General features: G+C 38.7%; 1 protein-coding gene and 1 long non-coding RNA gene across 2 annotated transcripts; both read left to right on the forward strand.

Moving 5' to 3' along the window:
* Window positions 1-4,685: 4,685 nt before the first annotated feature.
* Window positions 4,686-7,634, forward strand: LOC120798298. The gene is made up of 3 exons (XR_005708668.1): window positions 4,686-4,719; window positions 4,874-4,930; window positions 7,568-7,634. It is a non-coding gene; the product is annotated as an uncharacterized LOC120798298 (long non-coding RNA).
* Window positions 7,635-11,606: 3,972 nt separating this feature from the next.
* Window positions 11,607-48,514, forward strand: anos1a (anosmin 1a). Its single transcript, XM_040142641.1, has 15 exons — window positions 11,607-11,634; window positions 18,117-18,340; window positions 22,988-23,035; window positions 34,230-34,295; window positions 35,000-35,222; window positions 37,352-37,536; window positions 38,967-39,096; window positions 40,593-40,798; window positions 41,616-41,742; window positions 43,373-43,480; window positions 44,671-44,759; window positions 45,071-45,263; window positions 46,969-47,192; window positions 47,788-47,929; window positions 48,462-48,514. Exons 1-15 carry the CDS (start codon window positions 11,607-11,609, stop codon window positions 48,512-48,514), a joined length of 2,046 nt encoding a protein of 681 aa, XP_039998575.1.
* Window positions 48,515-72,089: the final 23,575 nt, after the last annotated feature.

Genomic DNA, 72,089 nt, shown 5'->3' on the forward strand with positions numbered 1-72,089 from the left:
TGAGGAGAGCACCGTGTGCAAATATCCTTAGATGAATATTAAACTCACTGTGGAAGAGAGTGGCCTTCACATATAACACAACAACAACTTATTGTACAAAGAGTATTTTGACTTATGTCAGTTCATTATAATTTAACATAGCATTAGTTCAAGCAGTCCATGAAGTCAAGCTCAGCCCACAATCAGCTGATAGCATATATATAGGGTGTGCTGTTTAAGGTGCTTTAGCCTGGCTACCCTTTTTGCTTCCCTTGCAAACCACTTTGCAACCCTCCTCCACCTCGACTCCTCCTTTTCATGCTATATCTGACTTAATGAATGTCATGTCTGTTGTCATTGATGCCTGCTCTGTTCTGTATCTAAGGGAGGTCTTTGCTGCTGCTCTCTCTGCTTTCAGCATTCCACGATGAACGTGGAAGACATTCGTTTGACTAAAATGTTTGACTAAAATGGTCATTTTAGTTAAACTAAAATTTTAACTGCTGTTTCTGCTGTGACAACACCTGTTGTAATGCTATAATCCCACACAATAAAATATAAATTTCCTTTACTATATCTTTTACATTTAAAGCACCTTGATTTAAATTACTGTACACTTCTGAAGCCATCTTACATCTCCACTGCTACAACAAGATTGCGCAACAGGAAAACTCCACCAAAAGGAAATACGGTTGCAAGTGTCTGTGGAGAAAAAGGAAGCAGCACCCAATAAAACAGGAACATGATTAACTGTGATATTGTGGTTTAGGCACTAAACACACTCGACCAAATGTAACACATGCATTCACGCATGTACGCATGCACAAGTGCACGGGCACACAGTCAATAAAAGTCACTGTTACTGTAGTCTTCTTAATCCAACTCTTACATGTATAACATCAAATTAAAACACAGGGAAAAGGAGAAAGTTTTAGTTTCACGCTACACAACTTAAATTCATCATTGCAGTTAGCGTTACCTACAGTACATTAGCTGTAGCCTCAAATTCATTGACTCAAATTCATTTTCCATGTTATAGTTAGCAGGAGTTATATTAGCTCTAGCTAACAAATAGTTACTAAGGCTTGAATATTTCTTAATGTCAGATAAATTAATGACACCTTAGATTAAACTGAATAAAGCTGGTATTTTATTTTATTCCTAATATCACTGAAATTAAAAAAAACCACACTTACATCAGAAGAGATAAATATACAGTATTTATATAGAACATAAGCCTTTGGGGATAATGAACAGATGATACTATACGACACAGCAAAGGCCCCTCAGTGTGGGAACCACTGGCCCATGCTCGTCTAGACTGTCTCTCACTGCAGAGTGCTAACTGTTATCTCAGTATTCGTCTCTGTGCAGCATATTGACATCCATTGGAGTGTATTGATCTCTTTAACCAGGTTCTGCTCCCAGTGCTGTGACTCAGTCTGAGGAGAGCACCGTGTGCAAATATCCTTAGATGAATATTAAACTCACTGTGGAAGAGAGTGGCCTTCACATATAACACAACAACAACTTATTGTACAAAAGAGTATTTTGACTTATGTCAGTTCATTATAATTTAACATAGCATTAGTTCAAGCAGTCCATGAAGTCAAGCTCAGCCCACAATCAGCTGATAGCATATATATAGGGTGTGCTGTTTAAGGTGCTTTAGCCTGGCTACCCTTTTTGCTTCCCTTGCCAACCACTTTGCAACCCTCCTCCACCTCGACTCCTCCTTTTCATGCTATATCTGACTTAATGAATGTCATGTCTGTTGTCATTGATGCCTGCTCTGTTCTGTATCTAAGGGAGGTCTTTGCTGCTGCTCTCTCTGCTTTGAGCATTCCACGAATGAACGTGGAAGACATTCGTTTTGACTAAAATGTTTGACTAAAATGGTCATTTTAGTTAAACTAAAATTTTAACTGCTGTTTCTGCTGTGACAACACCTGTTGTAATGCTATAATCCCACACAATAAAATATAAATTTCCTTTACTATATCTTTTACATTTAAAGCACCTTGATTTAAATTACTGTACACTTCTGAAGCCATCTTACATCTCCACTGCTACAACAAGATTTTGCAACAGGAAAACTCCACCAAAAGGAAATACGGTTGCAAGTGTCTGTGGAGAAAAAGGAAGCAGCACCCAATAAAACAGGAACATGATTAACTGTGATATTGTGGTTTAGACACTAAACACACTCGACCAAATGTAACACATGCATTCACGCATGTACGCATGCACAAGTGCACGGGCACACAGTCAATAAAAGTCACTGTTACTGTAGTCTTCTTAATCCAACTCTTACATGTATAACATCAAATTAAAACACAGGGAAAAGGAGAAAGTTTTAGTTTCACGCTACACAACTTAAATTCATCATTGCAGTTAGCGTTACCTACAGTACATTAGCTGTAGCCTCAAATTCATTGACTCAAATTCATTTTCCATGTTATAGTTAGCAGGAGTTATATTAGCTCTAGCTAACAAATAGTTACTAAGGCTTGAATATTTCTTAATGTCAGATAAATTAATGACACCTTAGATTAAACTGAATAAAGCTGGTATTTTATTTTATTCCTAATATCACTGAAATTAAAAAAAACCACACTTACATCAGAAGAGATAAATATACAGTATTTATATAGAACATAAGCCTTTGGGGATAATGAACAGATGATACTATACGACACAGCAAAGGCCCCTCAGTGTGGGAACCACTGGCCCATGCTCGTCTAGACTGTCTCTCACTGCAGAGTGCTAACTGTTATCTCAGTATTCGTCTCTGTGCAGCATATTGACATCCATTGGAGTGTATTGATCTGTTTAACCAGGTTCTGCTCCCAGTGCTGTGACTCAGTCTGAGGAGAGCACCGTGTGCAAATATCCTTAGATGAATATTAAACTCACTGTGGAAGAGAGTGGCCTTCACATATAACACAACAACAACTTATTGTACAAAAGAGTATTTTGACTTATGTCAGTTCATTATAATTTAACATAGCATTAGTTCAAGCAGTCCATGAAGTCAAGCTCAGCCCACAATCAGCTGATAGCATATATATAGGGTGTGCTGTTTAAGGTGCTTTAGCCTGGCTACCCTTTTTGCTTCCCTTGCAAACCACTTTGCAACCCTCCTCCACCTCGACTCCTCCTTTTCATGCTATATCTGACTTAATGAATGTCATGTCTGTTGTCATTGATGCCTGCTCTGTTCTGTATCTTAGGGAGGTCTTTGCTGCTGCTCTCTCTGCTTTCAGCATTCCACGTATGAACGTGGAAGACATTCGTTTTGACTAAAATGTTTGACTAAAATGGTCATTTTAGTTAAACTAAAATTTTAACTGCTGTTTCTGCTGTGACAACACCTGTTGTAATGCTATAATCCCACACAATAAAATATAAATTTCCTTTACTATATCTTTTACATTTAAAGCACCTTGATTTAAATTACTGTACACTTCTGAAGCCATCTTACATCTCCTCTGCTACAACAAGATTGCGCAACAGGAAAACTCCACCAAAAGGAAATACGGTTGCAAGTGTCTGTGGAGAAAAAGGAAGCAGCACCCAATAAAACAGGAACATGATTAACTGTGATATTGTGGTTTAGGCACTAAACACACTCGACCAAATGTAACACATGCATTCACGCATGTACGCATGCACAAGTGCACGGGCACACACATACATGGACAATATGAATCAGTTGACCCATGTCCCATAGTGTCTAGACGCTTGCATGGTTCTTCCACTTTTTCCAGTGCTTTGGTTATATATGGGAGTCTGAGACACTGTGTTGTTATCATTGCCATTTAGCCTTATTTCCTTAAATTGGGTCAACAAGGTTAGCAGGGTTAGCAGAAGTCAGGTTGATAAGGATAGCTGTAACTTGGATGTGGGAATGAGGATCAGGTGTGCAGGTGGGTGTGAAAACCAGCCACTGGGAAAGCAGCTAATCCAAGGGCATCTAGTGGGCAGGTAGAGAACTGCAAGGATCCCTAGGCCCTTTAATAATAATTAAATTAATAATTAAAGGTCTGTGGCTGTTGGGAAGAACAGAGAGACAGAGACTGTGGGCACAAAGAAGCTTTTATTCCTTGTTCTGTACATTCCACATAAGACAATTTTACAGCAGCATTGGATTGATGAACTGCATGGTTATGTTCTAATATTACACTCACTACGAGTAGATTTGACAACATTTTGAAGTTTGATCATTACTCATCCCTCATGTTTATAAGATTTCATGGCATTTGGTTTAGTGGGTTAGGGGGTTACAGAAGCCACAGTGGTAAACCCAATTAATGTCATCTAAAAAAGTGTCTGCAGTAATGCTTGTTTTAACTTAATGAAGATTTGGACCATTGAATTAGATCATCTCATTTGATTGAATCAGACATATATGACAGTTTAGTAGTCTGTAAGCTTGTATTTACACACAGTGACACACTGTATAAAAGCTGGACTTTGCCTTTTTTATTACTTTGTAATAAGCATAATTCAATACAGCAATAAATCAACTGAAATCAAGAATTTAAATGAACAGGTATGCACTGTTCAGATTGAAAAAGCTGTGTCAGGTGATCAGTCTTGACCAATCACAGCACGGACAGAGAGCAGCTTCTTGTGTTTGAGTGCTAAGCTGTGTTAAAAGAAAAAGCAGAGTGTAAAGCCAGAACTTTTCTGGTTAACACAGACACACACCTTTTAGACTGAGCATCTGAGCACAAGGTAAAAACCCATCCCTGTATTTTACAGGTAGATTAGTACTTCTGGTGTATACTTTGTGATGTTAATGCTGTTTTATTATAGCAGCTGTCCTGGTGAATGCTATTTTGGTATATTGTTTCCTTAGAAGTACTTTCATGTATTTTTTAAATTCTAGACTAAAAAATGAGAGCTGCCGTGTGTGCCTTCCTTCTCTTGCTGACTCTATATCAAGGTATGAATGTTTTTATTCTTGGCATATATAAATAGCTCCAAGTAATAATCTATTCAAGTCTACTATGTATTCTATGTTGTTGTTACAACCCAGAAAGGGTCTAGGGAAGCATCTACGGAAGCAACAGAACTCTGGTGTAATCAGGCAAGCATTGCCATATATTGTTTAGAAGCAAATTAATTTTTTACACAAGCTTAAATACCAAGTTAATAAACCAAATAAGCAACAAAACACAAATCACAGTTATTCATTGACTATTGTTATTAATAGTAATATCAATGATAATAGACAAAGAAAATCCCAGTTGTGGATATAATTAGAAAATGCAAGCAGATAGTAAACTTTATGAGATGACATATATTGGATGATATATATTCACATAAATTAGATCTGGTAATTTACAGTATTTTTGATGTGACTATTCATTCAACAACTGTCATGTTTAGAAAATACCAAATAGTAATATCAATGATAATAGACAAAGAAAATCCCAGTTGTGGATATAATTAGAAAATGCAAGCAGATAGTAAACTTTATGAGATGACATATATTGGATGATATATATTGACATAAATTAGATCTGGTAATTTACAGTATTTTTGATGTGACTATTCATTCAACAACTGTCATGTTTAGAAAATACCAAATGTAAATAAAATACAACTAATCTCTGTTTTCCTCTCAGCCTCGTTGTTGTGTAGCAAAAGTAGAAAAGCCACTGAAACACCTCCTTGCACCTCCATAACACTGGCAGATTCAAGAAGCAGATTTTAAAAAAAAAAGAATGGTCATAATCGAAATCAAAACAGCAGATACCATGATACGTCGACTTTTAGTGCCTAGTATTAGTCAAAGCAGCATTTTTTGTTTTGCTCCTCACTGCCTCAACTCCAAACTTTCTGTCTGTAATGCAGGCTTTCTGTTATAAATTTGTGAGGTATGTCATTTGCCGAGAACACGGTACCCGAGCACATGGTGAGAATAGAGCTTGTTCATTGGTGCACTGTTTGTGCCAGCGTATCGCTATGTTTACAATTGTGTATTGCTATGTTTCTTCAATTTCACATGGGATCTGTAAAGATAGTGGACAATACTAATTTTCTGGGTAAGGGGTTAGGGTTGAGCCCCAGTGCACAATTCAATTATACCATTGGTATAGATTTTTCTGTATCAGAATTATGAGAAAATCAAGCGACAACTCATTATCAGTTATCAAAATGAACAGTATATTGTTTTAAAACTAGCAGTGAACTAGGTTACCTATTGTTAGAGGACACGATAATGTGAATCTACAGTGTGTATAACAAATCACATTGCAATCTTTTGCATACTAATTAGGTACAGTTAACACATTCTCGCCCTGGAACACGGGCACAACCATAGCAATACCAATCGGTATTAAGGTGCCCAAAGTGTGCCAAGAAAATATCCCCCACACCATTACACCACCACCAGCACCTTGGACTGTTGACACAAGGCAGGTTGGGTCTATGGATTCATACTATTGATACCAAATCCTGACCCTACCATCTGAGATGCTTTTCCGCTCACCACAGTTGTAAAGAGTGGTTATCTGAGTTACCATAGCCTTTCGGTCAGTCCAACCAGTCTGGCCATTCTCCTCTCATTAACAACTTGGATAATTGCATGAATAAGCAGGTGTACAGGTGTTCCTACTAAAGTGCTCGGTTGGTGTATGACTAAAATGGAATAAAATTTATATCTAACCTGACAATTGATCCCAAAGCTGTTTTATAATGATGTGAACTGAAAAGATATTAAATTACAATTTTTAAATAACACAATATACCTCAAATTAATAAATCTTGTGCCAATAATTATAGACCAAATGAGCAAATAATATTGGTTACTGGTCACTGTAAAATGCATATACTACTAATTCACAAACATTTATTTCTCCATGTGTGGAGATATAAATAACTCATGCCTGCAAAGATTGCCAGTTCAGTTACATATATAACTCATCCGCTAAATACTACTGATACTACAGTGACTTTCTGTTTATATAGATGATTGGACAGTGCTAAAGATGTTTCCTAGCAACTCACTGACACATTATTATGGCTTTTACCAGCTGAGAAATTCCTTAAGTTCTAAGCTGTACAGCCTGATTTAGTAAATTACTAGTTTGAAACTAGGTAGTAGCAAAAAAATTTGTTGATGGATTAATGAATAGTTAATTGTCTATATATACATAATTTACATATTGTCATTGTTCTGTACTTATCTCTTTTTTTTTTTTAATTGTCTATACTGTATTTAGATGTGTTGTACTACATTACTTATAGTTAGGATATGGTCATATTGTTAACATTTATTTTGAAAAACAAAAAAGGTGGCTGGTCACACTTTGTAGGTTGAAATGCTGCATCAATAAAGTTTTGGGGGCCTTGTAAATTTCAGTGTGTGGACAACCTCTCCTTTTCTGCATTTATTTTTCATTTCTTTCTTTTTTTACTGTTCCCCAGCTGTATTTTTTATAATTTCGTTTCTTTTTGTTATTGCAAATGCTTGTAAAGTTGTTTTTTTGTGAATCACTGAAGAGTTGTGTGTGTGTGTGTTTGTGTGTTGTTCCCAGTTGAGGCACTGAAGTGTAACTTCTGTTTCTCAAAGCAGAGTAGCCTCTGCTACCCTACCCGCACCCAAACCTGTTCAGGTTCAGCTAACGCCTGTGCTGCCGTCATGTTGCCAGCCCCTTTGAGTAAGTCCTTCTGAGGAAACTACCGTGTGCCATCAGAAAGATTATCACCTTTTTCCGAAGTTAGTTAGTTTTTCATTGCTCTATTAATTTATTTACAGTTTATTAAGTGATTCATAAAATGGAAAAAGTAATTCATAAAAAAAGAAGTACTGACAAAAAAATTAAATGTCTTTTAATTAAATTGGTGCCCTATTGCAAACCTATTGGGGTGTGTGTGTCAATAAGGTCCTGCAGTTTATTTTTGCATCAGGACCCACAAGTAGATTAAAGAATAGTTTCTGAAAGTTTATCTGAAGTTCATATGAGGCTGCAGTGATCTGTGTTATTGATTAGGTGGGTCCAAAGTTAAAGGTTTTTTAGTACGAAATTTCCTCTTTGTGTTTCCAACGTGTTTCCTTGTTGAGCTATAGTTGAGGGGTAGCACAGAGAGAAATTTGCACACTCAAAAGACTGGAAGATATTCAGTTTATTTATTTAACTCAGATAACTGAACTTAAGATAAACTTACATACATGCACAGCAAAAGGTCTCCGGGATTTTGTCCGAATCACTTACTGTACACTGGAAGTAAATGATAAAGGGATCTCTGAATGGCCAGTATGACAAGTTTGAATGTTATTATTATTTAAATGTATCGTTTTAAGACATGTAATTAAACCAGTGGAAATAACAAAACATTAAAGTAACATCTAAGCCATTGTGGATTGAATGTATATTTGTATAATGGTGACAATGTCAACCTGTTCATTAAACAGTTTAAGAGTTTAATTCTATCCCTTTTGTTTTATTATTCTAGGCTCTTCATTCCGTCAGTGCATGAACATTGCAGTGTGTCAAGGCTACATCAGAACACCTGGCGTGATTGCCATATGCTGCAGCACCGACCTCTGCAACTGAGCCTCTTCGCTTCAGCTTGGGACCATATTAATGTTGGATCAGTGATTTCTGCTGTTCACACTGTAGTCTTTTCGCTTCAAATTGCTGTTACACTGATCATTCAAACCAATGTATGTTGGATTTCTCTAAATGAAACTAAAAGATGAATGATATTTGTACAAAGCTGTAATCATATTGCATCATTTGTGGCTTACTTTTGAACCATTGATGATCAGTACTGCTTAAGACCCTAGATGGCAGCAGAGCACTGTGCAGAAGGTTGAGCATCCACTTTGGTCATTGCTGCATGCTTTGTGTCTTATAAAGAGCATTATTAAAATACAAATAATGAAACTGAGTGACATTTTGATATCTCAGTTTTGATGCCTTCCTTCTTCATGATGAATTTGAATGACAACTGGTGAGGCTCCTCAATTATTAAAGCCAAGTCATTTCACCTGCAGTTTAATAATGGATTATCTATTGAGCAGAACATATGTAAATGCCTTACATTTTTCATTGTCAAGCAAAGATCAGCGGAAATAGAGATAAATGTGTTCTCCTTTGTGTTGGCTGCAGCTCCCTGATTGCAGGCCTTATGAGCTGATGGCTTGGCTTGTCACCTGTAAGAGTTTTTTAGGATCTAAAGGCTATTGTACATTGGTCAGTACACCAAATACAGTGCCAGCCATAGTTAATGTTGGAAGAAGGGTTTCTGCTCCAAGATGTTCTACGAAAAAAAAAAAGATAGATCATACTGTGTATCTAAACAATATTAAACTTGTCGTCAACACGTGGATGTACATGGAAACACAAATGTTTAATTTAATGCATATGTTCTTAGATGACCAAAGAACAGTCTACGTAGATAAAATAATAACAAACTACACAATCTCAAAAAAATGATAATATCACTTCATAATAAGACATAATTTTAACAATTTATTTTTTTTCAATAATAATATGTAAAGGCTTGACATGATCTCCTCCTAAATGCACTCTTCACATTGCTTTGTCTGGCCACAGTTCTAATTCTGTTAATAAGGTAGATGTACAGTACTGGGAAAAAATGTTAGGCAATAAAGTAAAGTGAGGATACTTTCAAAAATAATGCCAAGAATAATTTATCAGTTAACTTCATAAAAAGTGCCTAGATCAAATCAGAATTTGCTGTGACCATCCTTTGCCTTTAAAAACAGTATCAGTTCTCCTTGGTGCATACAGTTTTTCAAGGTAGGTAGATTGTTCCAAGCATCTTGGAAAACTTGCCATAGTTCTTCTGTGGATTTAGGCTGTTTTACCGTTTTCTGTCTCTTCATGTAATCTCAGACTGACTTTATGAATTTGAAATCAGGGCTCTGTGGGGGCCAAACTGTCTGTTGCAGGACTCCTGGTTCTTCTTGTCATGCAATGCTGCAGAATGAATTTGGGACCAATCAGACATCTCTGTAATTGTACTGATTAGTAGTTTATAAAAGTCATTTTTAAAAGATAGGGTTGGTCATAGTAAATAGGTAAGTGAAAGTGAAAGTGGTTCTCTTTTGTTTAACCTGTCCATCTACATTCACCTACGGCATGGCTACCTACTTTGAGTAGTGACTGAAACAAATACAAGTATCAAAAATGAAGTTCTTTGGCGGGGTCTTGGGCCTCATCTTTAGGGACAGAGTAAAGAGCTTTGACATCCAGAAGAGGCTTGGAATAGACCAGTTTCTCCTTTGGATTGGAAAGAGCCTGTTGAGGTGGTTCAGGAAGCCTCTCTGAGCAGGTATTCAGAGCACATCCAGTGGGGAGAATACCCTGGGGCAGAGCTGGAGGGAGTACGTATCCCATCTGGCCTGTGAATGTCTCAGAATTTATCAAGAGCAGATAAAGGAAGTAGTTGGAGGAGATGTAAATGTGGACTGTGCTGTTTTGTTTGCTCCCACTGTGAACAGGTACAAAAAAATGGACGTGAATACCACAGAAATTTAAGGGAAAAATAACCAGCTGTTTGTTGTTTACCAAAACAACATCTTTAAACCAAACAACCTTGGACAACTTACCTGTCATGCCATATTAAATAAGTACCTGAAGCTACTTCGTCATGTGCAACCATCTTAACAGATAATCCTGTAATTGACAGTATACAAACTTCAATTAGGACTGTGGCTGGAGAGAAATCCCAGAATGTGGACTCCCTCCTCCCCACCACACACTCAGTAAAACCACAGGAAAATGACCAACCATGTTCTTTATGAGGTGTACCCCATTAAGTGGGGCTTCCCTTCAGTAACAAGTGCCTGAGAGCAGTGTGGAAATACCATTCCGCTGTCTGTGTGGAGCCTGAAGGACCCCACACTGAAAACTGGGATTCCACCAGCACTCATGCAGAGAGGAAGACATGCACTCAAGCAAGCATGGGCAGAAACAATGGAAAACGTGATGGGAAATCCGCAACATAGTTGTATTCCCATGGGGTTTTTTTTTAGACAGCTATAAATACAGATATTTAATTGGACTTAAACAACTCCTGTGTGATATTCATCTGTCATTAAAGGATAATATAATATGAGTCTTATTTTAATAACTTTTTGTCCTTCATTTCTATCAGTTATGATAACATTGTACTCACATGCTCAGATTAATTGCTGAGATCTAGAAGACAACATGAGCACACAGTTCATCTGTGCAGCGGTTTAATACAACCCAGAGTTCCGTTTTAGCATTGGGAAAACTCTAGCGGTTGTAGTAATTTTGACCGGAGCAAAGGAGGAAAGAAGAGAGTCAGGTGACACAGTATAAAGAGTGACAAATTCTGTGTTAGGAGGAGGTTGGGGTGGGTTAGTTCGCAAAAACACAGGACTGTTCTTTTTCCCATTTGAAACCAAGAGTCATCCTTGGTTTTATCCATTAACTTTCCAAGACCTTAACTTTGCACTCGTTATTGTAACCATGACGAAAAAGGTCCTTTAACCTTAAGCAATTACTTATTTTAACCTAAACCATCATCTTTCCCTAAACCTAACCAAGTAGTTTTTGTGCCTAAACCTAACCAAACCATTCCATCAGCGTAACTGTGCTTTTATTATAAGAATGATGACACAGGTCCAGTACACCGTCTGCCGTGAGGATGCTATTTCAGGACTCCCTTTTCTTACAAACACACCTATGGTTTGTATGAAAGGGTAGGGACAAACAACCTATATGGGTGGTCAGGTTGGAGAGGCTGTTGGATCTGGGAACACAGTGCAATTTCAACAATGAAGTCTGATGTTCAGACAAGTTGTAAACATTACTTAGATCTAATACTGAAAGTGAATACACTTGAAATGTTGTTCTGACATGTCATCGACCTTTGTTTTCTGATTTTCCTTTTTTTCTCATTTTTGATCTGATTGTTTAAGTGCTCATTTTTCTTGACCGGTTCTGACTTTTTAAAAAGATGTTGCCAGGTTCCTGGTTTTCAGCTATCAACTTGATTAGTGTTAGCAATAGGAATGATGGTTACGGCTATGAATAAGTAATTTGATGTCAGCCAAATTGTAATAAGCCAGAATTATCCTTTACAATTTAATCAAAAGATTGTTCACTTTCTCCTTAATTTTATTCTTGTCTTGATTGAGGATCCAAACCCATATTCAGACCATCAGTGAGAACAATAATGAGCAATATCCTCCCACACCCCGATGGAAGGATGTCTGCCATATGCCTAACAGTTGATATAGAAGCAAAAATGGCAAAATAACCGTGACTATCCCATTGCAATTCATTATAACAATCGCAAACATGATATTTGGACTTTGAAATCATAAGGCATTGAAAGGATCTCCATTCCTTGTAGGAGAGGGGATCTAGAGTAAGCATTCTGAATCTATAAGTTACAAAACTTCATAGATACATCTTAGATACCTGCAGTGATTGTGGCCTGCAAAGGATTTGTTCGATGTGTGTTAGTGATAGGAAGCAGATTTCTAAGTCTTTCTTCAAAACTACGTCATGTAGTTTTCATTATCAACAATCTCTTACCAGCTTGCAGGAGACAGCCCAAACTGACCAGTCACATTTTTTGTTGTCTTCATTCAGTTTAAGTGTCTTAGTGCAATTTTATTCTACCACAAACCTCCAGAACAGGAGAGAAGAACACCATTTTTTCAGAAAGATACTTCTTACTTGTGTTTTAGAAATGGTCGTGGGGAGTGCTGTCATCACTCCAAAACCTCCCATAGGTGTTCAGTTGGTTTGAGATCTGGTGACTCTAGAGACATGTGATTCACCTAATTTTCCTACTCATCAAACCATTCAGTGAGCAATCATTACCTGCATGGATAAGTCTAGAATTGTTATGTTTCTACACTCATTTATTCAGGCTTTTCCCCTACTGTTTATCCATTACTTTGAAGAGGATGGAGCCCCGATCATAATGAATTAGCACAAGATAAGGCAAGAAGACAACTGTCAGTCTATTTCATCATCACACTGAGGTCCCACATCTCAACCGCTATGGCTTTACTATCATCTGATGATCAACTTAGCTGAAGAAATATTTAAACCATCCTACCATTTTTTTTCTGTGTCTGCTGTCATTGCAGTTAAGCCCATTTGAAACTCTACCTCTCCACCACCCCACCACCACCAAGGTCAAGGCCCTGTGTATGGCTCCCTAGAAGGGATCTTCAATTGGACTGTATTTACAGGGCTCTATTCCTATACATCCCTCTACTCACTGTGGTCCATGCCAAGGTATTTATCAAATAAAGTTTCTACATTCACTTGTGCTGTCTTTCCTAATTGAACTTTATTTGACATTTTGAAAGAAGGCCAGTATTAGACCCAGCAAACTGGCATACACAACTGTACACACAATGATCCAATTATGCCGTCATAGTCTGTTGTTTTTATTTGTGAAGCAGTAAGTCAAGCTCTCAGCAGGGAGCTCAGAGGGATTTTCTCCTTCCTGTTGTGGGTGGACCACCAGAGCATCAGCTCCCAACAGATCTTAAGACACTTGCTTCATTAACACCCTATTTTAGGAATACCCCCAGCAGATGCAAAACAAAACAGAAAACACTTTAGAGATTTGGTTGTTGGCTCCATGTCAATTTCTCCAGTGGGTGTACTGAGAAGGATTCAGTGAACTGGGTCAAACGCATGAAATTTGGTTCACATCTGAGAACACCTCATTACCTTTTAGTCTGAGATTGTATGTATAAAGGTGTAATGAACTTGACTCGCTCTCTGAATCAGAGAGGTAAAAACTCTCAGCTGCAAAGGCTCATTAAGCTAAAGACACAGTACTATAAAAACCTGAGAGAGAGCACCACAGTATAAGTGTGTTTGCAAAAGCATTGCGGCTGGGAAATATAGGCATCTTGTTAACACTGCAGGATTCTCCGGACGCGCAAACGGGGCCCCTTGTGCCAGGCATGAGAGAACCGACAACCTAAAGAGGATCTCTTCAGAGTTTCCAAAACGTCATGTTTTCTTCTTTCCTTGGGCGAGGAAACCAGCAGTGCCCTGCCTGTTTATGAGAGATATGTTTGTGGTTACTTTAATAGAGGAGTCCATAAAAATGCTGTTGTTTTGTAGCTACCAGTGAAAATTACAGCTGGGATTCCCTGGAAAATACATCGCCTGCGTTCCCCTGAAACTGGTTGCAATGAGGAGAAAACACTCTCACTCTCCTGGAAAAGTTCCACCGGTGTGTAAAATCACAGATTCTCCAACATAAATGTTTCCTCTGCATTAATAGAACAGCAAGAGGTGTGATGAAGTTTAGCCCTTGGCAACATCTGGCCTTACCACAAAATAAAACCACTGGAAATATGCCATAAGGCTTATGAACTAATATAACAGAACAAGTATCGCTCATGTTGTGGCAGCACTATTATAAATAGATTCATATGATACTCATAGCATACTGTACTTGTTATCACTCCGCAGGGTTCTTGTGATGATGGGTTTTACTTCCATTATAGGATTTCTATGGATTCCTAATGGAAACTTTTACTAGGGTTTGGATAGACAAAGAAAAAAATGAGAAGAGGCTCATGATATTTACACATTGTGTTCAACAAAATCATCAAACAACAAATCCATGGTGATATCCAATTTAAAGCACACTTTCTCTTACTAAAAATATTGGCTTTACCACCACCAAAATGTTCATTTACCATAATGAAAATGTGAGCATGGGGAACAGTGGGGAACAGTGGGGAACAGTATCCATCCATCCGTTAGCTATACTGATTATCCTTTGAAGGTCGCATTCGGGCTGTAGCCAATCCCAGTTGACGTAAGGCGAGAGGTGGGGTACACCCTGGACAGGTCACCAGTCTATCACAGAGCTGACATATAGAGAAAACAACCATTCACACTCATATTCACACCTATGGGCAATTTAGAGTTGTCAATTAACTTAACCTGCATGTCTTTGGGAGGAAGCCGGAGTATCCGGAGAAAACCCACGCAGGCACCGGGAGAACATGCAAACTCCACACAGAGTGTGCCAGCAGGTTCCAACCCAGAACCTTCTTGATCTGAGGCAACAGTACTAACGATGCTGCCCCAAATGTAATGACCTGGTTTTCTACATTAAGTGATCATAAAATGTGATTTGATCTTCATCTAAGTCACAAATATAGATAAACACAATGTGCTTAAGGGATTAACACACAAACATTTATATCCTTTTATGTCTTTATTGAACACATCCATTAAGCATTCACAGTGCTGGTGGAGAAAGAAAAGGGAACCCCTGGATTTAATAACTGGTCCAACTTCCTTTGGCAGCAATAACCCTAAACAAGCCTTCCTAGTAGCTGTGGATCAGACCTGCGCAATGTTCAGGGGTAATTTTGGACTATTCGTCCTCACAGAACTGCTTCAGCTTAGCCATATTCTTCGGATGTCTGGTGTGAACGGCTCTCTCAAGGTTATCCGACAGCATCTCTATTTGGTTAAGGTCTCGGCTCTGACTGGACCAATCCAAAGGGTGGATTTTCTATTTTTGATGTCCTTCTGTAGCAGATTTACTCCGATGTTAAGGCTGATTGTCCTGCTGCATCACTCAACTTGTGTCGAGCAACTGGCAGACAGCCACCTTGACATTATTCTGAAAGATACCTTGATAAACTTGGGAATTAATTTCCCCCTCGTTGATGGCGAGCTGTCCAAGCACAGAGACAGCATAGCAGCCCCAAATCATGATGCTCCCTCCACTTTACTTCACTGTTGGGATGCTGTTTACATGTTGGTTTGCATTGCTCTTTTTCAGACATGTGTTTTCTTCCCAAACCAAGTGTCTAGGTGCTCTCAGGTAAACTTCAGGTTCAAAGTGATATTTTTTTGGAGAGCAGCTGCTTCCTCTGTGGTGTCCTGTCATGGACATCTTGCCTGTTTAATGATATGGTAGACTCATGAACAGAGATGTTATCAAGCTCCAGTGACTCTTTTAAGTCTTTAGCTGTTACTCTGGGCTTCTTTTTCACCTTACTGAGCATTCTACATTGTACTTTTGAAGTCATCTTAGCTGGGCACCAACTTCTAAGGAGAGGAGCCACAGTACCAGTTTGTCTCCATTTATAGACAGTTTGTCTAACTTTGGACAGATGAATGTCTAAACTCTTCAGATTGACTCTACAACCCTTTCCAGCATTATATTAAATCAACAATTCCTAAGTTTTCTGGGATCTCTTTTTTCATGGTCCACATCAGCAGATGCTCCTTGTGAATAGCAAACTCAAAATGTCTAAGTCTTTTTTATAACTCAAAACACTTCTAACCCACACCTCCAATCTGGTTTCATTGACTGGACTCTAGGTTTGCTAACTCCTGACTCCATTTAGCTTCTGTTGATGTCATTAGCTGAGAGGTTCACATGCCTTTTCCAACCTACTGTGAATGTTTGAATGATGTGTGCAATATGGAAAAGAACAATACAATGATTTATGTGTTATTAGTTAAAATAGATGGTGGTAGTTCATTATTGTAACTTAGATGAAGATCCGACCATATTTTAAGACAAATTTATACATAAATGCAGATAATTCCATAGGGTTAACTTATTTTTCTTGCCACTGTATCTCCAAATCTTCACCAGCAACTACAACTGAATCAGCATCATTACATGACCTAAGTGTGGAACTTAGGTGTTATCATGTGATAAGAGATGGTTGTATTTGGCGGAAAATTGGAACTTCTGACATGTTACAAGGCACTCCAAGTCAATGGGTACAAGAAGATAATGATGACAGTCCCATCTCGATTTTCAAACCAGGACAGATACAACTAAATTAACAGGGTGCACCAAAAGCATCCAAGTGGGACTCCCTTGACTGTATAGTCTTAAAGTCACAAAATGTCAGCACATACCACAACCATTCAACACCTTAAGATCTTTGCTAGTACACCCTAAAGACAGAGATGTGGTTGAAAGCTAGCAATTATTGGATTATTTTGTTACACAAGTAAACTATGTTGCCAGCCATAACAATGTTGACATGCGATGTTGACAATGAAGACATGATTTTTTATGCCGCAATATTAAGACGATCTCTCCACACAGTTTCATGCTCCTTATGTACAGAGACGGATCCAGAGGGTTCAGGTAACTGGTGCGTTGGACATTCAACAAGGTATCTGGGACATACAGCACCCCTACCGTGATTTTTTTTTTTTTTTTTTGAAACAAGATGGACTTGCAGATGGTGTATAAGTCATAAATGTGTTTTCTTTTCCATTAAAAATTATTAAGGAAATGTTTGCACAGTTTGTTTTCACTAAATCCCATAAAACTATAATTAACCATTTAAAATAAGACTGGTTTGAGTTATTTGACTGACCTATAACCAAAGATGTAAAAAACGCTGTAATCTTCCTAATGGCAGCAATCCTACTCTCATACAGGAAGATAATGATTGTGTTCAAACTCTGAAATGTTAGATACAATAATTATTCTGCATGTGTCATTATGCAAAGTGGCGCTATAAAAATCTTCAGTATGTCACTGCTGTTCAACACTGAAAAAAAACTTTTTCTCTTTCATCAATCACCTGCAAGGTGAATTAGGACAGGGCAGGACAAATAAAATATAGAAAAAATTTGCATAATAATTTGAGATAGATTAAAAAATTAAAGAGAAACCACTTGAACCGCTGAATTGATGGATTCAGCTTTATTTAAGAGCTGAATAATTAAAGTGACCTTAATGAAATTCTGCCTATAGGGCTCCAAAACGGTTTGGTCAAGGTCTGGTCCTGTATGTTACCTTTTATATGACATTTTTATTATACCAACAGCTGATGACACTGAGCAAATATTCTTCAGTCAGTCATTGATCTGCCTTTTCAAAATTTCCTTCTTCAGTACATTGGGAAGTTTTGGGTATACAGTACCAAAACTTCACATCTGAGAACATCTGTGAGCCCACAGCCAGTTCCTTGGCTGTGGGCTCACTGAACTGAGAGCTCTGTCGACTGACATTCAGCCTCTCAGCATCCTGACCCTAACTGTGCACGCCTAGATCTTATAGCTCCTCCCTTGGCTATATAATTTCTACTTTAGCTGGACTTCCATCAGATTACTCCCCAACGCATCCTCTTTTCACAGCCCCACTGCCGGACACGAGGAGGAAGATGCTGGCCACAAGCAGCGGTTTCATGACGAGCCTGTCTCTGTGGATTATTTTCCTCCTCATTTCCCGTGTCTGCGCCAGGAGGCAGCACGCTGATGCTGCTGATGATGAGTCCTGGCCGGAGAGTGTTTCCAGGGCGAGGTGTGCGTCGCGGTGCCTCAGCTTGCACAGCGTAGCAGCGCTCTCATCATCGCTTCAGGTAAGGACGCCGATGGCACCGGAGCGCACAGGGTATGAACTGCGGTGCTTCTAAGAAAGTAACTTGGCAATAAAGCTCAGCTCAGTCATAGTGATTTAGTGAATTTAGCCTAAAGTGCATGGTACTTTGAAATCAGTCACTCATTAAGGTCATTAAATTACATAAGTCAGCATGTTTAAGGGCCAAATAATACGTTTATGACCGCAAAGTATTTTTAGATAAATGTCTTCAGTTCTGGCAATGCTTTAAAGGGCCATACCGGTACCTTTCCTTGTTATCAAATTACAAATCACGTTCACTTTCTTGTAGACACTTTTCTGTAATATACCCTACTGTTTTAGATGTTTGAATTCGATATTACCTTTTTGGCTGCAAATATCGGTATGAAAAGTATGACCTCAGAAACAGGAAGCTTGCTTGAGTTTGGAAATCGCAACTTAGTGACCAGCATGTAGTTACTGTTTTGTATAGTTACATTACATTTACATGGTAATTCCGTTGTAAATAAATTAAAAGCCGACACGATGTTTACTGTGATGATTTATCAAACTTACGGCCAGGTCCCTGCAAGCGGATTTTTATACCGTAGTGAAATTTATGGAAACCAGTGGCTTCCTTGATGGAAGAAATGCACAACACAGTGATATGTGTTAAAGGGTTAGTAGGAAAGTGGTTAGTAGTCATCGAAAGTACATTGTAAATACACACACACACACACACACACACACACACACACACACACAGACATACACACGCACACGCACAAAAAAAAATAAAAAATAAAAAAACCGGTGTAGTTTCATTAGCGTGTGCTGTCATTGCGGTTTTAGGATTTTTAAAATACTAAGCTCGCCAACTCCAAATCCAGTAATTTAAGTCTAACTACTGGAATCAGCCTCGAAAATATCTGCCATGTGTAATTTTTTGATTGCAGAATGTTATCTACTATCTCATGAATAAATAACATATTTATGAATGAAGTGGTGAAGAATTTCTCTGGTGAGTCACTGCTTCAAAGAGTCAATGACTCAAATTAGATTTAAATTAATAAGGGTTTTGGCAGATATTTGAATACTAAATATCAAATGATACCAACAATGTGAGTCTAATAATATTTAATAAAGGTTGAATATGTGCTATTATAATATGTAATATTTAGGTCTGTGTATGTCCATAATGGATATAACTGAACTGCTTAAAGCTGCTGTAAAGGTAATCCAGTTTTGCTCAGATTAAGTAAAACTGGATTAGCTTTACTCAAATCTACTTGAATTTTAAATAATCACTCACTTAGTCGCTCACTCACACACGTTTCATACATAGTAGACATCTTCCCTTACTAAAACTTTTTGACCGACAAGGGCCAGACCATAAGGCTTGTCATCGTGATTATATTATTCACAGATCCCTTCTCTGTCAGTAACTGTCTCTTCACGCACACACACACACACACACACACACACACACACGCACACACAGAGTGTAGCAAGTTCCCTCTTTGCTCCAGGCTGCAGATTGATGGGGACAACATTCCTGACACTCACTTAGACCAATGTTAACTACACAGAATGGTGGTCCAGTCCACAAAAAGGGAGAAATCAGACTAAATCACGAATGCCTCTGTGATGTAGTCTTGATATTCTTTTACATTGCAACCCCTTGCTTTTATCTCCACCAAACCAGGAGGTGGACTTCTGTAAGTACCTCTTGGCTTTAGCTCCAAATACCCAAAACTCCAAAGCTGTCGATTCCTGGTCTAACAGTACCCTTCATTCAAGTTCATTCAAGTTAGTTATTGATCATTCTGTGTAGCCCTGACTTCAAATCATTGGCTGCTTAAGTGTTTAATCACACTCACATTGACCTCATGGATGTGGATGGGAGGGGTTGGGGGGTGTCTAGGTCAGGACATTGCTGGCATCATCCCTCCAGTCCTCTGACTGATAGGCTATGGTCACTGTAGTTGCCCAGTTGTCCCTCTCCCTCATGTTCTGTCATAGATAATCGGTCCACAGAAACAATATCCCTCTGTTGCTGCTGTATTTTATTGCTTTGGCCCACTCAGAAAAAAAGTTGTGACCATCTTTATGCCAGCCAATGAGTGTTTAGCTGTATAGTAGGAATGGTTATGAGGGCCCAGAGCTGGACAGGGCCCTGAAACATGCCAAGGTTTATGGGTATTTAATTGTGTTACAGAGCTGTTGAGCCTTGTCAAGAAACCCCACATTTCTAAAGGTGCCAAAGTCACCATTTTATCTATACGTCTGTTGCACTGTTAGTTTTACTGTTAGCAATTCATGCTGTTTTTAGATCCACACTATTTCACATTTTATGTTATGTTATATTCATACCATATCCCATCAAGCTTTTCAGGGTGGAATGTAATCCCAAATTGTCATATGGGTTTATTATTGTGCTACTGATCATCCATTGGTTCCTTTTTTTAAACATTTCTCCAGAAGGCTCCATTATAAAAGAACCTGTTAAAGAAATGAGTTGTGGGAAACTATTGACCCTCATGTGCATTGTGTACAAATTTAATTTAGAATATATTCTATGCAAGTGTAATATCAGTTGAATACAGAATACAGATAATAAAACTAAATCTTTATACAGGGCCCTATGAGATAGGACATAATAGGTAAAAACATCCTTATTGATTTATATATTCATCATTTTCACTATCATTACCAAATACATTTGCAGTTAATCATATTGCCACAAACTATTTGCCACACAGTGCACTGAGGGAAATGAAGTCTTTGGGGCCCCAGAGGATGTGGGTAGTTGCCCATTTTGCCTGGTTGTTACCCAGCCTTGCCTCAGGTACTTGTGTGGCAGAGATTGGGCTGAATAATAGATTAGACAGTGAAAAGCTTTTTTGAGTGATATTCACTTGTTTACCTCACCTATTTTGGTTCATTTGGTGTGTTTGTGGATCTTTACAACCACCAGTCAGGTCATTTATAAGGAATACTAGCCCATACAAACAGTCAAGGCATCCGTACATGTTATTACAACTGCCGGGCACTGTCTAGTCAACCACTATATTGTCTGAGTAGTTCAACTGAAGCATAGTGTAATGATTTGCTGAAGTGCAGCTCAGTTAGTCTTGAGGAAATTCAGAGAGAGGAAGAGACCTTCACTTCACTAATTCCCACCCCCAGAGGAGACAATTTAACTCAGCTCTCCATCAATCACGCTCTATTTATTTATTGACAGAGCAAATGTTAGTGTTTGAAAGGCCACACGCTCTTATCTAAGTCAGAAAAGCACCAGCACCCACAACAGTCTGTAATCCCATGATGTTTCAACATCTGTGTTTATTTCTGAATATGGTTCTTCCAATATTTTCTAGCTGTACAAAAATTGTAAATAATAAAAATTAAATGATGGAAGATGGTGTCGTGTTCCACATTCAAATTTGAGTTCAAATGACAAAGTCAAAAAAAAATTAAATGAGAAAACTGTAGATTTAATCAGTACAGTGCAACTGCAGCTGCATCCTTTTTTCTCTTCAATGATAGGGCTCACAATATTCAATATTTTTCTTATTGTCAACAAATCCAGGGAAAAGAAAGATGTCATTTTAAAAATCTTATCACTGAGCATAATCTAGTTTTTGCAGAATCATTCAATATCAAAGCAGTTTTTGTGTTCCTTCATTACCATAAACACACACACTGTAGTTTATTTTGATTCACGTTTACCATCCTTCTGCCCCAAATACTCAATAGAGAACCAAATGTGGATTCATCTGCTGCTGAAAATAGTCCCCGACTATTTCCTCCTGTTTGAGTAATATTTGTTTCAAAATTAAAAATTAATTTGTGAGGCGAAGATTAACATCAAACAGAAAGAATCAACAGGCTTTGAAATGAGAGCCACAGACAGGCAGAAAGTATTAAGAGACAGACTAACACATTGTTGGTTTTGGTTGTGTCATGGAATTTGTTGACAATAAAAAAAATATAGAATAATGCCAGCCTTATTCTTTAACATGGGCAAACAGATATGTCGATCAAGAAAAACAATCCTGTCCAAAATAAAAATGTTTAAGATAGAAATGAGGGTGTGCATATAGATCATATAGAGTCTGCTGTAACTATCCCTTGAGGTATTTAACACAAACGGATGTGACAGATGGCATTGTTCTTAATATTTTCATGCTGTTTAGGTTAGTAATACGCTGGTCTGTGTTTATTTAACACTTTAAAAATCCAAGAGATCAAAACATAGGAGTACTGATTAGACACCAGTTTAGTCATGCTGTAAAAATAAATCTATTGTACCACTGTCTCACGTGACTTGACTAGTGATCCTAGCACTCATTATATTTCAGCAATTGACCTGAGGCTCACAGCGGGGAGCCATGAAGGACAGCAAGTCCTACAGACTGGAGAGGAAAAACAGTAATTTGTCTTTAAACAGAAAAATAAGAGTTGGGCTATACGAAGTGTGAACTCTGTAGCTCTGTCATGTTCTCTTAGCAAAACTGTAATTATACTGCCTGCCTCTGAACTGTGAAAACACAGTAACCTATAATTAGGGAATTCAAATGTATTCCTCTGCACTTAATTCAGTTAGATCAATGTATTTTTTTGTGCTTCTCTCTTTGTCTCCCTCTCTTTTTATTCTCCTCTTTAGAATAATGGATCCTTGGGCTGGTGTCAGAATCATAAACAGTGTACAAAGGTAGGTTCCCAGCCATTTTTTTTTTAAACTGCTGCGCCCCTTCTCTCAGACATTTCTGTCATCACACATCTCACACACAGAACATTATGCATTGATTCTGTCGTTCAGTTACTTCTCTTAGTTGCTCGAAATATTCAGAGACTTGAAGCAACAAGAAAAATTACAGTATCATTCATTTCAGCAAGTGCCCAAAACAATTGAGTAGGTTCAAGTGACAGTGGGCTGTAGCGGCCGTAGTAATTATGACTCTTGTCCATTGGGAGCAAAGGAGGAAGTAGCATGATGGTGTGAAAGAGCCAGAAAGTCCACAGAGGCAGGAGGTCAGAGTGGATGATGGGTCAACAAAACATCCGACTTTGGTTTGCTCAGGTTCAGTCGTCTCAGACTGTTTTTTGAGCCGATATGCGAATGCATTTCTTTAGTTAAAAATCTTTCCATTGCTTGCTCTGACAGTCACAATTTCTTACTGCTGTGCACCTGGAAAAGTCATGTTGGAAAGGATGCTGCATTACTATGACAACCAGCAACCATGAGCTGTCATCATCAGTTTTAGCTTCTTCATAACTACACCTTTAATAGGGTTTTTAATCTGGTGATTTTGATGTTCATTGCTTATTTTTTCTTTTTCACCATGTTTGACCTTACAATAAAAATTTAGTTCATGTAAATATCATTTTGTTGTTATATTGTGGAACAATAATGTTCAATAAAAATGGAAAATAAATGTTGCTGCATCCTAAGGCACCCCAGGGTGCCCTTGCACTCACTTTGTACTGCCATACACTGCACTGTATAAACACTTTTACATGCCTGTAGCGCAGTCTGTAGGTTTTATAAGTGTTTCATTAAGCTGATCAGATAGTTGTGTGTAACAGCTGGTGTTTTCCAGCATTATAAATCACTCTACCTTGATGTGTGTGCACATTGTGTGTGTGCGTGCACATACCTGCCTGGATGCATGTTTGAAGGCAGGTGTACCTTTGTAAGATATGTGTGTGTACTTGTGCCTTTTGCTGCACAAAAAAATCATCCCACATGCTCACCAGTGAGAGTGGGCTTTGTATGTGTGTGAATGTGTAAACCTGTATCTATTGATGCATGCTGGTGTACTGTAGTGGTTATTACCCCCTTGGCCATTTACTCTCGGACAACCTTTACTCAGACTTCCTACCAACCCTACAGTAGCCCAGCTAATACACCAACATTCAGCAAGATGCAGACAATAATAGATGGGATACTTGCTTGGCAAGCTCCTCTCATGTTTATATCGTAAAACTTCCCTTGATAACTTTCATGACATTATGCTCAGATAATTTTATTTCACATCCACTGTCCAACTACTTAGTCCTGGTGTTTTTAGATATTTACCAGCCCCCACAAGGAATATTGTCTTCTTGTTGAGCAGTGGAGATATTAATATGCCTTAGCAGCCTCTCACTTTGGAAACCGTGCGAACTTAGTGATGGGTAATTGTGATGACACGTTAGCGCATTAGATGTCTCTCCAGCTGCATTATTAAGATCTCGTAAATTGAGATATCTGGGCCCTTTAATGAACGATCACAGGGAGGAAACGTTTTCATGGCTGCGTGAATTAGTTCATGATACCAGGAGCTGCTTCATCCTATGATGCAGTGTTTTTATCAGTACATGTTCTTTTGATTGGTGTTTCAGTGGAGGATCACACATATACAGTGAATATATAAATATAATTTTGTATTATATGATGATATTGTGTTGCAGCCTTACATCTTAAGCATCCTTCTCTGAGATTTTAACATCTGCATCCCCTCCTTTGTGACCAAGACAGATCTAATAAGAAAACTTAATATGGGTTAAAGGCTTTTACCTGTATTGATCTTCTTAATGTTTTTCTTTGTTTTTTTAGCTTTACTAGCTTCTAGTTTTATCGTATAACAAATTCACTGGGGCAGATGAAGGAAAATTCACATCAAACCCCTGGTTACTATGCTTAGATAGTCAAAAAAAAGATCAGAGTTAAGTTTATTGTAAGTTAGCACATTTAATGTGAGGGACTGATGTGAGGATCTGAGTGATAACCATTATTTAACTCAGTGTATACTAATATTTGCCAAAAGCCCTTTACATTAACAAGCATGATTACATGCATATACATATGCAGTTACCCTTTTAAAAAAAAAATCCCACATATGCAGCAAATAATAAATACAAAGATAAAGGCAGGCAGTTTATAATTTCAAGGATACTGTTTTTTAACTAAATTGTGCAGTTTCACCCCTTTATTACTTCAATAGACTAAAATAAATCTATTAGAGAGGAGATCTGATTAATTAAAATACAATATGACATTTAAAGGTCATTGTCATATTTGCATAATTTACTGTAGCAGTGAACATGCTCTTAGTTTAGGGGGAATGTGTATCCAGTTTTTGATAACATCTGGCTCTTCTTTCATCGGAAATTGAATTCATTTACTATAAGTCATTTTGGACAAATTTGTCTGATAAATGAATGTAATGTCACATTATATTTTTTTTCAAAGGGGAAAAGACCCTGATTTACCTGATCTACTTCATATCGTGGGAGTCAGCCTTGAGTTGTAAACCTATTGACACAAAAGGCACTGCTTGGTAGAATAGAAAATGAGGGTGTTGCACAGGCCTGTACTTGCTCCTTTAAAGAGTCACTTAACACCCCCAGAAAATTTTATTTTTTAAATTTTTATCTCCATTAATTTAAGGGATTATCATGATATGACTCTGTTTGTTGTACTGGTTGAATTAGTGATGTGGAAATGTACATTTTATTAAATTGAGTTGCTGGAGTAGGCCAGACAGGCAAATTTTTAAATGTAATCTGGCCTTTATTAGCAGTGTCTATTTGTTTGTAATAATCAATGTTTTGAGACTTGGCCACTAAATACCGGCTTTTATGTTATAATTTTATGTTTATTTTATGTTGGTAGAGTTCTGCTACGTTCTGCTGTTATTTGTCAGGCTCGGATTTTTTTTTCTCTCCTAAATGAAAAAAATACTATTTATTTTATTATTAGAGAACTTATTATTTCAAATTAGAAAGATTTGAAATAAATGTCTTTCTTTTTCTGACTCCGCCAATCATCTGCATCCGCCACGTTTTTTAAGCAGATACACAAAGCACAGGACACAGAGTGAAAATCGTTGCTCTAGCCTGTTGAGCTAACAGTAAGTAAAGGACGAAATAATGAAAAAGTATAGCTATGAGTCTCAGGCTTTGCAGCAGTTGGGTTTAATTGGGTTGGGTCTTTAGTCACTTTCTCGACTGTGGCTCGGTTCACTTGGTCCTGACCAAGGAAAAAAAACATAGACTTATTGTTGAAATTAAATTCTGATGACTGACAGCATTGCGCTTTACTGCAACTTGTTGCAAGAGGCCACAAAAAAATGACTGACTACTAGGATTAAAAACTGCAACTGTTTCTGCCTGTAAAAAGTGACAAATAGGGAGAAACAGAACAACCATCTAATACTGCAATATTAAAGGGAGATATCTACTGCAGGATCATATGTGTTTTTTTATAGGGAACTGATAAATACATGGAGTAGGACAAAAGCTCTCCTTTAAACTTTTCGATCAGGGAAAATCCCCACACTCATCTGCGGAGGCACATGCCGTGGTTATCAGATAATATATAAATCACTTTCTTGGTAGTCCATGGTGGCAGATGGATTTAACAATAGCATGACAGGTTTAGTCTAGTTTCTTGTCCACTTGAGCCACTGTAGCAGCACTACAGCAGAAGAACTGCTGAGATAAAAGTCCTGATCCATTCCTTGTCTCTCATTTCACTGCTACTTGCCAAACACAACAGGTATAGGTACAATAGCATATTCAAACTGACATTTTTGCCTTCCTTAGCTACAAACCTACGGTCCTCTCTTCTGTCACTGTAGTTTTGTAAAAAACATCTAGACAACTGACTCTCACTATTTTTTACTCTGTTGTGTTTTGGATGCCGTGTTTGTGTGCATGTCGTTTGATGATGCTTTAAGGTTTGTTAAGCTTCAGCTAAGAGAAAGAGTATCCACTTCCATGACGTATATGACGCTCTGGATTCCGCCATTGTATCGATGCCTTGGCAATGTGCCTCCATGAATTTGGGGGGCGGAGCTTCTGAAGGAAGACTGAAGGACTGGGTTTATTTGTTTCAGTCTTTCTCCAGAACAGCTTATCTTGCTTTAAGTGGCTTTGAGTTTAAAGGGACCTCCAAATGACAGTTCTGTTTAATCATGATTAATTGTGAAATGAGAGGCTCTTACGGTTTAATGTGAAATCAGTTCACTCCTCTAAAGGATATCACTGTGGGCAATTTACTCCAGAGCAATGTGGTCCTTCTTGCACTCAAGTTTACATCAATGTGCAGCAGAGCTTAAATGTAGATGTGATAAAAGCTGTCAGAGCTGCTCTGTGATGACAAGTGCTCTCTGAGGTATTGCCACTGAACTCAAAGCTTTTTCATCTTGTTTGCAGCTTCTTGATCAAAGGCCAATTTTTATTTGTGGAAGTTGTAGCCTGACTACGTCAGGGGTTAACTTTATGGTTAGCTTTGTTCAGATGCGTTGTTTGTTTTGTGTTTTGAGTGGTTCATTAGTCGACATTACAGCTGATCATTCTGGTTTGGATTGTCATGATTGGCTGGATACTATGTAAGCACAAACTAATTTTATAATGTTTGATGTGTTTTCACTGCCAAGCTTGGCTTGTATAAAAGGTCCATTCACCTAAATCACTACTATCTGCATGCTTAAATGGGAAAACCTACCCCTTTAAGGCTAACAAAGATTTTGTTTTAGGTGCAGTGTCAACTTTAAGTTTTTGTGTATGGTATCTGTTGTGACAGATAAAGAAGGGTTAGGGTTAAAGCAGCAATAGCGTCAGTGATGCTAAATTGGAAACATTTACATGACAGCAAAGATTATCTTAAACTACAGTAATTACTAAGAATACCAAATATTTGGGAAATGCGCATAAAATTATTCACATTTATCTTTATAGTTCCATTTTATTAACTGGTGCATACATAAATACAGGGCATACTGGGTTTGCATGTTTCACTTATTATGATAACCTTGAAGTGTTGGAACACGCAGCTACAAAATATGTCTAATACTCTGATAATGTGTGTTGAGGGTTTGAACCTCAACAGTTCACAGTAAAGTTGTAACTGGGAGGAAAATTTTGATTGGATTTGATACAATTTTTAGTTTTTGGAAGTGCTATAACAAAATTGGGGAATTTACTGTATCAAAGACACATTGAAATATAAAAAATATATAATTTCCAATTGTTAATCCTATGTCCCTCCATCAAATAAGATGAATAGCAGTTTTGAGAATTCATATGTCATTATTCCTTTTTTTCCTGTAATATTTTTGATGACTCATGCTGCACTTGATATGGGGCATATACTGTATATAAATTTGTTCAACCACATGTGATTTGGAGAGACCAGCCAATCTTTCCCATCATATAAAACTGCACTGCACTTTTCTACCAGTTTCTCCCAGTAACCAACCGTGGTGCTGCAACAAAAGAATTCCTTGAAGCCCAGAAAGCATTTATCTCCCTAAACCACAATTATAAAAGATACGTTTTTAAAACTGTACTGTGGATTTATTATCCATTCAAGTTTTATATTTGTAAAACTATCCCAGAGCTTAGAAAATATATTTTTATGTCTGTGATATTATCCCAATGTAATGTGTATTAGCCAAAGCTGACACACAGTAGATCCCACAACATGGAAGCAAACCAGGATATAGGAAAACGTTTTGAGTATATGTGCTGGGTGAGCAATTTTCATTCGGATGAATGGGCGCCCCGAGTACCCAGTTCTCATAATACACCCATAGTCGTAGTAACTAGATGATCAGTTGGCAAAAACGTCGTTTACGTTTGCTGCTTGAAAATATGTCATATTTTAGAAGTTAAAGATTTTCTTGCCGTTAATGCATCTTTAAAGCTATGTGTAGAATTCTAAAAAATATGACTTTGGTGTCCCCACTAGTAGAATCTATAAAGAGATTCTGGGGGACAGCAATGGCCTGTTCCTAAGGTTAAGATTTAGGGTTTTAGTCATAGTTGTGCTGACATTAATTTAAAACATAAACTCCCTGGTTGGGTGTAGGTGGTACACAATTTTTAGACAAATAGTATATATGGAATAAGGTATAAGGTAAAGTCAATTTTGTAAAAATAAATGTCAATTTCTCATTAGATAAAGATCAGTCATATAAATGAATATAGATTAGATACAGATAGGGATACAGAAAGGGATCACATATCTTCCAGATGATAAAATGGAAAAAAAAGTAAAATCTTTAATTTTGGGCACTTTGGATTTAGTTTTGAAAATATTCCTGATGCCTTATTTCAGACTTGAAACTTACTAATGTGGCAACCCCAGTATTGATACATCCCTGTCCAGCTCTTCAGATCAGAGAGGCCTGATGAGAAGCTTGTTGAAGCTTGTTGCTGTGAGACAGCCCATCACTTTGGCTCGTGACCATTTGGCACCTTGTCGTCCTCACGGACCATGGTGGTAATGAGTGCCTGTTAATTCTTCTGTCACTATCTCCTTCAGGCAGACAGCCATTTGTAAGTGCCAGTGTTGATTAACAACACACTCCCACGGTCCATTTCAATTCAGCTCTTAAACAAGAGCTTAAGATGGTACTACTGTAGCAGAGCCACGGAGGGACATCATGTGTATGCATTGACACTGGTGTCTTAACTTGCAACCCAGACAATTGGCATGGAGTGTGGTGTAACGACCTTTTTTCAGTAGCACTTGGCAGTCATTAGTGGACTTCAATACTCCCTACAGCCTTGTTGTGATGTTTGACTGAGAGCCAGGCATCCTTTTCTTTCTTTCCTCATCGCCTCAAACTCACATTTTCAAATGTGTACGAGTACTTGTGAAATAATTTGCTCGCAGTTCGTTCCTTGGAAAAAGCCAAGGTCTTGTCTGTGGATGTTTAAAGGTCTGGAACACTTTCAAAGACAATGCAAGTTGTTGAAAAAGGAAGCCAGAGACAAACATGGGGCCTGTTTCCTCTCCGAGGGGTTTGTCTGGGCAGCGAATCAAACAGCGTCGAGCACCAAAAGAACAACATTTTGCATGGTCAGCAGAGAAGTTGTTCGCTCCATTATCTCTGGTTGGTCATGGAGGAGTGGTGTACAACCACTGCCAAAACACACACACACACACACACACACACACACACACACACACACACACACACTCACACAGCTTCACACTGCAGCCAAATAAACACAAGTCATGTCCAGTGACCTAAAAGATCCCAAACCAATTCCAATTTGTTACTAAATTCTTCGGTCAAGACAAAAATATCTCCGTTGTCTCTGTTTTCTTGCTACAAATGGGTGCTTTCTCAAATCTCTTTCAATCATATCACAAAGGTCGCTTCAGTCAGCGTTATTTGTGGAATGGAATGCTTGATTTAAGCTTGAAATGGGGCGGAAAACTAACTGACGCTGAAGTACAATAGGAATGGCACGAGAGTGGGAATGTCAGCTTGGATTATTGGACAAGTTATCCTGTGGAGACCAGGGAGGGGAGATGGGAGATGGCAGGGCTGGCACAGGGCTATCAGACATGCTTCGAGACATTCTTCATTGCATAGCAGGAAGAGCTATACTCTTTGTGCACTGTGTCCATTTGGCAGCAACTTTTTCCCCTTTCCACTCTTACCTTGTAGTGGTACACATCACTGGTCTAAAGAAATGTAGACACTAGAAAAGGCTCTGAAGCAGCATTTTAGCCCATGTGACAGTAAAACACTAATACCCAGGACAATAATGATGATCACATTAGAAATAGAACTTGCATGTAGAACTGAGAGTTAGATAATCCTTCATAGTAAACATTGTTCTTTTTTTATTGTTGTCAAATTTCCATCGCTGCTGTGTGGTGATGTAGTTTGAAGTGCATATTGGTTTGCCACATAACCATAGTATAATTAAAATGTAACTATAACTACAAAAGTAGGGATGATACACATTGTCATAATTCAACCAAGTTCAAATGTTGTTGGTTGATTTTCATGCTTTAGCAGAATGAATGAAAAACAATAGCTGCCTGGGAGGTCTGGAAGAAATGTAATATATAAAAATACATCATTTGCTTTGGGGCATATGCTTATATGCTTTGTTATATTCATTATATCAGAGGTGGTTGAGAGTGACTGGATCATGATTTTAATTAAATGATAATCCCAGTGTGCTTTTAAAGAAAATGTTTCTTTCTATTAGCCCAATTAATTTTTATTGTATAAATTAATGTAAAAATAATGGTGCAGGCTTACAGAGTTAATGGAGTCTTGTGATATAGATCTGTGACTATTTAACATAAATGTGGGATTTTCCATATGAATATTTTAATGCTAGACTGATTTCAGTTAGCACAAATGATGGAATGGGGGTGGGGTTGTTGTTTGTGAAAGGAGGGGTACTGGAGGAGCAGAGCTTTTACACTTGCAAGGTTGGTAGCAGTGAGTCGCCTGAGGCCAACTCAGTAGGATCTTCTGTAGTTTGTGTGTTAAATGCGTAACATCAGCTGTATTTAAAGGACAGCCATTTTCCTACCAATTTATGAATAGTCTCTATCGTCGGCTCTACTCTAACCCTATCTATATGGGTGAGCCCAGCCATCCTTTGTAGGAAACTCATTTCGGCCACTTTTATTCGTGATCTCATTCTTTTGGTCATAACCCAAAGCTCACCATAGGTGAGGATTGGAACGTAGATCAACTGGTAAATCAAAAGCGTTGTCTTCCAGCTCAGCTCCCTTTTCACCCCAACGGTCGACTACAGTACCTGTATTACCACTGACATTGCACCAATCCACCTGTCAAGCTCACGCTCCATTTTACCTTCACTTGAGAACAAGACCCCAAGACACTGAAACTCCTTAACTTGAGACAGGAACTTGCTCCCTACCAGAAGGGAGCAATCCACCATTTTCTGACAGAGAAGCATGGCTTCAGACTTGGAGGTGCTAACTGTCATGCCACCCACTTCACACTCAGCTGCAAACTGTCTCAGTGTGTGCTGAAGGTCTGATGAAGCAGAAACACGTTGTCTGCATAGAGTAGCAGAACTAACTGCTGGCTAATGAGCAGCTGGAGATCACAAAAAGTATTTGAGGACAAAATCAGGATCAACCTGAAAAATTCCACATTAACAACCCTTACGGGGAAGATCTTGCTCACAACAGAACCACATGGAGAAACATTTTACAGGAAGGAGCCACATTCCATGAAGGCGATCCCTGACATAATGCCAGAGTCAAACAGCAGCAAAGAAAGGAGAGAGTCCCCACCAAAATGCTGTCCCACATTTCACTTCCAGCACCTCACATCAGTGCCCACACTGCAAGAGAGATTGTTGTTCCGGAATTGGCCTCTTCAGTCATTTGAAGACCTAAATTAGGACCTCCCAGGAGGACCATTTTACTCGAGTGATTGATGATGATGATGAAGGCAGTTATTTAAGCAGTTGTGGGACAACAGAAAGAGTGCTGATACTGTTATTGATTTTCTTTCACATTTGCTTGACTTGATACAAGTGGATGGACAATCAAGGAGACCGCTGGGGCTGATACAAGCCAGTCATTTGCCCAAAATGGTGCCAAGCTTGTCAAACAACTCTTTCAGCAGTTTTTCAGTTTGTTCCACAGCACATTGTGATTCTTCATTTTCTATAATCTTGTTTCATCTTTGTAATTGTGTTCTGTTTTCTATTCCCATTTTTGAAAATTAATACATCATGTGATATGCCCTCACTGCATCAAACTAAAAAAGTCTGAATAAAGTTATCACAATATGCGCACTGAGGGTACTGAAGCAAAGATCATAGTTGACCCTCATGTTGAGAGAAAGTTCCAATTCTCTTTTCTATAAGACAATAAATATGAGTATCCACACTCCTAAAATATAGTCTCTGCAGACCTCAGGAAACACAAGTTTTTTCAGAATTTACAGTACTTCTCTAACTTTCAGACAACTTACCACGTCCTTGTGATGGTGCTGTACATTGCTCTCCTCCCCACTGTTTCTCACTATAGCATGAAATTACAATCAGTGTACACTTACTCCCCTGGGCTGTCTCTGCTTATAGAGGGTAATGCTGTTAATTGGTGACTTGCAGGACAGCATTCGTTAGCTTTCCCTTACTTTTTAGTGTGTGCTTACATACTGTAACATCTGCTACCTCAGATAACATTTACATTCTCTTATTGACAAGAGAGCAAAATGCCAGACTGTTTGTTGAATTGCTTTATTCAGCCTCATTTCCAACAAAATATGATTAAATACTAGCACTACAACTAATACGTTATCACAACCTGGAATATGTTCACTAGCATTGTTTTGTTCAGGAAGTGTTATTATGTTACATTCTTAGATAGAAGACAACAAAGGCATGTCCTTGGCAATATTTCTAGGAATTTTGAGGATTTCCCGGATTGAACTTACGTACAAGCCACATACACACCAGCTCGATTCATGTGAAGCAATAAAATAAAGAAGGAAGCCACTGAGTAATTCAATTGACCATAAAGCACATTTGATCAGACACTGTAGCACAATTACTATGGCAGGCCTAGTAACCCTTTGTGTTGACTGACTGATGTTGTTGGTGACTGGTCACTGCAAGTTTCTACAGCTTCTATCTTTGTCTGTTAGTGTGATTCACTTATTTTGGTTTTTGCTGTTGTTTGAAGTAGTTCCATAACTCCACATTAAAAGCCAGGTACACATTTGTATGGACTGCTGGCAATACAACTTGTTCTTTTGAAATCCTGATATTTCACAAAAGCAAACTTTCATCTGACAGCAAGACGACAGATCATAATCTGACAGGCAAAGCTTATCTTTTGTCAGACCTGCTTTGATAAAATTCCGGTCCCTGCTTCAGGCTTTAATAATAAAACTAAGTTTGATTCCCATTAGCATGCCTGGGGTGTTATTGTTACCTGGAATAGAGATGTTAAACTGGATGAAATTCTTAGATACTCTTTCGACTCAGTTCAGCATTTCCTGGTAAGACAAGCTCTTAATCAACATAGAGAGATTGATTCGACTCCAAATGTTCTTATTCATATCTTACTCTACTCTATCTAACTCTTACACTTGTTGCTTTCACTTCCACAGTGCCTGGAGCCTTGCAAAGATTCCTGGGAAATGATAAGGAAAAGCAATTGCAGAGAGCTATGTGAGGTACAATGCAACACACAGTCACACTGTATGTTTTCTGTGCCCTAGGGTCAGAGGTTTTTATGGGCTCCAAAACAGTCAGGGGTCATTATGTGGAACTATTGATTTCACATAAAATCTGTTAAGCTTGAGGTTGTTTTTGCAACGTAGAGCTGAAACAGAAGACTGCTGGTGATGGGGGTCCAATGCAAACACCTCAACATTAATGGATCCAGGGTCGAGCAAGCCATTGGGCATACAAGGAAGCCGGGTGCTCTGCATCAACAATAACACTTTCAGTTGTGTACCGTTAATAGTTCAGATTTATGGATAATGAGTGGATGTGACTAGACTTTTGGCAAAGACAAATTGAATTACAGGCATAATCTAAGCAAAGAGAGATTGCCTTATGTCTGCAACTAACATTTGATAACCACATCAGTATCTTGCGCATTTGTATCCAGTTATCATGAAAATGGTCTTTTCAAAAATGCGAAATGATTAATTTGCGATCACAGTAAAAACAAGCAAACAAACAAACAAAAACATCCTCACGTAGCCTTCCAGCCTTCTGTAGAACCTCTCTCATTAAATAAATGAATGAAAGAAGCTGGAAGCAAAAATAGTCCACATTAACATTAGAAACAGTTAAAGGCCCAACAGTTACAATAATGTAAAATAAGTTAACCAGCCTATGATGCTAACCTGTCTCCCTCCAACCCACCTAGCGGGTGTTTCCCAAGAAGCACTGGGAGTGTGTGACCAGCTGTGAGTTCCTTCATTCAGTGTTGGCAGCAAAGCAGGGTAGCTGTCCACCTCCAGAGAGAGCCAATGGTTTTGCGGCTGCCTGCGTAGAGAGCTGTGATCATGACCGGGAATGCTCGGCTTGGAAGAAATGCTGCTCCAATGGTTGTGGCCACACCTGCCAGTCTCCCAAAGACCTCTACAAGGGTAAGTAGAGCCAGAAGAATTGGTCAAACAGAAACATGTATATTTAGCATGTCATTGATCTAGAGGGGGTGAACTTAAGTGAAGAATTCTATTTTAGTTGCACAATAATAGGTAGCCAATGACAAGATCTCAGGACAGAGGTGATGTGACTTGATCCTTCAGTACAGTAGCTGCGGGACCCTGTCTCTTCTGGTGAAGGGTTTGTTAGGTTTAGGCAAAAAAACTACTTGGTTAAGGCTAGGAAAAGAACGGACACGTGCCTGACAAAAAAGCCAGTCTTGGTTCGAAATGTAGCACCTTTTCCCAATTAATAAAATAGAAATTTTAAAGGATGCATTCAACAGCATTGTGAATTTAAGCGCATGGATGTTTGTGTTTTGCACAGTCAGGGCCTTATTGCACAAAGTGAATCACAATCAACATCATTGGGCACAAACACACATGGCCATGGCCAGCATACTTGCTCAAGTACTCCAGTGAGTTTGTAACACTGTTAAAACTGATTGTAATGCTTTAATTTTTATTGGTGTGAGAAGGCGAATATGGCTGTTTCCTGGAGTCAGTACATACGATTCTTATTGAACTCGCAAAAATACCAGCAAATAAGATTAGTTCACTTTGGGCCAGCACTAGACAAGATTGCAATAGGCAAAAAGGAAACTCATGGTAATAATCCTCATTATGTTAAAGAAAAAAATATTTTGAATCTCCAGAAGAACCATTATTTAGACTTTTGCTTATAATGAAAATGTTGAGACAGATTTAGTGGAGATCAGGACTCATCCTGAGGACAGCTGCTTTATTTTTAAATAATTTCACCGTTAAACTCGGAATCTGTGAGTAACTGCTTAACTGACTGTGCCATCTATGCATAAATTACACAAAGCCCTTCTGTTGAATCAGAGACTGTAGCTGAAACACCCCTTCCTGTGTGATAACTACACGTGTTTAACCAACTGCAGAGAAAAGAACCGATTTTCTACAGGACGTTGTGGGCAACATCAGTATTTATGATCTATTGACTGCGGGTCACGGCATTACAGTGACACGTGGGTGATATTACTGGTAACACTCCTCCTTATTCAGTTCAAAAAAAGTCTGCAGTGGTTGAAAAAAAACGTGTAGCAAACCGAAAGAGGCAAAACTCAATATGAATGAAAGGTGCTGTGATTTTGGCAGGTCTGTGTGTGTGCCTCTGCCTAACTAAAGACAAAAAATTTGCCTTGCCTTTGCATTTGCAATATAGATGGTATTAGCAGGTTTAAATTCAAACACTATTTCATGCCAAAATGTGCGCCAAAATTGCACTGCACAGACTAACCTGTCAATTAATTAAATGTAATTTAATTATATAGTTGCATTTATTGTCACAAAAGTGCTGTTTTATTATTATTTTTGTTATCATTAATATTATTAAGTGTAACTTACTGTAACATACTTTAACTGTCATTAACTTCTTGTCAACCTAAATAAGATGTCATCCCAGCGTCTCTTGGGCCTTTACTCAGATAAATTAGGTAATTCCAGGTGGAAAATCTCTTGCTAACAACCAGTGCATGGCGGTGCTGCTTTGAGTCTGAGTCAGGTGGAGCTTGCCCTACTTAGGCCTCCATTGTCAGAAGATGGATCAAAGAGAGCTGAGGAAAAACAGATCCTGTGAGCTTGTAGCAGTATGTTTTGGCCTCACTGATGATGGGAGGGGAAAAGTGTGGGTAAGGTTCTTTTGCCTTTTCACACTGTGGCACTGTGTAAAGCTGTAAATCCCCGCAACCCAAGGGGACACTGATTAAGCTGACTGAGAGCTTGATGTCCTCTCTGTTGGGACATAGCTAATATGTGCAGAATTACAGTAGACGGTGCTATATGCGAGGGATATAGGAAAAGACTAACTCTAATCAGAAAAATTCAACAAATAGATCAGCTTGCTGACTCACCAGGTTGATAAACATATTTTATAAAACATCAAATGTATCCTGGTTTCTGTAGACCTTTCCACCCATGAATTACAGTCATACACATATTTGTGTTTCAAACCCTTTCTTTGTGTTCTTTAGATGATAACTGAATTCCGAACAAGCACCATTATGTATGGTTTGTTGTTTGGTAACAGGATAATGTTTATGTCCCAGGTGCTCCACTGAAGCCGAGGAAAGAGTTGGGCTTTGCAGAACTCTCCTCTGGTCAGTTGGAGGTGCGTTGGTCTTCCCGCTTCAACATCTCAGCTGAGCCTGTGGTCTACATCCTGCAGAGGAGGTGGAACTTTGGCATCCAGCCCAGTGAGGACACCGCCACCTCCTGGCAGGTGGTTGCACAGGTTAGTTCACTGCACCCGATGTATGGCATTATATCAGATGTGAAAAAATCTGGGGACATATTCATGTCCTTAATGTACTCTCTAGACCTGAGACCTGTCCCACCAGCCTCATGCACATCACTGGAATACCTTTTGAGCTTTAGAACATGTGTTTTCCAAACATAAAAAACCCAGGTGGCTTGATGGAAGACACGGTTATGCTGACACTGCTGCCAAATGGCAAGCTGAACCCATTACCCCTTTATTCTGCAGTGTCTGAGGCTGCTGCTTTAGAGTACATTCACGAGCACTTTATTAGGAACACCATACTAATACTGGGTAAGTCCTCTCTTTGTTCTCAAAACAGCCTCCGTTCTTCGTGGCCTGGATTCCACAAGATTTTGGAAACTTGGCCATAAAGGAATGCACATGGTCAGCACCAACACTCAGATAGGCTGTGTCATGTTCAGCCAGCTACATTTGAAACACAACATTTTTTCTCCTCATTTTGACCTCCCATTCATACTAAATCAGCATTTTCCCACCAGAAAGTTGATTTTTGTGAAAAAAAAGTGTTTTCAGAGTGTAAAGGCTTACTTTTTAATATCTAATTATCTACACAGAGATTTTCAATTTTAAAATACTTATCTGACCAAAGTGCAGCAGTAAAAAAGTTACTGTTCACCTGGTTAACAGGTAGTATTTATGACTATTATTCGAATCACTAATTTATACTTCAGTTGTCATGACAACAGAAACTGTAAAATATGTAAATGAGAACAACCAAATCATGAACTTATCTGTATTATGAAACAATATAAGTGATCACAGAGAGCAGGAGGAGACTGAACGGAGGCTTAACCAGCTGAGATTTAGCAAATGAAGCAGACTGTATGTTGAGTTTTGTTTGCAGACTGAAGGAAGAGGAGGGAAGGAAAAAGAAGAGATTTAACCATTTTCCTGTAGTTAAGATGTTACACATGGATCGGAAAAACGGACTGAATATAATTTTGGGTTCTCTGATTTAGACATGGACGTAGTCTTACAGCAACATTCCCCATCTGAATGTCACTATCTGGGGAACACTGTATGTTCTTGCAGTCTGTGGCTCTACACACTTTAGAGCCACACTGTTAGATTATTATGTAAGTCAGAAATGTTTATATGGTTGATTTTTAACTAGGTTAGCTTTTGTCACACAAGCTCCTGATTTTATCGCACCCAAATGTCAAAGTCTGTGCCACTTTTCTGCTGATGTTTTGAAACTCAGCTATGAACTGTGTTGAGTTTGAAAACCAACTTTCTTTTCTGTAGAAGACCAAGAATCAAAGAAATGTCCTTGAAAGCTACAAAACATTTGGATGCACTCTGCTTTTTTCTGAATGTCAGTGGGTTCATGTCTTGTCTTGCTATATGTTTTCTTTAATCCAACTCCACCTGAACCATCGTAGACCACAGAGCAGGGAGTGAGGCTGTCTGACATCCGGCCTGGACGCTGGTACCAGTTCAGAGTGGCAGCTGTCAACACCCATGGGACCAGAGGTTTCACCACGCCCAGCAGGCACATCCACTCCAGCAGAGGTCTGAGTTTGTTTGTCCTTGTGTCACCATAATTATGAAAACAAGTGTCTTTAAAGGACTAGGGCCGTAGTCTCCTAGTCGACTGGTCGATTGGTTGGTTGATATGCTCTCATCCGACCCAATTCTAATTGGTCGGACAATTGTTGGTGTTACTTTCATAAAGAGGTTCTGCAAATACTGGTACGATTTCAGTTGACCAAGATTTTCACAATAAGCAAATCGAAAAAAGATCAACAGCACAGTTTAGGTAAAAAAAGCAGCTGTTGATTTCAAAAAAGCAGCTTGATGGTGATTTTATCATGAACAGGACTACCAGTCCGAGGCTGGATTATATTTTTCTTCCTTTTGTGAGTAAAAAAATGTAAGCAGGTGCAGCTCCACAACAGCGGGTAATGGGAACAAACAGACAGAGCGGGGTGTTAGAGGAAATGGGTAGCAATATGTCATGATGATATATCAATTTTAGCTAACTAATATCTTAAACACTGGTTCAAGTAATCAATTTATAGAGCACATTTAAAAACAACAAAGTCTGACCAAAATGATTTACAGAGAGATTAAATGATGGGATTCTTTGATTGATCATTACAATCAAACAAAAACATAGGAATTATCAAATATGAACACAGACATAAAAAGGAGGGTACAAGTGAATAAATAAAAAACATTGAATATCGTGATAGAAACATAACACAAACAGCACTGCACAAACAACAAATCAAATACAAACAAATAAAAGCCAGAGTGTGGTCAGGCATGTCTTCATGATGACAATTAAGAGGCTAAAGAAAAGAGATGGGTCTCTAGACAGGTTTAACAGATATCAGTGGAGTGGGAAGCTCTAATTGTTAGTGGCAAACTATTCCACAGTTTAGGGCCAACAGCTGAAAATGCTTGATCACCTTTAGATTTTAACTGGATGCTTGGAACGGAGAGCAATGATTTTTTTCAGCAGATCTGAGGGGTCTGGAGGAGGAATAGGAATGATTTAAATTTACAAGCGATCTAAGATGGTATACGCCACTGCTGAGAACTGAGTTCATTCGTTTATCAAATTTTAAACCAGAATCAAAGATAGCAAATCAAAGATTTCAATGAAAGAGGCCCGAGGGCATTGATTGTGGTTGTGGAATTGTCTGCAGGGCCAAAGATTAGGGCCTCAGTTTTATTCTGATTTAGCTGAAGGAAACCTTTTGCCATTCAGGATTTTACATCCTCAATGCAATTTAGTAGGGAGATAACCCTGCATTGATCATCAAGTTTTAAAGTAGAAGGTGGTATATGGGAGGGATATAGCAACATATCCTACCCTTAACAATGCTAGGAGATTATATATTTTCTGGAAACCCCAAATGAAGCAAATATAGGGAAAATAAAATAGGTCCCACTTAAAACACTTTGCAGCAGTACAAATTTGTTGTCTTACACCATTAATCTCAGCAACAGTATGTAATAAAACTCTGTGACAAATATTAACAACATCCCCTCGCCCTCAGACCCCCCCAGTCCTCCAGCTCCCAGAGAACTAAGAGTGGCCAATATGAGCTTTGGCACCGGCAGGGCAGTGTCGGCCAGGCTCCAGTGGACCATGCCTGCTGACCTGGACGTTCCCGTCCACCACTACAAGGTCAGCTGGAGTTGGACTGCAGTCGGACAGTCCTTTGCTTCATCCCTAACCAAGAGGAGGAAGACAGTCAGAGGGGTGAGGATTGACAGATATTACAGTGCTCTAAAAAGGTCCTGAGGTTACTGTTTTCTGACTGTCTTCTAACAGCATGTGTGTGGCAGGTCCTCTAGACTAGGCTACACTAGACTAGGCTAAATCCCCTCCTGCTTAAATTCTATTCTGTAATTACTCAAGGTGTGCAAGTAAAAGTATTTTCTTCAAAATTTTCAGTGTAATTTCTTCTGGCAAGTCAAATGTAATAATAATAACAACCAAATAAAACACTCAGTGTCACACTTGAGATGGGCATTAAAATCTCCTGTCTAAATCCTCACTGCAAATGAGAAGCATGGAGTATTTGCAATATAGCAATGACTGAGGCTCATGGTTGCTATAGTACTTAGTGTACTCTAATATACTAAAAATGATAGAAATAAAAGGGTAACATTTAAAAAATGAAACAACTCTTTTTTGTTATCAATAGATAATATCAATTAGATTATGAAGATACGCAGGGGACTCATATGTAAAATTGAAGCAGGAAATATGATGGTGCTGTTTGTCAAACATTCTAGCAAATTTGACAACTAATACAACAGTAAGTCTGTTTAAGGTCTTATACATTGAAGTAATGCTGAATTTACAGCTACAGTAATGCTTTGTTCAAAACATCTGCATGTGAATAAGGTTAATTAAATAATTTATCCACTCTAGGACAGTTTTTGATAGGCAGCTATTTTCAGGGCTTGTGGAAAAGCTACAAGAAAAATTGAATGCAAGAGGCAAACAAAGAAAATTTCAATGTGCTTTCCTTTGTGTGTTTGCGTGTCACCATTTGTGTGTGTTTGTGCAGAGCCAGGTGGAGCTGGACAGCATGCGGTCTAACAGGAGCTACAGTGTGGAGGTCCAGGCTGTGTCCTACTGGGGACAAACTCAACTCAAAGGACCCCGATCCGTCCTCCACTTCACCACGCAGCGCAGTATGTCTTTCTAAATAGTCAAAAAGGAACCTTATTATTTCGGTTTTCAGCTTGATAACCTTGTCATAATGCGCAAGACAAGAAAATGTCTTCTTGTCAGCTATAAAACTTAGTACAAAGTTTCTTCAAAACAGCATGTTGAAGTTGCAGACCTTCACTAAATGTTTCCTCCTGGTTTTGAGAATCTATTTGTATGATCTTTGAATGTTTTCTTACACTTTTATGGTGATATTTAAAAAAACACCTTTAGGGTTTAAATATCTAAAAGTTTTTCGCTTCCCACTTTAAATGTTTGATCCTATGTATTTCAGAGCTTCACTGCACCCAGACACAACCTTAACATTTCACACTTAACACCTTATCAGCATGATGGAGCAGAAAAATCTTTTAACTTTAATTCTAAATGTCACGGTGTTCCTTTCAAAATGACAGGCTGATAGTATGAAAAAGAAAAAATATGCTTAACAACCACAGAAATTAATGTTTGAGTGAATGCATCGTTATGAAATGGTGGAGGTGATTTGTTAGTACCCACTTCTCTGCTTGCCGAGTAGAAACTGAGAGAAAGAATAATCTGTTGTACAGGAGTGCTCAAGATGTAACAGTTTAACAATGCATAGATGCCTTTTGTCAGTCTGTTAAAAGAAAAGTATGCATGTTTTTCGACGTTTTAATCCGGAGAAAGCTATCTAAACAGCTGCTGGCCAGTTTGCCATGAAGGTTTGTGTAGATCTTCATGACCCCCAGAAGATGATTAATTAATCTAATAGTTTTTGATGAACCCCTGACCTTTCCTCTACAATCTCCATTAGAAAAAAAATTTCGACACAAAAAAAATCAAAATTGAATGTGCAATTGCCTTTTAATTTATTGGCACATTCATGCTCACCAGAGGAGGAACCGTTGATGTTTCATTTATTCATCCTTGAAATGATGGAATTTACAGTGCTCACCTCAATCAACCAACAATGTTTACAAAACTTGAACTTGAAGGAAAATGCCCACAAAATAACATAAGATAACACATAGTAAAGCATAAATATCAATGATTTTTTAGTTCCACTAACTTAAGGTCAAACTTTGCACACAAGACACAGTAGCTCACAATAGACAAGGTTCCAAGGCACACAAGTTCCAAGAACCCTTTATAATTTGAAAGGATAGGTTTGGATTTTTTCTAGTCTTCTTAATCTTAATACCATAATCACCTGCCAATATATACATTGAAAAAGTTATTGGTGGCTGGTATTACTGTTTGTCTGTGTTTTTTCTAGACTGGTAAGTAAACAGCTTTTAATGTTAACGTTGGCTATGTAGTGATAGCAAAAACTTACTTAAGAAGCATTGAGCTACCGCTACAGAGCATGGACAGGAAGTGACATCAGGATTTCAGCTGTCTATGAGCTCCTTTTTCTTTCTGGTATTTTTACTAAATTATCTAATTTTGAATATCTATGTTTATTAAACTTTACTGGGTCCATTTTTGTTTTTTACCTTATCTATTAATTGCAAAAAATCGGCTATTTACTACTCTATATTAGCTGACTACACTGTAGCATATAATTATGTGTTTCTCCAACAGGCCTGTTCCTACTCATTAGGGTTTAATTATATTTTGTCTGTTTTGAAGCCAGCGGGTCTGCTCCAAGACGCCCTAGAGGGGACATTCTGGATGTGGGGACACCATTCTACCAGGACAGAAAGCTCCGGGTTCATGTTTATTGGCAGAGCAGCACTGGTATGTACCGTATATGCAGTATGTATAGTAGAGGTGAACGATAACACAGGATTACAACTTCTATTATTCATTTCACTTTGTCTTGAGGTAAAGTATTGAGTCGAGAATCGGTCCTGAATTGAATCCTGACACCAAGAATTGGAAGTGAAAAGACCCCCATCCCTGATACACAGTATAGACTTTACATGAACTGAAGTGAGTGTCTGCCATCAACGTAAATGAGGCAAACAATGTGTATTCCTCTGACACACATTGTAAAGCACCCACCTGTCAGTTCTACAAACAATACGGAGCTTTGTTTAAGGATGACACAGTGAGATGTACATTATCTGTAAACCTCCTGCATGTATGAGCATGAACTGTGCTGCTTAGACAGAGTCTGTTGTTCTGTTGTTACATTATAAAGTAACATGCTAGAGAGATCCAGCTTGGCTGCACATTTGCTTATTTCACTTCTTAATGTCAATTTTTTTATTCAAGTTTAAAACACCAAAGGAATTATTAAAGCTGTGTTAAATCTTAAATCAAAAATTATCTAATGTATACAAAATCGATTTACATTGATGGATTTATAACTTTTCCTCAATTTAATTAATTTAAAGAAACCTCGGCCATACTGTATGTACAGTAGATTCTGTATCTGCTTGTTACAATATTTCATTGAAGCTGTATCATGTTTATTCATGTTTATGGACTGTAATTAAATTTTGTATAGACATTTGTGGCGCACAGAGGATGAAGTCCATTGACTTTGGTCATCACCTGACTTTTCCTTTAGTGCCAACATGAATTTGACATTTGTTGGCTGCTGTGCCTAAGTACAGCCTCACAGAGCCACTAGCATGGCTGTAGACTCTTAGTCCTGTTTTTTCATCTTTAGATAAAATATTCTAAATATCTTTTGTCATTTTAGGCACATTTGCCGAAAATTCACAATGTAATTCACAATACAATGTTTTTTTTTGTTTTTGTTTTTTTTAATGGATCCTGGATTGGTACTTAAGTTCATGAGGTTGAAAAAGAGAGAAGAAGCACATTCAGCATCAGACATATATATACATTCTTGACCTGTATTAATGTCAATTTTGGGGGAAATATGTTATATTGGGAATATGGGGAAATATGCATCCATTCATTGTTGTAGACCTGCTGTTACAGGATAGTGTTCTAAGCTCTTGTTGTTTGTGTAGATCCTTCAGTTGAATTCTACAGAATCCAGTGGGGACCAGAGTATTGTGGACACAACCAGACCAGACCCATAGAGAAGACCAGCACACAGGTAACCTAAAAAAAACATTGTCACTGTGAACATGAATGTGAAGTAAATGATGAGCATACAGTATGATGCCAGTGGCCATGTAGAATCTAGTTGCAAGACAAATACCAGGCTTTATGGACAGAAAAAAAATCACATTTGTACATGGTTATTGTTATTGATTGGCAAAGGAGAGTGTATACATTGTTGATGAGCAAACATGTTCACTGTTGCCATGTTTACTGTGAAAGTGACTGAGAGTAATCTGGGGTCTGGCATTTTGGGAATATACCGTCCAATCAACCATGATCGTTTTCTGTCTTTGTCTGATCTAGGAGAGCTTTGTCAGCCTGCAGGGCTTGCTCTTTGGCTGTAAGTATAAAGTCCTTCTGCAGCCAGTCAGCAAGAAGAGTCGTCCTCTGGCAGAAAGCGCCATCTTCTTCACTCCTTCCTGTGCCACCATCCAGGCCAAGAGTCCAAAATCCATCCACTGTCCTGGAGAAACAGGTGAGACAACTGGAACCTCCAGTTTTGAAAATTCATAATGTGGTGATTTTACTCTTGGAGCAAAAGTGATGGATTATTTTTTTTATTTTTGGACTTTTTCACACCGGGACACTATCTAGAGTTTTCCAAGGCATTCTGAAGAGCTGCTGTTGTCAGTACGAGGCAAATGGACAAATTTTGTATAACCCTTGCAAATTCAGTTTTGTTCTCTTAATTTTATACACCGATCACCGGTATTTCCTTTTAATATTGTGGCTAATCGCCACAATATTAAACATATTTTAGTGTTCTAACAGCCCAACTTCACCAAGGTGGTTTAAATCTGTATCATATCATACAGTTCAGCCTGCAATTAAGAGTATCCAAGTGGAAAAAAAACTCTACTTACTTAATTACTTACAGGATTACTTTGGTGTAGGTGAAAACACAGAATATGAGTAATAAAGTGTTGTATGGTCTTACAGCAGGCTACATCACCTATATAAAACATAGGAGGGAATAAAAAAATTACTACTTACAATGGCCTTTATTATTAAAATGACAAAATTATGGTGTTAGGAATGTGTGTATTAAAATTAACTTAAACCAGAACAAACAGACCACACTACAAGACACGACTGGTAACAAAGCTGTATAACATGTTTTTCTCATTCAGCAGTTGGTTGCCAGTATTTACAACATGAACTATGCAATATGAAAATTTGCTGGACAACAGTCAACTACATTTACGGAGAAACTTAACACCAGGTTGCAAAGCAGAATTTTACTGCCCTCTCTGATTAAAAGCTTAAGCCCAGCAATGATGTCATGGTGTCCTGGTGTGCACCTGTACATCACTGCAGCAGAGAAATGAGAAATGAAACTACCGGAGGTCAGCATAAAAAATTGCTGAAAGATTTCCAGCGGCTGTTAAAAAAAAGTTTGACAGTTTGGGAAATACACTTATTTTTCTTGCTGAGAGTTAGATGAGAAGATGAATGCAGGCTAACTCAGTTTAACACAAAGATTGGAAATGAGGAAATAGCAAGCCTGGCTCTTTCCAAATGTGACGCCAATGCCCTCCAGCAGCTAAGTCTTGCTGGGTGGCCATTGACTGGTTCTGACCAAAAAATTAATCTGGCATCCAAGCCCCTGTAAAATTGTGATTTGTCCGTGATGTATCCCCCTGTTTTCAGTCTTTGTGGTAAGCTCAGTTATCTGGCTGCTGGCGGTAGCTTCGAATTTAACATACAGATATGGCATTAATCTCTTCATCTAACTCTCAGTGAGACAACAAACATGTATTTTCCAAAATGTTGAACTTTTCTTTTATGAGACTCTTCAAAAATTACTCAAAGAAAGAAAATGTAAAAATGTTTTATAATGTTTATAATATCTGATTGTAGTTTGCTAAAGAAACACAGGTATTTAAATTGTGCCAAAATGAACAGGGTAACTTTACATTTGTAATTAGAGAAAACAACAAAAGTAAAAAAGAATACAAAGTTGAATGATGTTGAAATTGAATAGAATTTTGGAAGGTGCAAAATTTTCAAAACTGGTTGAGAAACTATCAGCATGTTCTAGTTCATCTTTTTCACACTCCTTGTGGGACTTCTTGGCAGTTTGCTCATGCCTCAGACCTTCTGTGAGCTTGTTCGTGTCGATCATGAATATGTTGTAAGAACTTGCTCACCATCCAAGCACCTGTCTTCATTTAGCCCCCTGGCTCTGCTTTTTTCAGAAGTGTCCCCTCAGAAGGTCCTGGTGAAGGCAACTAACCTGACAGCGTCCTTTGAGGTTCGGGGAGGCAATGTGACAGCTATCTTTAGCTGGGATTTGTCCAAGGCACCACCCCACCAGTGGCTGACTGGTTACCAGGTGACCTGGGCGGAGGTCATCCCCACTAACCGACACAACAACAACAAGCTGCCTCACAGCCTCATCTCCCAGTCCCAGATCCTATCCCCGGTCAGTACCAGTATAAACTGTTGAGGCATATAAATCTTGAGTTTATCCTGTGTGTTCAATAAAAATATAATATATATTAATTAAATAGTTTTTTGGAGACTTTACTTTTGGTGTTTTTTCTGAGGAGTGAGGGGGGTGTACTGGGAGGAGCTGGACTCATAATCTCAGTTTTTCTAAAATCCTGCTTGGGGCCCTGAAGTGTCAGGGTGGCATTTGATTTTCACTTTAACATAATCAACTGTTTTTTAATAGCAAGAACTATTATGCAAGAAAAAAATAAAAAAGGTAATTGGAAATACATTACAAATATTTTACTATAAAAATTTAAAATACTCTACTGCTACAGATAACCAGGGAAAAATCTGGTATTAAAAAGAAGAGAATATATTTGATGTCAAAATGACACATTACAATCATATAAAAAATAGCAAATTGCAAATGTCAGGAAAACCAAAAAGAAAAATAATGCAACTGGGTCACTGGCCTGTTTAGTCTACAGCTTCCTTACAATCTCACAAACCTTGAGCATTTTAAACTCTGTCTTCTGCTCCCTCCTCCTCTCCTCACTGCGCTTGTCTTTTCTCCTGTCTTTCAGGATGGTAATGTTCTGGTGGTGTCAGGCCTGCACCCTGACAGTTTGTACAAGCTGGCAGTCCAGGCCATCACAGCAGAGGGTGAAGGTCCTGCAACCAGCCAAACCTTCCAAACTCCCGGATACCAAAGCACCCTGAAGCACAGTAAGAAAGGAGAAAAATGAAAGATAAAACATTGGGGAAAAAAAGACAACATTACCAAAGAACCTGGCACTGAAGTAAACACAGGAATATGGCTGGATTTCTTTGTTGCTCTACTATATCTTTTTTGTTCTTGATTTATTTAAAGTTGATTGACATCTCAATCATTTTCCTGTTAGTTGTTTTGCACTGGTTACTGTTGGAAAGCCAATATCTTTAATTATTATTAGTATACAGAGTTTGGTGACATTTCCAGAATAGAATAGCTCTGCCTAATTTAAATCTGACAGCCAGAATAATGGAAATCATAATGGGGGTGTACAAGGCAAGATGCAAGATGCTTGGTTTATAGTCACAAAACCCAAAATGGAATTTGATTATTTGATTTTCTTCATAGCAAAATTCTTAATCCAGCCTTAGAAATTTAAAAGTAAGCCCTTTGCTTTGGCTGTTTTACCATCAACGTTTATTGGACTGCACTTTGATTTAAGAAGATAAACTGATAACTTACCACGTCTTGTCTCCCCTCATTCAGGATCCAGGCTGAGGAAGCATCACGATAAACAGCCAATCATAGAGAGGCACTGAGCCCAGACGGCCAATCAGCCTGCATAAACTAAGTCTCCCAGCCTGATGATGATCAAAAATCCACAAAGCAGTGATCACTCATGACAAGTGTAGCGTAACCAGCATCATGATTGATATGAATTCTCTGTAACAACTGGCAACCATTTTAATCTCTCTTCGGTATCTTACAGTGGACTGGGCTGTTTTTGTTAAAGCTACTATACACACTGTAGCATTTTGATATCAATGAAACCGTCACTGACAACATTGGCAGCCTTTACTGGTCTATACACACTTTTTGTCATTTTTATTAAAACCAACCCTACCCCCGACTTAAAATAAAGGTAGAATTTGTATATTGATTAGTATTAAAGAAACAATAACAATAATTTGAAAGGCTGCCAATCATGAAGCATGGTCTCATTGATTTACACTAGCAATACAGGGGTATCACAGTTAATATGACAATAGATATAATTCATCCACTGCATCACTCTGAAACAGCAGTGAAGATTTATGCAACTTGTGCCAGTTAGAGAAGATGCATTTCCCTTTGATTGCTGGCTGAGAGATAAATCTTAGCACTTTTTTGTGATATGTAGGTGATTATGTACATCATAATAGCATATAGATACAGTAGCTATACCATTATTATTCGCTGTAGGGCCGGTTATGGTTAGACCATTTTTAAAAATAGTATAAATACATTTCCCAATGTTTGGTTCCAAAACATAGAGAAGGAAACATGTTTTTACACAAACATTTTCTTTTAACAGAAAATGTCTAACTTTTCAAATGTGTTAAATATTGTATCAAAACCTAAATCAGCACCAAGCTTGATTTACCCTTAGCTCAGTTAGTAATCCCGATGTGAATCCATGAAGATGCAGCTACCCTTCAACATCAGTTATGATAGTGTTTATAATACCTTTAGCATTTGGAGCGCAATCGACAGTAATTGGAAGTTTAGCAAATTGAAATGGAGGAGATACTTATACAGCACTGGGATCTGTGGCACAATGAGAAAGCAAATGCAACAATAACAAAACCGGAGGTTAATAAAATCTAGTATACATTAAGAAAATTGCAATTTCAACCTGATCAAGCAACACTTAAGCAGCGAATCTGGTTATCCGTGTAATGACAAATTAGTACTTTTCAGTTTTTTAGAGTAATGAGGTTTGATACCCATCCCTAATTCCCCACAGTCCTTTTGATGGAACTGCATGCCAACATCGAAATGTTCACAGTGTTTTCAGTGTAGCTGACTGGTACCTTTAGTGAATCTTAAAACCTGAAAAATAATTTCCTGCAGCTGATTCACTGACAAAACTTTGTTTGTTTGTTTGTAAATGACACATAGCTCCCCTGTACTCTGTAAATGTTGTATATATTGTTTGTCTGTATTTATTAGTTTTGGTATATTTGTGTCTGGATGAGTGTCAACTGTAAACATAATGCATATGTACTGTATGTGTGCTCAGCCTTTTGTAAACCTCTAGAGACCCTGTACAAAGATGTTTTTTTTCAACTGAAGATAAATTCCATGTCAATATGTGTACAGCCTAATTTGCACACTTGCCGTTTTCTACATTTTTTTATTATTTGATCCTTTTTTTTTGTGCTTCCTCATCAGCATTTTGTTTTTTTTCGGTATCCAGTAGTGACCTTTGTCAATTGAGAGAATTTATAATTATGGTGTAACCGAAGCTGTATTCCTTTGGGGGAGCAAAGCCATGACAAAACAAAGCTCTGCTCCATTATTCTTGATTTGGTGTGCGAACAAAAGGTTTGAAGCAACCCCTGGGGATACTGTATGTGGAAATAAGGATGAGCGCTCTTTTACACACACACACACACACACACACACACACACACACACACACACACACACACACACACACACACACACACACACACACACACACACACACACACACACACACACAAGAGAAACTCCAAGGGCTCATCATGGTGTATTCCTATGCATTTCCACACACTGATGGTCCTTTTGATGGGTTGTGTGTGTCTCAGGCACACATTGGTTTCTGGAAAGAGATGTTTAAGTAATACTTCAATACTGTGAGCAGCACAAACTAAGTTCCATTTATCTCTACACAAAACATTTTCTGTGTTCTTCTCACACACATAAATAATACAGTTCCACATAGTTGCTGTTGTACTCAGTTCCACATATCAGAGTGTCAGGAGCAGCTATGTTTGGTCGCCCTAATGCTCTGCATATGTTAATGAAGCTCAGATGAAGTGTATCTCCATGATGGAGTATCGTCTAAAACAGTTGCCTGCAATACAACAGAGGATGGAGTTTCAGCTGGAGGAGGCTGCACAAAGGCACACTGTGCAGGTAGTCCATTTGGATAAGGAATAACTCAGCCTGGAGCATAAAAAACATGTTTACCAAGGATTTATAACCCCTTCAAGGTTTCTCCCAACCAACCTAAATATGTTTACCACAGTGGCAGGAGGGAATGAGAGAGGAAGATGGAAGAATAGAACAGAATAGAATAGACGTTGTTTATAACAGTAAAGTCACTCTGAGGAGAGAGTATAAATTAAGTCTAAAAGATAACTTTTCTTAAAGAAGCAAGTCAACAATTTTACACATGATGATCAGTTCCAGTTGAGTTGAGTACTACTCAGCCTGTGAAGACAGTTGTGTAATGTCTTCCGTGTGTGGAAGAGTTTTGTCAAGTCTGAGAGGTAACCAATATCAACAGAAAATCTGCGTTAAAAGCTGGAGGTTTGGAGTTTGAAAAACGAAGACATTTATCGGGCAGGAAAGGCCAAATGAGGAGATGCATTTGAGTTGGATAGTATATATAAGTAATACTAGTGTATTACTGGTTTTATATATCAGCCAATGAGGTATTCCCTACAGTACGAAAACAGCAGACTGTGTATTCTTTGTGAATTACCCAGAGTAAAGTTTCTGATTTACTCCAAAATGTACTATACTACTAATACCTCAGGTGTTTTCACATGCGGACAGGTTAATGTGTAGGCAGTCATAAATTTTGGGTTCCAGGTCGTGTGGATGGCCTGTGGCACATGACAAATTGTACATTACACACACCCTCATGACTACAGAAGTAGCAGGTGTAATTCTGGCTTAACACTTTGTGGAGTGAGATGCTGATCTTTTAAAGTAATTTTTCAGCACAAACTAAATTCTAAACTAAATTCCTAAATTCCATTCACCTCTAATCCACTGGGGTAGATGCAAAAATCTCAGACCTGGATGAACAAGACTACAAGGGGCCAAGTGAGGAAATGTGACTTTTGTAATTTTGACAACCTGACCCATAAGCTTTACCCAATGATGTAATTTTGAGCGGTACAGAGGACGAGGTCATTATGTTGTTCTTTAGATCATCCCTTTGACTGCAATACTCTTAAAGAAGGTGTACATAAATTTAATATGTTTAATAATAATTTTCTTAGTTGCCATCATATTGCACATTGGAACTCAAATTGGCAATAAACCGAAATTTTAGCAAACATAACAACATGGTGCATTCATTCATTCAAACATTCAAACTGCTGTCTATTTTTAAACCGAGACCCAAATGAGCTGTTTTTGAATGAGTGAAATGGGCACAGGCAGTGGCTGTAAGGAACTTCATCCTCCTATTCCAATTAACAAAGGTTAAAAATGAAATCCATCAGATGGTGCAGTAGCCTGAAGTAATGAGATGTTTGACTGTCTGTCCCAACTAAACCAATTACATGATGCCTGAACCCTGTCTCCTAAAAATTACATTTTTATATAACTAAACTGCAACAGCAAATACGTTTTGTACGAAGCATAATTGCACCCGGATAACATTTTCTATTTACATAATGAGGAAATGTTTTTAATGTATGTGTTTAGCAAGTCGGAAATACGTTGATAGTGAATGTATCAGTAAACCGATCACAGATAAAGTACTTTATTTGTTTTCCACCAAAATATTCGATCAAAATTTCTGCAGGAAAATATACAATACAATATCACCGAAAAATCAGGAGTGAAGGCTGAATCTGGGGTCAGTAAGAATTATGAGACCTTCCACTTAAACTAACTTCCCTATAGCAAATTAAAAAAAACATACATAACATTCACCCTTTTCTGACCCCTCACCCCTGCTAATACTTTTCGAACAGTTCCTAACATGAACAATCTACAAATAAAGCTAAATGCAACCATTTGGGTGGTTCAGCTTGGCTTGTTGAGGGCTGTACACAGCTGAGCTGGAAGCTATGCAGCTTGGCAATGTTCAGTGCAATTTTTTTTATTTTTATTTAAAAATTGTTTAAAATGACATATTTGACTTTATAGCTGAACATCAGAATAAACTCATACAACATTCACAACTTAAATATAAACAGTATTACTGTTGCCTTTTAGGAACCATACATAAAGAATAATAGCAGTTTACTGACTTCAGTATGTAGCCGCCAGATATGAATTAACAAACAATACGGGTCCTGTGACACTTGTGGGTGTGTCACTTTCATTGCGGTAACTTTGTGGGTCACTTACTTAGAAAATGTGCATTTCATTTTCTGTATCCTTAAATGATTGTGCACCAGAGAGGGTGCATATCCCACTGGATGTTTCAAATATTACACAACCAATGCATGGTGTGAGCTCAGTGTGTTCAGAAGTGTCCCCTCCCCTCTCCAAACACTCAGAAAAGTTGACCTCGGTTGAGAGGACTCGTTCAGGAAGAAAAAATTGGACTCTTGATGTGTTAAACATCAAAGGCAATGCGTTATTTTCTCCTCGAAATGGACGGAGTGAAACGTGTATTTAAAGGAACTGGAATGAGTTGATGACTTGCTGTGCGGGGACGGCATGGGGCCAGAGCAGGAAATGTTTTATATCTATATGTTTGTTAGAAATGCATTCCTTTGATTATGACTCTGCGCTTGAATCTGATTGCACTCCTCTGTTGGAGACACTCGGGCAGCAAGCATCTTTACTTTCATTCAGGCATGCATTTAGTGTTCTGTGATCGCATGGACAGCCATAATCAATGATAACAATATCCAAGATGGTGCTCCAGCCCTTGTAACGCTCGTTAGGAATTTTTTAGCAGTCTGCACATCATGATTTTATTGATTATATGACACCCAGGCGCTGACTTGGTGCTAATGTCCTGTGTGTGTCTTTACTTATTTTCTAGTGGTGTGAACAGTTTACAAGGACAAACCAGGACAAAGAGAATTGATAATGAATTCTTGGCTCCTAAGGAGCGAGAAGACCTTGAAATGGAAATGTAATTTACAATTTAATTTGATGGAATGTGCCCTGCCCTATGACATACTCTCCCATCTTGTTTATCTGTTTCGTTGTCTCTGTGCACACAACATCCTCTGTACACTGAACTAAGACCACTTAAATAATCAGGTAGATTAGGCTTTACATACATACATTGATGATTTCTTTTGTGTGGGCATCTAAGGCCCTGCAATATGCCATAAATAAAGAAATACCTAAGTTGGGTTTGTAGAATACACTCAGAAGCACTTTATTAGGAACACCTGTACACCCGCTTATTCATGCAGTTATCCAATCAGCCAATCAAGTGGCCGCAGTGCAGTGCATGAAATCCTGCAGATACAAGTAAAGAGCTTCAGTTAATGTTCACATCAAACATCAGTTACCATGACAGAAACATCTTGTTGATGAGATAGGTCAGAGGAGAATGGCCAGACTGGTTGGAGCTGACAGAAAGGATACGGTAACTCAGATAACCAGTCTTTACAACTGTGGTGAGAAGAATAGCATCTCAGAATGAACAACAAATCGAACCATGAAAACCCCTTATGGAGGTTCTTTCTTATTGTTACCACGAAGGCTCTACAGCAGTCGTTCCCACAGTGGGTGTCAAGACACCCTGGGATGCCTTAAGGATGGGCCATGGGTACCACAAGATTTTTAATAGTGTTTCACCATTCAAAAAAGGTCTAATTACAATAAGTAAATAAGTAATAAATAACTGATAAACATTAATGCTTGCCTTTCAACAATCCCACAAGCCTCCAAATATACCCATGGAATACAGGACCCACCGCTCACTGAGTCATCAGCTGACATATACAGAACCCAGAGGAGGATCAACTTCCACCAGGCCACAGGCCCAGACAACATCCTAGGACAGGCCCTCAGGTTACTCCCGCAGAACTTTGTGATGTCTTCACCACCATTTTTTGACCTATCTGTCACCCAAGCCTCTACTTGTCAGCTTTAAAACAAGCACCATCATCCCAATCCTCAAAAAAAAACACTGTAACCTCCTTAAATGACTACAGACCATTTACAACTCTCATCAAGAAGTGATTCGAGATGATCATACTTGGAAACATTGAATTCACTATTCCTTCCATGCTGGGTCTCCTTTAGTTTGCGTACAACAGATCTACAGAGGATACCATCTGTACTGCCCTACACACTGCCCTCTCCGATCTGGAAAGTAAGGACACCTACATTAGAATGCTGTTTGTCAACTACAGTCAGTTTAATACATTCATCCCAAACAAACTGACACAAACTATTCAGTCTTGGACTGAACCCTAAACTCTGCTACTGGATCTCAGACTTCCTTATCTGCTGACCTCGGCCTGTCCGGATTGGAAATATCACTGCCAAGACATTAATTATGAACATTGGCATCCACCTCAGTCCCATCCTGCACTCACTCTTCACCCATGACTGTCTGGCCTCACAGGAAAGTATCCCCATTCTCAAATTTACCGATGACACCACGGTCATAGGACTCATCACTAATGGCGATGAGTCAACCTATCCTAGAGAGTTGGAAAACCTAGTGCTTTGGTGTCAAAACAACAACTTGACACTAAACGTCAGCCAAGAAAAGGGGGATTGTGGACCTGAGGAAGGATAGGTGTCGTCAGCCACACCCACCTATACACATTTGTTACTCTGAAGTGGAAAGGGTTGACACTTTCAAGTTCCACAGCGTCCCCATCATTAAGGACTTAGCACACCACATCACTCAGCTGAGGAAGACACAGCAGAGGCTGTACTTCTTGAGGAGGCTGAGGAAATTTAGGTTACCACCAACCCTCGTCGTTCGTATGAGTGCATTATTGGGAGCATTCACAATGCCAGTTAAAGCACCAGTGTGGGCTTGAAGATAGCACACCCTGCGTTCAGGGGTGTGACATATAACATGTCAGCATCAATGTCTGTCCCTCAATGCTGGCTCTGTGACTACCGCATTCAACAATACCCCCCCATTCCATTTTCATACCTTTCATACGGAACGGTGAGGTGGAATAAAGGCACGACATTCCTGTCTTGAACAGGCTGTATAAAAGGGGCTACTAGATGCATCATGGTGTGGTACGGCACAACAGGACCATAAATGCCTGCAGAGGTAAATCAAATCAGCCCAGCTCATCACAGGAAGGGCTCTCCTGTCTCTGCAGGACTTCTACCAGCAGAGAGTCTCCAGGAGGGCCAACAATACCAGACCATCCCCAACCTCTTCACACTCCTGCCATCTGACAGATGACACAGGAGCTTGAAATACAGGACTTCAAGGCTCAGAGACAGTTTCACATTTTTGCCACATTGCACAAACATTTTTATGGTTTTTGGCATATTTCTATCTATAATATATACATATATGTATAATTTGGCTTAATATTTATGCATAATTCTTATTCTATGTATAAGTATGTAGATATACAAATAAATTCATGTGTGGATAACAATTTTTGTTTGTATATATTTGTATATAATGTGTGTTTGTATATGTTTGCCTCAGTCTGTACATATTGTCTTCAGATAACATCTATCTTCTTTTTTATTTTTACTCAATTTTTTTATTCTTTTTTAACTTTTTAGTTACTAGTATATTTTAAGTTAGATACAATGACTTATGGCATCGGGATAGAGAGACGGCAAACTAGGAATTTCATCACACTGATAACTTGTTTATTTCTGTATATGACAATAAAGCCTTTGAATTTGGATAAAACCACTATATCAGGAACCCACCTACATATTGCACTTATGCCACAGCTATGATTGGTGTCAAGGTTTATATCTTACACCCACTGTGCTGGGGTTGGGTGACATGCTCTCTGACTTTCACAGGTGGAAACATGAGCCAGTTTGTAAAAGTCATTCTGGTTTCAAGGCTCTGCGCCAGTACGTAAACCAGCTCCAGATTGTGCCCATGGTTACTGAAATGCTCAAAACCTGCCAAGCCACTTTACTTCTGCTGGTTTGGAGCAATTCATTACATGCTGACTTATCATTTTCAGTACAATTAAATGACTATGACAAACGACAGATAAATTATATAGACATGAAAAGCATTCTGAAAGATAAGAATATCATCTGAATTAGGTTTTTCATTACTTCCACAATGTCAGGTCGGCCACAGGCTGATGCTATTAGGCAAGGGTACACTTTACTGTATAGGTCCACTTTGCACAAAGCACATTGCATTGAGCATTGTTAGCACTGTTATTGTGAACATGTCAGCATGCGCACATTAACGTTTATCCAAGAAAAGTTGAATCGAGGGCAACTGGATTGGATGAGAGGTGAAACGTCTTCAAGGTCTACCACCAGGTCCAGTTGCCCTCAATTCAACTCTTCTTGGATAACCATGACCTGGATGACTTAGAATCTTCACAGACACATTAGCATTTAATTGAAAGCCTCAATCACAAAGCCATTAGATTTGCTGTAGACTGAGTCTTGTGCTAATTTACAATGATAGATGATGATACTACAAAGATAGAGTTTTCTATTTTTTGCTGGGTGCAGTGGCACAAGCTGAAAACATATTAACATCTTATAAAGTTGTTTAAGCAAATGTGTTAGTTCATTAACAAATCCAGCAAATATGGAGCAGCATAAGCACTCATTTGAAATCGTTTGTGATCACCTAGTGAATGTCCAATATTCACTCTCATTTCTCCATCAGCTCCTGTTAAATCCATAGATATACCTTTTAGCTGCTAAATGATTCACTATGTTCACCAGCTGGTCACTAAATTTGTCGCTGCTATTTGGTGCTGATTAGGTAGTGTACAGGGGGTTTATCATAACTGTGCAAAGTGAGCTACACGAACAATGAACTAAAGGTGCCTAAAGAGCTCCATAGAGCTGAGTGGAACCGCAGAGTTGTTGATCATTCACATTACTGAATTTTAATTTCATGTAAAAATATTTCTTACTGCGTTTTCCTTACTATGCAGCCCTGCAGTTTATGATGCTACATTTCTTACTCTGTGGGTGTTCCAATAGGGACAGAAGGAATCAACAAAGTGCAGTCAGATATCAGAAATAAACAATAAAATGACAACTTGCAGTCCCTCCTGTTATTGTGAAATACACTGTCAGAGATGATTAACTCAACTGACAGCAGTGAAAAATAGATTGAGATCAGAAGTTTGATACAGAAAAACGACTCATCCTCCTACAGTGCGGTGCATACACTGGCTTGATAATAAGGCATACACTGATATTTAATAGAAACCAGGGGCATTGGCAGTGGCAGTGGTTGGGCTCAAGGTAACACACTGTGAATGAATGTCAACCTATGTCATACTGCGTTCTCCTCCCATCAATACGTCACTGCTGTGGAGGACCCACAGACAGCTGAGTAGCTGAAGAGAAAAACCTCTCCTAATTATTTTCATGTCCTCCAGGTGACACAGAGCTGGAACAGCTTTTGTTCCGAGCTGGAACAACAAAGCCAACGAGTTGTGCATGGCTCGGTATGTTCAGCCTTCGACCTTTGTGTGATGCCTTGGCCAGCAGAGTGAGCCACAGCGCTGATAACAACCTTGGATTCATTGATCTGTGCATTTCTCGATAAGTAATGCAGGCCAGAGGTTTTGTAGCCTATTATTAGATGATGACTATTGATTCAACCACATTATTAGGTCTTTTTGCCTGGGAGACAGCATATTCCATGCATACAGATTAAAAAATAAACCCTATTTTGTTACCCTTGAAATTACAGAAATGATATTAATGATAAAATCTAAGGGATCTTTTTTTTTTTTTTTTTTTTTTAACTAAATTATACATTTTGTCATTTTATTCAAAGTATTTATCTCACAGAAAATTAAAGTTTTACGCCCCTATTGGCTTTCTAGTTCGCTATCATTGCACATAGAAATCCAAAGCTCTGATAAGATGCTAACGTAAATATATGGGTATACTCAGTTCTACATTACCCATCCTCCTCATCAGCTGCTTCCTCCACACTGGTGTTAAGTGTGGAGTGTTAAGCAGATGGACTGTGAAAAATAGCTAGGAGTGTGTGGAGCACATGCAAACAAGACTGCAATCACTTGTTATCTGCAAGTGTGCAACTATAAGCTCACACATTAAAAAAACACCACAGTTGCATGCAATAATCCCCCCAAGATCCAAACGATAGGGTCTTTGAAGAAGTGCTGTCTGGCAGTTTTTCCTAATGCTGATTTGTGTTCCATGGCCGATCCAACACGGTTTCAGGTCCTCTGGGATCCACAGAATCACTATACAGCACTAAGAAAGGGGGAAGAGGCCTCACAAAGGAGACTTACATTGAAATTGATCCTTCTTAGGCTGAATTCAGCTGCAGTCATTGCCCTTTGAAAATGTTCCAAAGTACTACGGTGTTACAGGAAGAGAACAGATGAATTTAGAGGAAAAAGGGTTTATTTGAATCATGAAGTGATGTATATGAAACAGAAAGGACAGATTAAAGCTACCAAATACAACAATTATTTTTTGCCTCACCCTCTTCCTCCTCAAATGATCAGGTTTGTGGCAAACACTTGTCTTCAGGGGCCCCTACACATTTTGGGCCCCTCGCCCCAGTTTGTGCCTGTCATGTGTTATCATGACATTGATGTCACAGAGTTCTGCTCCTGTTTTACTGAAAGGTAAATCTGTGGTGATGTTTGAAGCCTGCCAGCTGTCATGACGGGAAAAAACTCATTTGTGTTTAGAAGTGACTAAAGTGTGCTCTGAATAACAAACCAGTTTTTAACTGTATAAAAAATATATCCATGTAGATCCGTCCAAAATCAAAATAAAACTGCATTAAATCTAAGCAGCTAATGTAGATCTGACTGTCCATGGCCTGGCTCTGCTCTGAGCAGCAGCCAACGTGTTAGCAGCTAGCAGGCTAGCAGCTGTGTTTTTTAGTCTCCTTTAAAAGACACTTTTCACTGAAGGAAGGTTAGTGTGTTTCCCCCTATAGAATCCCAAGATCTTAACAATCAAACAATGATATATAATGATATATAAATCAAGCACAAATAAAAATTAAATGTATACACATAACAATTTCCATTACTGACTGCACACTGGAAATCAATCCAGGGTGCACTTTGCATTTGGCCCATTGCATGCTGGGATAGGCCCCAGGCTACTGCAACACTGAACCAGATAGGTGGGTGCAGAAAATGGACAGATGGATGAATTACTGACTGAATTAAAATGAAAACAGAGTCAGCACATTTGTGCCTGTCACACAGCTTCAACAGTGGATCATAAATATAAATATCATCTAATCTTTTGCATGTAACCTATTCTGTGCAGCCTCATTCTGCGAAGACGTAAGAATTTTATATAAGTGTAGTACTGAGTACTGACTGGAGTTATGTAAGGCTTAGATTCAATTAAGTATGCCATTTGATGAGTAAAATTGGTGCAAATAACTTCATCTTGTTTAAGTATAATGAATACTTAAGAAAACCTTAATCCTTTAAAAGTAACTGCATTCATGCAGATGAAACAGTGGTCTGCCATGCTGTCACAGAGAGCTGAATCCTAGGTTAGCAATGTTTGCGCACAGGCCTGCTCTCTGATAAACCAAAGACAGCCTTGTGTTTGTTTCAGAACTGTCAGGAGGGAAGAGACAGCTGCCCTCATTTCCCAGGTGTCCTCTCCAAAAATGCTAATGCTGTGTTCTCCTGTAGGCCTGTGAATTACAAACTGTCCACTTCATTTAGCCTTACTCAGGCCGTATTGGTGGGATTAGAGCATCAGAGCTGGCTCTGTCACGGCAATATAGATTTCATCAGCTCTCAACATGACTAATATAATTTTCATCAAATCTCAAAGGCAAAATATGCCAAGCCATGTTATTGTATCTCTTAGCCACTGCTCAAAGGCTCTATGTCTCCTCCACATGCGGAGGATAATTAAGAGTTATTGATATTTCTGACACACTGCTAACACCATACATTAGCTGTGTTTGCAGGTGTAGTGTCCTCAGTGCCTAATGATCAGCTGCAGATATTATTGGCAAAACCTTAATTCCAGACATGCTCTACTTAGACTGACACCTATTCATTGTTTAACAGTAAATTATCAAATGTAATGATGATTTCAGTTCTATCAAAGGTAAGTATCTATAGCCATGCTTATGGCTCTGTGAGGCTTTATTTTAAGTAGTCCAGAGTTAAATGCTAATATCAGCATGCCAACAGGCTCACAATGGCGTATTATATAATTGATGTTTAGCAGGTGAAGTTATGCTCATCATCTTAGTTTAGCTTCTACGCATGCTAACTGTCATGCTAATTAGCACTAAAGGCAATAGTACAGTACAGTACAGCTGAGGCTTATGGAAATGACATTAGTTCTGCAGGTATTTGGATTTTTAAAAAAGTATTGGACAAATTTAAATCTTATACCTGATGATGGGACTTGATGGAACATCAGGGGATCATGATCAGTGGGAGTCACATCTGTATAAAAAGTTAATGGTAATCCATCTGGAAGATGTTGAGATATTTCACTGAATAAGTGAAAACTCTGACTTGTTGGTGGCACTAGATAATGAGCATACATGCTTTAAAGTCCATGAATAACTGTCCCACAGGAATCCTCTAGTTGTCAATCCACTCGAAACCAAAAATGTCTCACCTGATGGTGATGTTAGATCAAAGGTCAGGGGATCACCAAAGTCAGTAGAGTCTCCTCATAGAATGTTTTTACAAAGTTCTGTGCCAATCCATCAAGTGGTTGAGATATTTCATTCTGGACCAAAGTGGTGGACCATCTGACTGACCCTTGCAATTTTGATCCTGTTTTGCATAGGAACTATGACATTGATGGTTCACCTAATTCCTTCATCCAGAGCAACTTCTGGCCAAATAGCCATTATTTTTTATTTTTTATATTTTTGTGGTTATTCATCGGACCCATGGGTGATGAATGATTCCTTATGTTCTTGCTGACTTCATGACTTTTATTTTAGCACCACCATCACCGACACTGCCTACGCAGACAACGTAGTGAAACTGGCAAAGACTGAAATCTTATACTGAAACTTTAAACCGAAAAACAAGTTCACAAACGGTCTTTGCTAGGTTTGCAGTGTACTTTCCTTGTTACTTGTAGCACTGTCTTTTGCACCCTACCATTAGGTACAGACTCCTTGTACTGATCTTGTTCACTGGGCTTTACTGAAGTTTAAATATCTGTGGAAGTTTCCCTTACTGTGGTCTCTGTTGATTTAACACTCCGTCACTTGATAAACAGTCATGAAGAAAATAACCCGGGACTGAGCGTGTGTGTAAATTTTTGCGCACAGTCAGGGCTGTTTACTTAACATCCACTGTTCATACACACACTGTACACAGTGTACAGTAGGGGTGTTTGGGCAAACACCTCATTTCATTAAATTTTAAAGTGTCACAGGTGTGTCATAAATTCATTCACAACTTCCTATCACTGCTGTCTGAGGTGCTGAAAGCTTAATTGCATCCATGCCAGAAGGAAAAACAAAACAAAAAAAAAAGTCTTTGTTGCGAGATGGAATTGATGGTGTCATAATAATGCTTAGGTGCAATATGAATTATTTACAGTTTGCACGGAGTGAATCAAAGCTGCGACGTGGTAACTACAAAGCAATCAATTCACACCCCCACCGCTCAAGTGAAATGATGAAGTTGTTGTTTCCACCATTAGGTGTTAATATGTTCTGATCCTCTCCTCAGGGTGTGCTTTACTCACACACATTGATAAACACACTTCTCCACATTTTGGTGCTCTCTTCTCTGTGGTACACAGTCAACATGTCTCACAGAGTGCAGCTGAATCAGAGCTGAAGGAATTTTCCTTGGAGCACTAAGCATCCATTTACATGTTTGTGCACACAGGGCGACCAGTGGGCAAATGAACACTGAGATCAAAGGCCCCTCTGTTTCTCTGTCTTCAAGAGAGCTTAAGCTTAAAGCTTATTCAGAGAAATAATACATTAGTGAGGTGTGAGATATATTTTTCATCCAATAAAGGCTTTGAGGTAGGAGAGCCTCAGTGCATGGATGGCAGAATCTGAAAGGGATTGGTAGTCTGTTTAATACACAGAATGACTTAAATACAGTAGTACATTTCACTGTGGTTCATGGGTGACACTAATTGGGTTTTTTTTACCAAAACAGCCAAAGGAAGGAAGTCTTTGCTTGGTCACCAAACACATTTAGGGGAAAAATATTAAATATCCATAATATGTGCTAGCAGGATTGAAATGCAGAATTTAAATATAAAAAACTTAAATTAAAAGTAAGTTACAGTATGTATTGAATTTAGTTGTATTCAAACTCAGATGTTATGTTTGTATTAATACTTAGGAATGGTGTAATGTAATAACATACTCTGGAGGGATAGTCATTATTTAGTCCCAAATCACAGTGATGAGGCACTGCTTTTGTCAAATAGAGGTAAAAAAAAATAAAAATAAAAAAAAATAGCAGATTGTGGCAGGTTGATTAATGGCCTTTACCACGTTCTTTGCTGTAGAGAGTTCCGCTAAAAGTGGCAGCTGGTTGTTTACCTGGACGAGGCAACAGGCACTTAGGGTTTCTGTTTACACACAAGTAATGTTGTTGACATACTTGGTGTACTAAGCTTTAATAGCAACTATAAAAGACTGTTACATGTACTCAATAACTGAATCAGAAAAGCAAACACACTCCATCCAACTGCTCAGCTTTGATACTTCGCTAATCTGTTTCTTTTATCACTGAGCACAGATCCTCTAGAAAACACTCCAGTATAAAAGAAACAGAAGTCACCAAGAAAGATGGCTGCCTAACTTGGAGCGCCCTGACAGATACATCTACTTAACTCAAATTCGCTTATGTTTAGGTTTTAGGTGGCGATAGTGATAGATAGATAGCAGTTTTACTGATATGTGAGGTTTTGTGATTTACTCATTATGGCAACCCGATCAGTCAAACAGAACAATAATGCTAGCCTAGCCAGTGGAGCTAAGGTCAAACTAGAATATGTTGCGAGTTCTGAAAGAGGAAAGGTTGATGAGGCGAGTATCTTGTCTGCCATCCAACAGTCCCTGGAAAAAGCCATGGAAGAGATGGGGCAAGTTGTAAAGCTTCTGGTGGCTTTGCAAGCAGATATGATAGAAATCAAAGAGGCTAAAGGTGGGCTAAGAACAGATGTCGACGGAATTCTGCTCTGGCTAGGTGAAGCAGAGCGCCAAATTTCTCTGTTAGGGGCTGAGAGCTGCCAGCTCTGCAAAAAACAGCAGAGACAAGTACTAAAAAGAGTGAGGAGATGCACCACGCTGTCGAGGATGAAGCAAACAGAGACAGGTGCAAGAACCTCCTGGTGTGGTCACTGCTCTGAGGGAGAAGCTAGAAAACTGGAGACCAACAGAATGTGTGAGAAAACTCATATCAAAGGCTAGGGGATTGAATTGGATGGAGCACAGCCACAACGAGTGCACTGAGCGCTGATACTGATGCCTGAGGGAGGCCAGCCTCTCAGACCAATTGCCATATGCTTTCTAAGTATTTGGGAACAAGAGTGAGTGCTAGCCACCGCGAGGCAGAAATACAAAAGCAAGGAGGCAAGATCATCGGCAAGCAGTGGACTTTCTCAACAAAGAAGATGGAAGAACTGAAATAATGACTTTAGCTGCAACCCATAAAGACTGATAACCTGGCCAGCAGACCAACACATCCAGATCTCGATATACTTTGCTTTTCCACGCAGACCAAGGTGACTGCTTAATGTAACGACAATACTGGTCTTGAACATGTTAACCACAGTACGTAAGGCTGTATGTTCAAGCAATTTGTCTACTGTGGCTGGGTTGGGGCACAGTGTGGTCCCATATGAGGTTTCAGTACTATATTTTGTTTTTAAGTTGAGGGTCACATAGTCACATTTAACAAAAGTACCATAATCTAGACCCTGTCCTGTACTACTTTTTGTTTTTATTTGTACATATATCCCAGAGTTACACAAATAACATCACTAAAATGTAACCTGTGAAATACTGAAGAACGATTTCTACTGGCTAGTATATTTCAATCAGGAGAGACATATAAGAGGAATGAAAGAGAATGAGAAAATCTGAAGTAAGACTAAATTTATTGTAAACAGAAGGAAAAGACTTTGGCGCTAAGATCGCCATGGGAGGTACCCCTATGAATTAGGTGCCTCTAATATGATTGAAACTTCCCCTAGAGCCTAGACACTGGTGTTGGTGATGAGGAATGGAGCTCAACGCTAGGAGAGAAACCTCTGATTGGAGGGTTTGATTGGAGATGGCCAGGCAGCCACAGTTGAGGTTGTGAAGGGGTGGAGGTGGGTCACAAAAAACTCCACGGTAGTGAAATGACAGCTGAATGACAGCAGAGAGATAGAAGACTTTTAAAGTTTGGTAGTTTAAAAGTGATTGGCTAAAGGCAGGCGTGTCAAATGGTGATCGGTTGAAGACAAGAATGAGCTTACAGGTAGTAGGAAATTATGCTCATGACTTAGAAGGCATGCACAGGGAGAACTTTCGCTAAGCTTCATTTCCATAATGTAAGGAGAACTTTGTTAAGGGTTCTACAGGCTTTTTGCTAGTGTGCCGCATTGACCATGTTTATGGGAGGTCTCTTAGGAGACCGTTAGGTCATAATTAGATGTCTTAAATTCAAACTGTCAAGACAAAATGGCAAATATATATATAAAACCATCTGATTCCTGAATCTCCAGAAATAAAGTTACCAGGTGGTTTTTCATTACATCCCTTCCTTCCTCAGACCATTTGAGTGTTAGATGTTTGAAATTCACACTATGAAGCTAAATTGGCCAAATATATGCAGCCTATGATTACTGCATTTGATTTCTGTGGGGAGGCATTCATTTTATTCAGCAGAGTTAATTTTGTTAATAATTCACCCCTGTTTGTATTATATTATCATATATATATATAGTACAAGAGTCTAAATGAATTGTTTTTTGGTATCCAGGCACTGTCTTCTGTGCCCTTTTTACACTAATTTCCTTGTATTAGATGCAGGAAGAAGCTAGTGTTAAAATATTGTGTATTGCATGCTATGAATTTCAGTAGCTTCATTTTAAGTAATATTAAAATGCTCAAAAAGCAAAAAAGACTAATTTATTTGCTTATTTCTTGCCACCCAAAGTATCTCGCTAGTGATATAATCTAGGTGGCATAATTTTTCCCATCACACAAGTGTTACAGCTTGTCAGAATTTGATTATTAATATCCACTTATACTGTAAACTCATACAGTTCCAGCTGCCAGCAAAAGTCCTGCGGCCTTGCCTCATCCCTCCTCCCATCAAGAGTATGAATCCATGAGTTTCTTACTTTATTAGTAGCACACCAGAAATCATATCATCTGTTCTGACATGCTTACCAGTCATTAATCAACGTTTTCATGTTTTTAATTTATGTCTGGAACTGTCAGTTATGTTAGCTGTTGCCAATTCAACTGCCAGCAGCTAGACATCTGCTCCAAACAATGATGAAAGAACTACTCAACAAAGCAGTTAAAAAACTTGAAGATCAACATAACACCCCCTGATAGCCCTGTTTTTGCTGACCTCCAGTAGTTTAACTTCTCACCTTGCTGGAGTGTTGCAGAGGTGTACTCCAGGGTGTGTCACAACACCATTACATCACCGTTGGGTGTGGTTACAGTTGCAATACAGTAGTCCACACCCAAGAGATGAAACACACTCGAAACGTTCAGCTAGAGAGGGCAGACTGCTTTTCAGCCTAATGTCACGTCACTCTTTGCAAGGTAAAAGTAAACAAATGTTAGGGGTTAATGTACTGCTGTATCCAAAGTTGAAGGAACCAAGAAGAGGAGAGCTAAGTTTTACTGTCAGATCAGATAAAAGAAAGAAGGAGAGGAAAAAAGAATGAAAGGAAGAAAAAAAGACAAAGAAAGAGAGAGAAAGGGAGAGATAGAAGGAAGGATGGAAGAAATGAAGAAGGGGAACAAAGAAAAGAGAAAAGAAAGAAAAGAGGAAGCAATAATCACAGCCAGTTAAAAACTAAATTCTCAAATAATCTTTTAATGTGTCAGTGAGCTCAAGCAACCCTAACAACATAACCCTCTCGCCTAGAAATTACGCTGACATACCATTAATGTATGTAATGGGCTTGACTGCTTTTTTTGCACTTGTGAATGGGGCATGTTTGTGCTAAAATGAGATTTTAAGTTGCTCTTTAATGAATATATCTGCCGTGTTGCAAATTGTTCATCGTTAATGCATTTCATTGGTTTCCCCTCTGTATCTGCCTGTAGTAACTAAAGCATGAATAACATTTGTTACGTTTCTGTTCGGGCACTCACAGCGCTTGGCTAGGGTTAGGGAAAGATGGTGGTCTTGGTTAAGACCTTGGGTACCGAAAAAGTCAACAGTAACATAAGCGGGAAGACAGGAAGTTTTTACTTTATTAAAACTGCACTGAAACCAGCCTTTTCCCCTAATGTTAACTGAATTGTTTTATAGCCTAAACCTAACCCCACGTGGGACAACCTCCCTTTTGCCAGCATATGTGTAACAGTTTAAAATGGCCCCTGGCTGCACAGGAAGTGATGTGTTGCAGGATTAGCATCCTAACTTTTTCACATACTTCCCACAGCCAAATGAAATCAACAGGAGGAGCCAGTCAAAATACCAGTAGTGAATAGCCATCTAATTATTTGATTCTGGCTGTAAATACACACAGACACAAAACTGAATTAAATGCAAATAAGCATGCCAAAAGCACGATCAGAGAAAAAAAACTATTTACGATTTAACGATTTACTTTATTTAGATCTTTGCTTTTCAGCGAAGTTTCTTTGGAAGACAGAATTTAAACTGTTTCTCTCTGCATGATTGAAACCCCATAGGGGCAGGAGTTTTGATCAAGTCTGTTTTCTTTAGTTTTAGTTTTGTTTTTGTGTTACTGCAGTGCTGTACGGACTCACGTGCACCCCGCTGTCACATGCCCGCTCTGCCCTAATTCTGTTGTCAGAGCAGGGTAAATGCAAGCTCCCCCGTACTGCTTCAGGCTGAGGATGCCTTTCATGGCTCTGACCTAGAGTGTGTGTGTGTGTGTGTGTGTGTGTGTGTGTGTGTGTGTGTGTGTATGTGTGTGAGAGAGAGAGAAAGAGAGAGAGAAAGAGAGAGAGGGAGAGAGAGAGACTTGTGAGCTCCCAGTTCAGCAGTGGAGAAGCAAAAACCATAGTATGGCCTCGGATATCACCCTGAAAATGAGAGCTTCTCATGAAATATACATCGGTATAACTTAACGGCAACGTACAACTCATACCAAAATCTCAGCTGGGAAACTGTCTCATAATTCCAGTTGGGTTTTATTGAGTGTTTGACATAGCTACGAAATCAAAGCCATCAGCCATCTTCTGTGGTTCAGACACCACTACAAACAAAAAACAACAAATTCATGCATCATGTTCGTAGCCTTTGCTCTGGTTAAAGTATCAACAGAGGAGAAAACTTTTAATTTCAACCATTATCTGCTATGTTCTTATGAAAATGCCCTATCAAGGTTATGATCTTTTCACTCTGACCACAGTCAGTGTGAAAAGATCATAACCTTGATAGGGCTTTTTATTTCTGGGACCCTTGGCTCTGGAATGACCAATCAGAGGAGATCAGGGAAGCAAACTCATTTACAGTTACTTTTAAAAACTCACTTTTTTCTTTATTAGACTTGCTTTTTTGTTTGTTTTTTATACTCTTATGTAAAGCACTTTGTAACTTGTATAGAAAAGGGCTTTATAAATAATGGTTATTATTATATTGTTATTATTATTATGTATCTGTAAATGTGGTTTTCTTATTCAGCCATGCTTGGGAATCATTAAAACACCATGCAAAAGAACAGATATGCTTGGTGTTAGTGGACTCAAATTTCCATAATGTGTGTGAAAAGGTTATCTGCAACAATGCTTCTATAACGGTCTCAGCAGGGGTTAGCTTTCTTATCAAGCAGGTGTTTGACTATTCAGGTGTTTGAACCTACAAGAACTTTTTCATAATACATTTTTGTGGATGTGAGACTTGGATATCAGTGTAAGCTGATATACAGACATTAGTAATAATAACACTGTACTCACCAAAGTAACTGCAGAGATCTAGGAACACACACATCACTACCACAAAGTTTGACTGCTCATGTTCCTTCCTCCGTCAGACTTTGTCATAGGAGATAGGGTTTCACATGATGTTGTCTTGACTGTATATGTTATGGAGGTTACCCGGGACTGAGGTATAGGGGTCAGATAGGAATAGCATCAGAGCAGAAAGTGTTTGCCTTGGAGTTGGAGATGTCTAGCACGTTGCCTGCAGCTCTTTGTCTAATGGGCTGTTCACACATACAGACTGAAAGTATCACGCTCTCTCTCCCTTCTTACTAGCCTGAAGCTTTAGAGTGTAGCCCCTTTCATACAACCTTTTCAAAGCCGGAATCTTGCACCTTTATTCCAGGTAACCATTCCAACAGCGGAGGTGGTCACAGAGCCAGATCGACGTCTGTGTAAAGGGGAGAACCGACATGGCGGGACAGACGCCAGTGCTGTTGGGTTACGCGTCACGCCTCTGATTTCTGCATGTTATCTAAAATCACAAATGTGGACGCCATTATGCTGGCTTTGTTTGGTTCAGTGCAAACAAGCAAAGCTGTATTTATGAGGGGTCTTCTTCAGCTATATAGTGGGTTCTCTGTTTAAAAGAGGCTTGTGTTTATTTGAGCACATAATTTACATACTCAGCTCTGGTTGGACAATGTATTTTTTTGCATTACCACTGTACTGGTGCATAATCTAAGAGTAAAAGTAGTTTATTTCCCAATTGTTTTCAGGTCCTGGGGCCAAATCCACAACACATCTTAAGGTGAGCTCCTAACTGGCTGAGTTAGGAGAAACTCTTAACTTTAAGATTCTAAGCTCTTGGCCTAAGAGTAATTCACAAAGCGATAACAAATCTGACCAGTCCAGTCATACTGAGGATGATGGTTTGCACAACTCTATGCTGCTTGGAAACCAGTAAAACACAATTTGCAGCATTGACGTTCTCAGCCTCAGCTGTCTGTCACCATTGTTCATTAAAGCAGAAATGCTCTTCAAACCCTAATTTGTTTGACAGCTCATTGAGTGCACATTAAAAAATCATCAACTGCAATTAACACATAAATAAGGATGACTTCTTGTCTATGGGTGGATAATCCAATAACACTGGTGCCACAGTATATGTAGAATGATCACATTAAAGTCTGATGATTTGTTAGATGTAAAAAATATTGTATAATGATGGTATTTGATGCCGGATATAATATAGTTGAGAAATCAACATTTTTCAAGTATGAAATATGTGATGCAGTTTTAACAAATATCTAAAATATACATTTTTTATGAAATCTATTCACTGACACACAGCAGCCATCTGTCAAACACCAATAACTGTGGATATTGTGAGGAAGTTCACTCATGAAATATGAGTGAAACAGCTCAGGAGTTCTCTTTATTCCTTAATAAAAGCTGCTCTTAGCAGCTTTCTGAATTGCTCTTGGAGGAAACTTTCAGTCAAGAACTTTTAGTGCCATTTAGGAGGACTCCTAGTGGTAAGATAGGATCCCTTGTGAACACCTTGATATAATTATATCAAATGGCTAACCACGACGTTCACCTTTTACCAAGTTTATTTAATGTGCTTTTACATTCAGTGTGTTTACATGCACTTGAATTAAGAGGTCACAGTTGGCTCTCTCCAATAAGGTGATTTCTCAAATGTCATATAAACCAGAAACCTGGTTCTTTGATAGGAGTAGGGGATAGAAAAATCTGATTTACCCAGCTAGATTTCTCCTAATAGCCCACTGTGGCTGATTCTTCTTTTTGCATTACTCCATGCAATATTTAAAACCGATCCACTGACCACAATGACTGTTTTTGGAACAATTGCAGTCAACACTACCCTCTGTGACGAATACATCAATGAGATCAAATTAGAAACAGTAACACTGGATTACATACTTCATCATCTCCTGTCAGTCCCTTGTGCATGTGTGGGCAGTTTGAATCCAGAGCAGGAATGGCAGACTTAACCACCTAACAATTAAAACTACTATAGAAAGAGGTAGTTGCAGAATATAAATATATTGATAAATATACTGCCTTTGAACATACGTTCTCTCTCAGTATAAGCTATGTATAACTGTCAACTCATATCAGACTGTCTCAGCTGTAACTTTGGCTCTGTATGCAGGTTATCGGAACTGCTGCGAACCTCTTCATCCACATGTCAGAATGATTAACATGACAAGCACTGTCACTGCAAGGCATATACAATAAAGGCAAGGGGAAACTGGTTAGAGAGCAAGACAGAGAGACTCTAAACAAATAGTGGCTGTCCTAATTGTGTGGAGGCTGATCAATATGATCAATATTTAGACCCACTCAATTATATACCTCAATATTCACTATATTCAGGAGCTCATGTTACCATTCTCTCATTGTGTAGGTGTATATAATATATATACTCTTATCAGTACTCTCATACTCTCATACAGTAAGTTAGTGTATAAACCACATGAGCCTTAATTCAGATAGATTCTTACACTTAGAAAACAAACTTCTTGTTCCAACACTTCACTGAAGCTGTTTATTGTAATGTTCACACTGAGTGAAATATTCAAACCAGCATTGTTTTTTATGGCTGCACTATTCGACCAAATGGAAAATCCTACATGTGTTGGGTATTGCTTCATACCCATTTTCCCTAAATTCCACCTGAGTCTAGACTTTAAATAAAAGTGGGCTTGAAAAACACTTGGCTGTGCAACATGATTTTGTCAAGCTGGACAAAATGTTGGAGTGATTAACTTTTGAAATCACTGAAGTAAACCCAAGTGAAGTGAAAAATGCTTAAAAGTGTACTTGTTCATTAATGGTTGAAAACCTAGAAACGGTCAATGAACCTTCACCCTGGTCAAAGGCCAAACTATAGTTTTTTTTTTGAAAGCTGCCTCACACTAAGGAGTAGCCTCTGTTTTAGGTTTAACATATGTACCATTTCTATCTGCTCTTGCAGTGCTGCTCACCCTGAGCTACTGTGTTCTGACCTTTTGACTGATGCGCTAAATGCCCTTTGGGATTGCTTTACAACACTGCTCCCTGCTGGTGACACTGCAGCACCCTCACGTTTAACACTGGTTACAGTTTTGCACTTGTGACGAGGAGAGAAACTAGAGAAGGCTTAGGCAGTGAAAGAGAAAAAAAAAGAATGCAAGATCAGTGCCACATTGACAACAACTATC

Source organism: Xiphias gladius, chromosome 13 (assembly GCF_016859285.1).
Source record: "Xiphias gladius isolate SHS-SW01 ecotype Sanya breed wild chromosome 13, ASM1685928v1, whole genome shotgun sequence".
NCBI lineage: Eukaryota > Metazoa > Chordata > Actinopteri > Istiophoriformes > Xiphiidae > Xiphias > Xiphias gladius.

Coding starts and splice junctions, on each gene's coding strand:
- anos1a (XM_040142641.1), top strand. CDS start 11,607: ATGACACAGGTCCAGTACACCGTCTGCC. Junction 34,296..34,999: donor ATTGCAGAGAGCTATGTGAG/GTACAATGCAAC, acceptor CAACCCACCTAG/CGGGTGTTTCCCAAGAAGCA. Junction 43,481..44,670: donor TTATTGGCAGAGCAGCACTG/GTATGTACCGTA, acceptor TTGTTTGTGTAG/ATCCTTCAGTTGAATTCTAC.